This window comes from Triturus cristatus, chromosome 8 (genome assembly GCF_964204655.1).
Source record: "Triturus cristatus chromosome 8, aTriCri1.1, whole genome shotgun sequence".
Lineage (NCBI taxonomy): Eukaryota > Metazoa > Chordata > Amphibia > Caudata > Salamandridae > Triturus > Triturus cristatus.
Window position 1 is genome coordinate 629946370 of NC_140591.1, and position 72089 is coordinate 630018458.

A 72089-nucleotide genomic window follows, 5' to 3' on the forward strand; every position below is an offset into this window, starting at 1 on the left:
ACGACTCTTTCATCTTTAGACATAGTGGGATACACAGACGTCTGAGTGCTGGAGAGTTTGGAGAGGGATACCTGCTAGGTAAATGCATGGCACACTTCCACCCATACAGTACATCTTGTGAGGGGGGGACAGTGACTCATCTATTGTTTCTTTCCCTGCAGGTGACAGTGCATATGCAGTGCGGGACTTCATCCTGACCCCGTATCTGGATTCAGCCAATGCAAGGGAGAGGAGATACAACAGGGCACACAGATCTACGTGCTGCGTCATAGAGCGTACGTTTAGAATCCTAAAGAGCCGGTTCCGGTGCCTGCCTAAAAGCGGAGGAGCACTGCGATACAGCCCTTAGACATGCTGTAAAATCATGGCAAGCTGTGCAATGCTCCATAACATGGCTATGAGGAAAGGCACCACAATTGACATGACCGATACAGATACATCAGATGACGATGGCCCAGCTCCCCCTGGCAGACCAGTATCAGGAGTAGGGGCAGCTGCCGGACGTCAGAGACAGACTGAGATCACACAGAACTACTTCTAGGTGAGTAAGGATGACATGAGGCAAAATAATCATTTAAATCAGTACTGTGTTTATTCATAGTTCAAACACATTGACTGTTGCTGTACCCAGCACATGTTATGTCCACAGTGCAGGTAGTGCTAAAAAAAGTGTCCAATAGGTATGAATGGGTTTGCTCACCCATTGACGCTACAGTTTAATTGTACAGTTCACCGTCCACTGCTGCTGGCCATACTACAGGCTGAGTGCCCTCCATTGGGTACCTAGGTGCTGCACCCTGTCTACCACTGCGCCTTCTAGCATCTGGCAATGTTGGTGTGTTGCTGCTCCTGCTTGAGGTCTCCTCACTCTCCCCAGAGACCATGAGTGCTGTGCCACCTGAGTTTGCCGTCTGCATCTGCTCTCCTATGCTGGTGACCTGCGCCAGGCCTCTTGAAATGTCGTGGCAGCAGTGTGACATTTCCACCTGCATGGTAATGCTGCGACGGGTCAAGTTGCTGGTGGTGGTGCACAGTGGGTTCACCGCCTTGGTGTAGTTATGCAGACGTGCGTTGGCACGTTGGGCAGCCCAGTCCCTGGCGTCTTGGCCATGCTTCAATGTGACACAGAGGTCACGTATGGCACCTGCCATGGCCATGATGCCCTCCCCCATGTACCGCTAATTTTTGTTCAGTCTGCTGAGCTGCCTATTGATCGAGCGCAATGATTTCTGTTGCAGGCGCTGTACCTGCAGCATGCTGTTCTCAAGACCTACAAAGGCTGTATGTTCTCCATCTGTGGCAGTGCTGCTCCTGTCCCTTGACCTGTGTCTTTCCATTCCTGGCACACTCATTTGTGGGGTTTCCTGCCCACGCATGTGTGACACACCCTGCCTTGCCTCTCTTTGCTCACTCTCCTCCCCTGTGGCCTCTATGTCATCCTCCAATGGTGGCAGTGGGGGCACATGTGTGCGCTTCCTGCGCATGATTGGTGTGTGCTCTGTCTCTTCATTTGAGTCCCCATCATCAGCCTGGTCCTCTGGATTTCCGTACTCATCTCCCTCTGCACTGTCATCAAGTGTCCTGGATTGTGCTGTGGATGTAAAGGGGAATACATGAGTTTGTGTCATTGTCTGCATTTTGCACTCAATTCAGTTTGTGAAATTTGTCTTGCCTAACTTCTGACACTCTTTTTTTTATTCCCTTTTCACTGATTCACATGTTGCATTTAATTTCCTATGTCTCATGAACACACTATCATACATCTGACTACGTCTCCAAGGATGCATTGCTGGGTGTGCTGTAAGAGGTGGACCGGAGTGATATGTGTTGTTTTTACTTTGCGCATTCCTGAATGTGTGCATGGGATGGGGATGTGTGCGGATATATTTAGCATGCATCTTACCTTGGCTGCTGTTTGCAGGGTTGGAGCTGTCTATGTCAGCCACACCACTGATGCTCTCAGGCAGGAGGGTTGACTCCACCAGCTCCTCATGGGGTGTTGGGTCTGCTTCTGTGGATGATCCTCCCCGGTCATGTTGGACTCCTTGAGTCTGGCTGCCACCCTCTCCTTCGACCTTTGCCGCATGTCATACCACCTTTTCCGCAGTTCTTCCACTGTGCGATGGGTCACACCCACAGCATTGACTTTTTCCTGAATGTCCAGCCAGATCTTTCTTTTCCTGGACTCAGGGACCCGCAGTGCCTTTTTCCCAAAGAGGAGCTCATGGCTGCACACCATCTCCTCAATGAGCACCTCCTGCTCCTTGTCAGAGAATTTGTGTTTCCTCTTCCTTTTTTCTCCCTCCTTGCCCTCATGTTGCTTCTGGGACTCCATTGGGGTTGTTACTCTGCTGGCTGACTCCTCACACTCTCCAAACAGCCTCTGACTGTGGCTCAGGCAATCAGGTGCAGCAAATCACTCCCACTTCCTGGTTGTGATGTCATCAGGCTGCACCTGTATTACAGATTCCCATTTTTGCGATTTCTTAATTTGCGAATTTCGCAATTAAGGAATTGCAAATCATGTTTCTGAGAATATTTAGCGATTTTTAGATAATCGCTATTCCTTAGCGATTTTTTACATACATCCCGATTTGCGAATCTCAAACTGGGAATCGCAAAATATCCCAATTTGAGATTCGCAAAAGGGGATTATCATACATATGCCCCCTGGTCAGAATATGCCTATTTGGGGTAGTTGGCGCTTAGGCCCCTGTAACGTTTTGTCCACATAAGGTATCCTTGCCAAATCTGCACCCTTTTCTTCCAAAATCATAGGAATGTTAAAGGTACCCAGGGATTGTGGATTCCCCTGCAGGGAACCCAGAAATTAGCAACCTGGTTTTGCAAGGTGGGTCAACTGGGTTTTTGGACCTGGGCTCGGCGGCCATCTAGGGAAACCTACCAAACCCACACATTTCTGAAAACTAGACACCCTTGGGTGTCTAGGGAGGTATGGCTTGCGTGGATCCCCAACGTTTTCCTACCCAGAATTCCCTGCAAACCTCAAATTTTGCTGAAAAACCACATTTTCCACATACTTTTGCGTAGGATCACCGTGCGGCACAAATGTCCTACCACACAGCATTCCCCGAGTAAAATGATACCTCACTTGTGTGGGTGTTCAATGTAGAATTGGCTAAAACAACTTTTTTTTAAATGTAGCGCTTAGAATTTGCAGTGCTATTACCCTTAATCCCTATGTTTTTGGCCCACCCACACAAGTGAGGTATCATTTTACTCGGGAGACTGAGGGGAACGCTTTGTGGCAGAAACTTTGTGCCGGCACAGTAAACCCACACAGAAATGTGAGGAAAATGTGTTTCTTTTGACAAAGTTTGAGGTTTGCAGGGGATTCTGGGCAGTTAAACGTTGGTGGGTCCACACAAGCCATACCTACCTGGTGTCTAGTAGGTGTCTGCCGCATCTGTCCCCCCGGGGGGAAGAAGGACTGAACTTTTGTGGGGTGGGTGTGGGCTTTGGCATACCCATCTTGGGCAGCTCCCACCCCTAATTTCAGTGAAAAAAATCCCTGGTATTTAGTGGCCTTTCTGCACCCCGGGGGGCAGATTGGGGGCTACTGCCCCCATCTTCCCTCCAGGAGGGCAAAAGGACTGGAATTGTGTGGGGGGAAGGGGTGGGGGAATTGGCATGCCCATCCTGGACAGCCCCCATCCCTAAATTCAATGGGGAAAAAACCCTGGCATCTTATGGGCTTTCTGCCCCCCAGGGTGTCAGATTGTGGGCAAAAGCCCCCATCTGCCCCCAGGGGGACAAAAAGACTGTTATTTTGTGGGGGTGTGGCCCCCACCCCAAATTTAAAATGCCACAGAAATCCCTGGTATCTAGTGGGCTTTCTGCCCCCTGGGGGCCGATTGGGGGCTACTGCCCCATCTGCCCCCAAGAGGGGGCAGAAAGACTGAATGTGCCCAATATTATATGGGGGAACAAAGGCCCTTGCCCAAAGGGCTGCTCCCCCCTCCCTGGTGGCTAGTGGGTGGATCCTTGCTTTGAGATCGCCCTCCTCGGGCGATCCCCAAGCAAGGATTCACTCGGGAGGAGTACCATTTGAAAGGTGAGCTTATTCCCTTTCCAACAATACCTCTCCTAACTTTGTACATGCTCAGGTGGCTGAGATATCCCTCTGAGCACATAGAAAGTAAAACTGAATTTAGCCGGTCGGCTCATTTCAGTTTCAGTTTCTATGAAATGACATCAGCGCGACGTGCACACGGTTCGTCATTTCATAGAAACCAAAAATACAGCCTCGGGAGCTGGGGAAGCTCTTCCCCAGCTCCTGAGGCTGATGGGGGGGGAATCCCTCTGGCACCCGCTCCAGAGGGATTCCCTGTGTCATGGCGTCAGACGCGCGGGAGCCGACCGACTCACACGAACACTTATGCGTCGGATGGCTCCTGTGCGTCCGACGCATGGAAGGGGTTAAGTTGCCTTCTCTTTTACACACAATGACTTTTGACATACATATGCATGCGTTACAATGCAGGATACTATTCTCTTAATCGGCATTGCTTACCTTTACACTTCATCAGAAACTATCATGACACCTTGAATGTTCAGTACTAGAGATAAAGTTCACTGCACAAATGTCATCATTGCTAAAGTCTGGTAGGCAACAAAGCTATCAAACTAGAATAAACAATTGCGGCATGACAGCAGTTGTGACATGGCAACATGGCTGCTGTTTAATCTATATACAGAACCACTGCCTTGTTTAGGAGAGAGGAGCTCTCAGCTGACACTGCAAGGTCACTGCATACCAGAATTCCAGCTCAGCTGATTCCTGTTTACCAAATTGAGGAACGTCCAGCTCTACACCAAGACAGACAGCCTGATCACACTTACCCGCAGTTAATGGGGAGGTAGTCCACCCAGCAGGAATTTGGCAGATTACCCACCCTAGGCAAGACTAGGTTAGGGAGCACTAGGTAGGAGTACATTAAACATAGTACATATATGCCTGCATATATTCACTGCTGTAGCACGATGGTGAAATCATGCATCCTTTTCACTGTTCATAATGCTAGTTACGCTATTCTGTTTCATCATATGGATTATCACAGCTGTTGGACTTGGCCCTTTTTGCGGGGTTACCCCCAAACTTTTGTCCTTCTACCACCAATTTTTTGTGACCTGTTTTTGTTTGTTTTGGGAATCTGGGTACTTTGCCACTGCTAACCACTGCTAAAGTGCATATGCTTGCTGTCTAAGTTGTATTGTTGATTGGTTAATCCATGATTGGCATATATGATTTACTGTTAAGTCCCTAGTAAAGTGCACTGTGTGTGCCCAGGGCCAGTTAATCACATGCTACTAGTGGGCCTGCAGCACTGACCGTTCCACCCACATGAGTTGCCCTGTAGCCAAGTCTCAGATCTGCCACTGCTGTGTCTGTGAGTGGTTTTAAACTGCCATGTTGGCCTGGCAAGTGTCCCTACTCGGCAGGCCCAAACCTTCCCTTTTACTACAGGTAGGACACCCCTAAGGTAGGCCCAAGGTATCCCCATAGGCAGAGTGCAGTAGATGTATAAGGTAGGGCATGTACTGGTTTGTTTCACGTGTCCTGATGTCCCAGAACCCCCGGCGCGGGGGTTCTGGGACACCCCCGTGCTGCACGGCCACCAGCTGCTGCGTGTGCCTCCCCGCCTTCTGCCTCGCTGCCCCGGCTCCGCCGCGTGACCACGCCCCCTGACATCGAGCGGCGTGGTCTGTGCCAGCTTCCTGTCTGTTGTTGCCATAGTGATCTGCTAATTTGTATTGTATTGCATTGTGCTGTTTGCTGTTTGCTGTTGTTTTTCTTTCCCCACTTGTGCCTGATATCGCCTTCGTTTTTTCTTCACGCACCCGTCTCCCCGTTGTTGCCATAGTGATCTGCTAATTTGTATTGTGCTGTTTGCTGTTGATTTGTTTTCTTTCCCCACTTGTGCCTGACTTCACCTTCGTTTTTTTCACGTCCCCGTCTCATCCCTCCCCGCTCCCCGCTTCCCGCCATCACCGCTAGCCCCGCCCCTTTTCTTTGTGTACCCTCCCCGCTCCCGCCTCCCAGCTGCTCCGCCCCCCCGCGCACTTGGCCATATATGGCGACCGTGCGACGCAGGTGAGTGTGCCCCAGTTCTGGGACACCCCCGCGCCGCACGGCCACCAGCTGCTGCGTGTGCCTCCCCGCCTTCTGCCTCGCTGCCCCGGCTCCGCCGCGTGACCACACCCCCTGACATCGAGCGGCGTGGTCTGTGCCAGCTTCCTGTCTGTTGTTGCCATAGTGATCTGCTAATTTGTATTGTATTGCATTGTGCTGTATGCTGTTTGCTGTTGTTTTTCTTTCCCCACTTGTGCCTGATATCGCCTTTGTTTTTTCTTCACGCACCCGTCTCCCCGTTGTTGCCATAGTGATCTGCTAATTTGTATTGTGCTGTTTGCTGTTGATTTGTTTTCTTTCCCCACTTGTGCCTGACTTCACCTTCGTTTTTTTCACGTCCCCGTCTCATCCCTCCCCGCTCCCCGCTTCCCTCCATCACCGCTAGCCCCGCCCCTTTTCTTTGTGTACCCTCCCCGCTCCCGCCTCCCAGCTGCTCCGCCCCCCCCGCGCACTTGGCCATATATGGCGACCGTGCGACGCAGGTGAGTGTGACCCAGTTCTGGGACACCCCCGCGCCGCACGGCCACCAGCTGCTGCGTGTGCCTCCCCGCCTTCTGCCTCGCTGCCCCGGCTCCGCCGCGTGACCACGCCCCCTGACATCGAGCGGCGTGGTCTGTGCCAGCTTCCTGTCTGTTGTTGCCATAGTGATCTGCTAATTTGTATTGTATTGCATTGTGCTGTTTGCTGTTTGCTGTTGTTTTTCTTTCCCCACTTGTGCCTGATATCGCCTTCGTTTTTTCTTCACGCACCCGTCTCCCCGTTGTTGCCATAGTGATCTGCTAATTTGTATTGTGCTGTTTGCTGTTGATTTGTTTTCTTTCCCCACTTGTGCCTGACTTCACCTTCGTTTTTTTCACGTCCCCGTCTCATCCCTCCCCGCTCCCCGCTTCCCGCCATCACCGCTAGCCCCGCCCCTTTTCTTTGTGTACCCTCCCCGCTCCCGCCTCCCAGCTTCTCCGCCCCCCCGCGCACTTGGCCATATATGGCGACCGTGCGACGCAGGTGAGTGTGCCCCAGTTCTGGGACACCCCCGCGCCGCACGGCCACCAGCTGCTGCGTGTGCCTCCCCGCCTTCTGCCTCGCTGCCCCGGCTCCGCCGCGTGACCACGCCCCCTGACATCGAGCGGCGTGGTCTGTGCCAGCTTCCTGTCTGTTGTTGCCATAGTGATCTGCTAATTTGTATTGTATTGCATTGTGCTGTATGCTGTTTGCTGTTGTTTTTCTTTCCCCACTTGTGCCTGATATCGCCTTCGTTTTTTCTTCACGCACCCGTCTCCCCGTTGTTGCCATAGTGATCTGCTAATTTGTATTGTGCTGTTTGCTGTTGATTTGTTTTCTTTCCCCACTTGTGCCTGACTTCACCTTCGTTTTTTTCACGTCCCCGTCTCATCCCTCCCCGCTCCCCGCTTCCCTCCATCACCGCTAGCCCCGCCCCTTTTCTTTGTGTACCCTCCCCGCTCCCGCCTCCCAGCTGCTCCGCCCCCCCCGCGCACTTGGCCATATATGGCGACCGTGCGACGCAGGTGAGTGTGACCCAGTTCTGGGACACCCCCGCGCCGCACGGCCACCAGCTGCTGCGTGTGCCTCCCCGCCTTCTGCCTCGCTGCCCCGGCTCCGCCGCGTGACCACGCCCCCTGACATCGAGCGGCATGGTCTGTGCCAGCTTCCTGTCTGTTGTTGCCATAGTGATCTGCTAATTTGTATTGTATTGCATTGTGCTGTTTGCTGTTTGCTGTTGTTTTTCTTTCCCCACTTGTGCCTGATATCGCCTTCGTTTTTTCTTCACGCACCCGTCTCCCCGTTGTTGCCATAGTGATCTGCTAATTTGTATTGTGCTGTTTGCTGTTGATTTGTTTTCTTTCCCCACTTGTGCCTGACTTCACCTTCGTTTTTTTCACGTCCCCGTCTCATCCCTCCCCGCTCCCCGCCATCACCGCTAGCCCCGCCCCTTTTCTTTGTGTACCCTCCCCGCTCCCGCCTCCCAGCTGCTCCGCCCCCCCCGCGCACTTCGCCATATATGGCGACCGTGCGAACGCGCAGCGGGCGCGCCGATTGTGCGCCGAAGGCGCGCCAAAGGTAAGCCCGTCTACGCCCGTCCGTGCCTGGACCGCGCCCAGTGCCAGGACCCCTGGCACTCGAAGACCCCGACCGACCCGCCTGACGTACACCGCCGCCAACCTCAGCGCACTCAACGCCGGTCGACTCCCAGGATGCTACCAAGCCACACCACGACGCACCCACGGACCCTTCAGCTGCCACGCCTGCAAGTTCACCTGCATCCGGACCTGCCCCGCACCAGCACCCGCCAAGTCGACCACCAGCAGCACCCACCTCAAGTGCATCCTGCTCAACACCCGCTCCGTCCACAGACACGCCATCGAACTCTGGAACCTCCTCGACACCACAGCCCCTGACGTTGCCTTCCTCACGGAGACCTGGATGAACGCCTCTTCAGCACCCGACATCGCCATCGCCATCCCAGAGGGCTACAAGATCACCCGGAGGGACCGCACCGCCAACCAGATGGGAGGAGGCATCGCCATCATCCACAGAAACACCATCCGTATCACGACCAGCACCGCCAACACCCTTACCACCGCCGAACACCTGCATTTCCAGATCCACACCGACCCGAAGACCACCCTCAGAGGCACCCTGATCTACCGACCTCCGGGACCACGCACCCAATTCAGCGAGGACATCGCCGACTTCGTCAGCCCGCATGCCCTCCCCTCCGCTGACTACATCCTCCTGGGGGACCTCAACTTCCACCTGGAGAACAACAACGACCGCAACACCAGCACCCTGCTCGACAACCTCGCCAATCTTGGACTCAAGCAGCTGGTGTCCACCCCCACCCACCTCGCCGGACACACACTCGACGCAGTCTTCTCATCCAGCACAGACATCGCCTTCAGCCACGCCACAGAGCTTCAATGGACGGACCACAGCTGTGTCCACTTCACCTTCAAAAGAACGATGACCCACCACCACCAGCAACAGGTTGCCCGCAGAAGCTGGAACAAGATCACAGCCGACCAGCTCACCACCTCCTTGAGCCAGCACCCTCCTGCCAGCTCAGCGAACCCCAGCCAGGCCGCAGACAACCTCACGAAGTGGATCAGCAACTGCGCGGACGAGCTCGCCCCACTGAGGACCCCGCCCAGCAGACCCGGCAGCAAGAAAGCCCCATGGTTCACTGACGAACTCAAGAGCTCCAAGAAGAACTGCCGAGCCCTCGAGAAAGTCTGGAGAAGGGAACCAACACCGGACAACAGGTCCACCTTCAAGCTTGCCACCCGGAAGCACCACCAGCTGATCCGCGCCGCCAAGAAAACTGCATTCAAGGACCGGCTGGACAACAACCCACACAACTGCAAGGAACTCTTCAACATCGTGAAAGAGCTTTCCAACCCCAGCGCAGGAAACAACAACATCACCCCATCGCAAGACCTCTGCAACTCCCTCGCCTCATACTTCCACAACAAGATCGCGGACATACACAACAGCTTCAACAACCAACCAACGCACACCACGACTGAACCACCACCCCCCACCACCACCCTCCGCGCCTGGACTCCGATCAGCACCGAAGACACCGTCCGCACGATGAACTCCATCCACTCAGGATCTCCGACCGACCCCTGCCCCCACCACGTCTTCAACAAAGCCGACGCTGTCATCGCACCCCACCTGCGAGACATCATCAACACATCCTTCGACACCGCCACCTTCCCTGAGAGCTGGAAGCACGCCGAACTCAGCGCTCTACTCAAGAAACCCACAGCGGACCCCACCGAACTCAAGAATTACCGCCCCATTTCGCTCCTCCCGTTTCCAGCCAAAGTCATCGAGAAGACCGTCAACAAGCAGCTGGCCGCCTTCCTTGAGATGAATGGATCCCTCGACCCCTCACAGTCTGGCTTCCGAGCCAACCACAGCACCGAGACCGCCCTCATCGCCGCCACCGATGACATCCGAGCCCTGATGGACAACAGAGAAACAGCGGCCCTCATCCTCCTAGACCTCTCCGCGGCATTCGACACTGTCTGCCACCGCACCCTAGTACAGCGCCTCAGCAACGTCGGAATCCAGGAGAAGGCTCTGGAATGGATCATCTCCTTCCTCGACGGAAGAACACAGAGAGTCCGCCTACCACCGTACAAGTCAGAGGCCACCGAAGTCATCTGCGGCGTCCCTCAAGGATCCTCGCTGAGCCCCACCCTCTTCAACGTCTACATGAGCCCCCTCGCGGCCATCGCACGCCAACACAACCTCAACATAATCTCCTACGCCGACGACACCCAGCTGATCCTCTCCCTGACCAACGACCCCGCCGCCGCCAGAGCCAATCTGCACGAAGGGATGAAAGAGGTAGCCGAGTGGATGACGACCAGCCGCCTGAAACTGAACTCAGACAAGACGGAGGTCCTCATCCTAGGCTCTTCACCCTCCGCCTGGGACGACTCCTGGTGGCCCCCCGCCCTGGGCACCGCACCCAAACCGACAGACCACGCACGCAACCTGGGCTTCATCCTGGACTCCTCTCTCTCCATGACCAGGCAAGTCAACACCGTATCCTCGGCGTGCTTCAACATCCTACGCATGCTACGGAAGATCTTCTGGTGGATCCCCACCGAGACCAGGAAGACGGTCACCCAGGTCCTCGTCACCAGTCGACTGGACTACGGCAACGCCCTCTACGCCGGCACCACCGCCAAGCTCCAGAAGAGACTCCAGCGGATCCAGAACGCCTCAGCCAGACTCATCCTCGACATCCCGCGAACCAGCCACATCTCCGGACATCTCAGAGACCTGCATTGGCTCCCCGTCAACAAAAGAATCACCTTCCGCCTCCTCACCCATGCACACAAAGCCCTACACGACCAAGGCCCGAGCTACCTCAACAACCGAATCAATTTCTACGCTCCCAAACGCCACCTCCGCTCAGCCAACCACGCCCTCGCCGCCGTCCCCCGCATCCGAAGAGCGACAACAGGAGGAAGGTCCTTCTCCTACCTGGCCGCCAAGACCTGGAACTCCCTCCCGACCGACCTGCGCCTGACCCAAGACCACCTCTCCTTCAGGAAGAAGCTGAAGACCTGGCTGTTCGAGCAGTAACGGCACCCCCCTCCCCCCAGCGCCTTGAGACCCTATGGGTAGGTAGTGCGCTCTATAAATGTCCTTGATTGATTGATTGATTGAAATACTGCACACTTTGATTTTCACTATTGCAAGGGCTATCTCCCCCATATGTTATCATTGAAGCTGCCTTGTGACCTCTTACAAGTGTAACTTCCAATTGGGAAGAGATAGAGATTTGGAGTTTGGGACTCCTGAACCCACAATTTAAAAATACATATTTAGTTTTTAAATTGAGTGTTTGAAAATGCCACTTTCAGAAAGTGGGCATTCTCTTTGTCTCCATTCTGTGCCTTTGCCTGCCTGTGGAATCTGTGTCTGGTTTAGACTGACAGTTGGGCTGTTCACTCTAGACAGTCACACAAAGGGAGCTTAGGTATGCCCTGCATATCCTGATGGCCCATCACCAGGCTGACAGGACTTCCTGAGCAAGAGTGGTGGTAAGAGTTGTCTCTGACACCTGAATAGGTCTGTGCCTGTCCTCACACAAAGCTGTCCCCACCCCCCTGAAGTGTTTCTAGAGCCAGGCCATGGAAAGGCAGGGTCCTGTGCACTACAAAGACTTTCCTTTGAAGTTTGCCCACTTTAAAGTCAGAAACTGGTGTAAGTACTGGAGCTGTGACACTATAACTCCAGAACACTTCTGGACTAAGAAGAGATCCTGCCAAGAAGAGATGGGTGCTGTAGGAGGGGAATTGCCTCTCTGCTTGTGGCTCTGCTGTGCTGGCCTACTGCTTGCTGCATGTCTCTTGGGCAGTGAAAGGACTGGAATTTGCTTTCTGTATCCTGCTCCCAAGGTTCTTTAAGGGCTTGCATGTGCTTGCCTCATGTTAAGAAGTCTCAGGGCCATCAAAGGCTTCATCTGCAGCCTCTGAACTCCTCTGCTGGGAGTTCTGGCTTGCCAGGTGTTGGTAATTTCAGTACTGGGCCCTTGGAGGAAGCATTTCCTCCAAAGGACTGAGAGAATGCACTCATTGACCTTCAGCGCCTGTTTTTTTATGATGCAGCGATACCATGTGGCTTAAAAATACAACGCATCACTGAGGTGCGACAGAAAAATCGACACAACACCTGCCTCACGGCCCAAAAATCGACACAGTGCCTGTTTTGCACGTGCCGCATCGACCCAGCGAGTTCACATTTTTGACGTACTGCACAGGTGCACCAAGTTCTTCATCAGCGTAGCCCAGCAGCAAGAAACCGAGGCAGCTTGTCCGGAGATCAAAGCACAACCTCCCCTCCCACTAGGGAAAGGACGCATCACCTCCTGTGCGCCGCAGCAAGGAATCAACACATCAGCTCCCCTGGCGGTAAGGAATCTTGGCATCACCTCCCTTGGCAGTAAGGAATTGACGCATAACCTCTCCTGGGAGAAAGAAATCGATATATCGCTTTGTTTTTCCGGTGCCTCATCTCCCTTGCACCAGTTTTCGTCTTTGATTTTGACGCATCCCAGGTACTTTGTGATAAAAGTGACCCATCCACAGATTTCTATGGTCAGAACTATTATAAAAGTGATACGTTTGTTGTGTATGTTGGATTTTTGTCGTCCTGGTCTTTTTTTAATCAGATAATTATTGGTTATTTTTCTAAATTAGTGTAGTGTCCTTTTGTAGTATTTTCACAGTGTCACACTGTGTGTTTATACAAATGATTTACACATTGCCTCTGAGCTAAGACTGACTGCTCGTGCCAAGCTGCCAAGTGGGTCAGCAGGGGTTATCTTAGGTGTGTAACTCCCTCACCCTGACTAGAATAAGGGTTCCTACGTGGACACGGTGCAAGCCACTGCCAAATGGAGACCCCCATTTCTAGCAATAGAAAAGAATAATGAATGAAAGAGTAGGTGAAATGTTGGGTGGATGAGAGGATGGATTGGTGTGTGGTGAAAGGATGGCTGGGTGACAGGATGAATGATGAGTAGGTAGAAGGAGGGGTGTGAAAAAGGACGGATGGATAAGTTGGTGAAAGGTGTCATGGTCCAGCCGTCGCTCCAGGTCTCAAACCACCATCCCCAGCGCTGTATGTGTGATGGTGTGAATGAGAACTATGTGGGGTTAGTGGTGTAGCAATTTTCCACTTCCTGCAGTCCTGTGGGTTAGCAGCACAGGTTGAACTTCCGGGTTGCAGCATACATAACACTCGTACTTCACCTAGACGCTGATTTGTATTGTCACCTGATATCCTGTGTTTGGCTCTCCTGTTCTGCTACAGGTGGAGTTACTGAAGCTGCATTTGCCTGGAGTTCCTCCGTCAGCTGTTCAACGTGTACAGTGAGTAAAACACCTAATTTCACTGCCGCGTGTATTTTTAGAAACTTGCCTGGTGTGCCTTCTCTTCACCTGGGAGTGCTTTGTTAGGTAATTAGCCCCTTGCGCTGGAGCGTTTTGTTAGGTAATGAGCACTTCGTGCAGGGGCGCTTTGTTGGGTAATTAGCACCACGTGCTAGAGTGCTTGTTAGGTAATTAGAACTACAGAACTACTTGGTGTACTCTGCTGTTACCTTGATGGCATCAATGGAGCACTTGTGAGTGCTTGGCAAATGTGCTGGAGTGCTTTCCTTCTGTACTTTCTACATGCGCCAAAACGCTTTTCATTTGTCCAGAGTCATGTGTTGAAGCACAGTGGCTAGAGCTCTTTTCGTTAATTTGTCTGTGTGAATTGAAGCACTTTAATCAGTCATTAGTAAAGCACTAGAGGGCTTTCCTTATCTGCTTTTTTCATGCCGGGGCACATTTATTTATATTTGGCTTAAAGTGCTGGATCACTTCTCTTATGAACATGGTAAAGACAGGCTGGAGCATTTTCATTTCACATATCCAGTTCAAGCTTGGAACACTTAATTTGGTTCATGAGTAACCGCAGGTGGAGAGCTCCGCTTCGCCTGCGGAGTGTGCGGATATTTGCCTAAAATATCTGCACACTCTGCAGTGGAGCGGAGTTGACCAGCCCCCACCTCCCCCCCCAGTAAGAATGAATTAAAAAGACTTTAAAGGTAAAATGATAAAGACTTACCTTGACTAAGGTGTACCCGGGCTGACGTCCTCCTCTTCCTCGCCATCTCACGGTGATCTATACATGCGCACGCGCCCGCGCATGCTCATTTCTGTGAGAAATGCATGGGCGCGCGCGCATGTACAGATCTCCCTGAGATGGCGAGGAAGAGGAGGATGGCAGCCTGGGGATGCCACAGTCAAGGTAAGTCTTCATTCTTTTACCTTTAATGTTTTTTAAATGAATTCTTACTAGTGGGGGTGGAGGCGGGTGGCGGAGCGGAGCGGACTTGGTTCCCATCTCCTTGGACCTTCGCGTAGTCCCGCTCCTCCTGCTCCACCCAGGGTTATTTATGAGTATATGTGCATGGAGCATATAACTTTGCTTTATATACTCAGTGACTCCATAACTGAGTATTTCTTAGAGGAGATCCTGATTATGATCTGCTTATATAATTCCAAGGTGAATATATTTATAGCATCTATTCCTATTATGTGGAAGGGTGAGCATGCGTTGTATACAGAAGATAGATGTGTGCTTAGATTACAACTTTGGCTTGTCATCTTTAGGATATATTCCCTTCACTCCTGTCTGCACTTTCCATCACTCCTGGCTGCGTTTTTCATCTCAACATACAGATCACTCTTCCTAAGGTAGATAACGAGACGAAGGGTGGTAGGGACAAACATACATGTCACATCTTCTCAATCCTGACCCTTTTTTTCCTTTTTAAGTGGAATCACAGAGCATTCAGATTTCATCTTTCCAGAACCTCTTCTCCTGGGCCTCAGCCTTTTTCCTTGTTTTCAGATACAGACATAAGCAGGTAGAAGGAGATGGATGGGGAGTTTGTTCATATCTCCTCTGCAGGATCACTTTCTGGCCTTAAGTAAAGGCTTGTGGAACATTGAAGAAATACAAAGCCCACATTGCATATCTGCCCATATAACGCTGCAGGATATTGTCAATATTTCAGCGTGTATCCAGGTAGAGAATCAGAATATAAGACAGGACGTGACAGCCTTACAAACTCCGTTGTTAGCTAGACCTCCTTGTGCTTGGGGTTCTGATCCTGCTGTCAAACCTAGGAACAAATACATGTTAAAGCACCTTTATTCCACCCGATTAACACTGATTCTTCACTTACAAAAACAGCACCCCCAGTTGCTGGTGCCACTAGCCAGATACAGATGATTACACCTCATCCCATTCTTTTAGTGGCTCCTGAACATTTCTTTGGGGATAGTAACAAGTTCAGTGTTTTCCTCAACCAATATCGGCTACACCTTCTGGCACATTTTGTGGCTTTTCCTGATGACTCATCCAAGATAGCATTTGTACTTTCTTATCTGCAACCCAATGGTCTATCCCATTAGTGGAAAATGACAACACTACCTTGTACAATTTCATTGCATTTAAGGATACCCTGTGATGAATGTTTGCCCATCACACATTCCTGCAAGCTGCAGACATTGAACTACTTAGTCTCAAACAAGGCAACACTGGCCTGCTATATTATGCAACCACATTCCATCAATAGGTGATTGATTCAGGTTAGCCGGATTCTAAGAAGATTTTTGTGTTTTTACCGCAGCCTTCTTGACGAATTGAAAGACTTGATGGCACAGATAGCAGATCCTCAAATGAAATAGTGACCTTCATAGACAGTGTTAAAACTAAATTATAGACTGCTGGATTGCTGATCGGAAAAGGGAAGGGATGGTGATCATTGATGCTTGACAGTCAGAGAGAGACCTAAGACAAACACCTGCAAAACATCTGACACTTACGAACGTACGCAGATAGGGGGAATTTGAGGTACTTTATCTAAGGATGAGAAAGAAAAAATGAGAAAACAAAACCTATGTTTATTAAGCCTGGGTGGTGCACTGTGCTTCACCAGCGGAGTTTGCAGAGTTTTACCAACTCTGTGCTCCTTTGGGATCGCGGGGTTGAGGCAAAACTCTGACTCCGTGGTGGAGCAGAGTACGCCCCTTAGCCCCTGTGCCACAGCCCAAAAAAAAAAACACTTACCTCCTCCTCGCCATGGTGTCTCTCCTCCTCTCCGCCATCCTCATCCTTAGTGCAAACCCGTACATTTTACGGCTTGTGTGGACTGTTCATGCGCAGTCCACACAAGATGTAAAACATAGGGATTTACGACTGGCAACAAGGAGGAGGACAGCGGCAAGGAGGAGACATTATGGCGAGGAGGGGGGTGGCCTGCAGATGCCACAGAGCAGGTAAGTGTTTTTTTGTCTTTTTTTTAAATTGTCATGTGATTGGGGCGGAGCAGAGTTCCACTGAGTTTTTTAAAACTCTGTGGAACTCCAAGGAGTGCCACTCCACGTACTCTGCGCACAATTAATGTTTATACGGTGGCCAGAATGAGCACTATGTTACAGAGTGTCTGGTTAAACCCACCAAATCTAGTCGAAACAGACCATATGCTCTTCTGGTATTACATATGGATACATCGGGAAATGAGCTGGCTCGTTAGACGCTGAGGTCAGCCTGCTGGGTTTATCATCTAAACAGACCTTGAGAATTGCACCTTGTATTTTTCACCAGCATGTTAGAATGGCCGTTACATTAATTTCCATGAACGGTCAGTCATGGCATAATAATGCACTCCTAGATTTCAGGGCTACAGGGAATTTCTTAGACACCCAGTACCTCATAGCACTGGGTATAACTGCTGTGGCTAATGTAAAACCCAAAACATTAAAGGCAGTAGATGGCACAGACCCCACCTACGGTCCCATCCACTATCAAACAGAAAGCGTAGAAATGTCATGTAACAATGGCCATCACAAATGCATAACGTCAATGTCATAGATGCCCTACATTTCAAGCTTATACTGGGTATTCCTTGGTTGGCTAGCCACAATCCATACATTGACTGGGTATCCAGAGTCATCACTTTGTATTTGGGACACTGCATGTCTTCTTGCTCTGTGAATCAGAACAAGCCCATACTTTTCCAGTGGCAGCCACTGGTGCCATCAACTGGGGGGTGCCTGAAGAATATGGCAATCTATCAGCAGTGCTCCATAAACAAGGGGCAAATACCCTACCTCCCCATCACAGTTTTGACTGCCATATCGGCCTATTTTCAAAGTTGCCTTGCAGCTGCATCTACTCTCTTCAGCAATAACAAAAGAACCATTTGCATTCCTACCTTGATGAAAACCTTGAGAATGGTTTCATACACCATTACAAATCTCTGGTTTCTTCCCCCCTCTTTTTCGTTGTAAAATAGGAAGGCAACCTGAGAATGTGTATAGATTATTGTGCTGTGAATGACATAACGGCCAAGAAATGCTACCTGTTACCCTTGTGTTAGAAATGATGGTCTCTAGTTGGCAGAGGTATGCATCCTGTCCAAGTAGAGACCCATCCTTCTAGTCAGGATAAGGGAGTTACACACCTAGATAACCCCCTGCTTACCGCCTTGGTAGCTTGGCATGAGTAGACAGGCTTATCTCAGGGGCAATGTCTAAAGTATTTGCATGAAACACACACAGTACCAGTGAAAACACTACAAATGAACATCAAAACAGTTTAGAAAAAGAAAGTATCTTTATCTAAACCAAACAAGACCAAAATGACAAAACTCCAACATACACAACTCAAAATATGAAGTTTAAAATGTTTTAAGCATTTCTGTCCATAGAAATCTATAGATGGGGGATTTTTATACAAAGTACTTCAAATAAGTAAAAATCCACAAAGCAAAACATCCACAGAGGAGGGAAGCATAGAATAACACAGCGATGCGTAGGTTCCTGAGTCCTTGGGAAGGTGATGTGACAGTTCTGCTGCACGCAGGAGAAATGAGGCATCGAATCCGGACTGTAGGGGGAGGTGATGCATCGATTTTCCAGGTGATTCTGGTCTGCGGGGGTTATGTCAGAAAAACGTGCTACAGTGTTGTGTAGTTCCCACTAAACCGTAGGATCTGTGCATTTGGTGGAAAACATAAACTTTGGGTGAGGTGCCGAGACTGATTCCAAGCACTTTTGCAGGACATGTTGTCCTAGAGACCAGCTAGCTCACAATGCCACCATAAGCCCCCCTAACCCTACTAGGGAGCGAATGGTTTGTGGCAACCACTGAAAATGACAACCCTGACCACTCAGGGATTGTGGTAACAGATCAGGACCGTTCGCTCAGTCACTCGGGCTCTTCGGTTCTCAGAGAAATATACAGAGAATACAGACTGGGACATATTCAATATATTTATTGAACCAACATTCTTCTTGTATAAAATACACATGCTGCTATAATCGGAAGACAGAAGACAAACACAAAAAGCATAAAAAGTCTATACAGTTGTACCATGGTGCTGAAACAGTTTATATATGCAGACATATTATATAAAGCAGTAATCAGGGATACTCCTACTATGAAAAACCTACTATGTGTGTACCAAAGGTGTATGTAGGTGTGAAGCTAATAATCCCCTCAAGGGATGATCCAACCCCATTACCTGATGGGAGCGAATGTAGGAGCCCATCTTAGTCACAAACTGGACACCCCTTACGGAGATGTCAGACTGCTGCATGGTGAGGTCTCAGCATGCAGGGACCCTCAGTGTCAGCTGAAGTGCCACCTCTGCTAATCTTTGTATATACGTCCTTGTGATGTGAGTATAGATTACAGAACAGCAATGAGAACGGGCCCTGAAAGGAAATATAGTATAACTCCATCAAAAGGCAATTGTACAGGGAAAACCCATTAGAAGAACCCTCACCCACCAACTAGGTTGGTGGGTGAGGGTTTTTGTAAAAACCTAATATATTTTCCCTGTACAATTGCCTGTTGATGCAGTTATATTATATTTCCTTTTAGGGCACGTCCCCATTGTTGTTCTGAATCTAACCCAGGGGAAAAGGACGCACTCTATTTTCTTTGCTCTTCTTTTGTTGATACTACTGTATTTATAGATTAGCAATGTGATGGATATGTAGATAGCCCTGTTGCCTCGTGGAAGAAGATTTGCCTTGTACATGGTATTCGAGCCATTGTGATAATGTTATGCAAACCTAGATGTGTAAGCAAAAGTAGTTTCAGAGAAACTAATCCAACATATCACACACGTGAATATGTGCAAAAGATCACAGCAGAAATGTTATTGTGCAAAATTAGAACAATGTAATAAAATGTGCAGCTTTGTTACATGGGCCTAACCCGGGCACATAACAGGATGGCTGACCCAGACAATCGTTTTATTTACAAGACTGCCAAATTCCAATCTGTTGCTTGCATTAAACTGGAGATAATGTACCTACCACTGTGCTTCGATTAGAACAGTTAGCTATTATTACAATGTATGATCTGATTATCGAGTGACTGTGAGTGATGATTGGTGTAGTGGCTGACAGTGAAGGAGGAAGTGTTGAAATGTAAAACAGGAACTTTCTTGAGATGATTATTCATGTGCAATGTTTGAGACCTGAGTGATGGGCGATCATTTTTTTCCCAGGAGGTGATTGGCCCTTTCACACTTTGCCAGATTTAATTGGAGGGTCCTCTCATTTTTTCTGGCTCTTTAGAGACCAGAACAATCACTTTAGTTAACAAACAAATACCTATGAAAAATACTGAAATCCTGTTTCTCTACTTGTTTCTCAACAGCAGTGCACTACAGGTCTATCTTGCTCAGGTCATGATGACTTGTCTGGGATGGAGTTACTTGGAGTCGGGAGAAGGATGGAAGAACTCAGGGTGAGAGCTGCAGGACTACCTCATCAAACAGATAGAAGCAAGAATCTATCAAGTTCAGTTCAAACCACGAGTATGAGGCCTAGTACTCACCAATGTGGAATGAACAGAGAGGTGCTTTTCTGAAATGCTGCTCTGTGTGTGTGTTGGACTTGTGGCAAGAGGGAAACTCTGAGTCGCCCTATTGTTATTTGTGCTCTGCCTCTGAGTCTTCTTGATACACTCCTCATGAAGCTTACCTTTCTTCTGTCCTCCTTGACTCTAAAATGCAGTTTCTCTTTTACAATCCACAGTACTTCTTCTAGTCTCCTGCACAAATGAAAGGCGAAAACTGAGCTCAACACTCCTGCTTACCTACAGGATTAGTCCAGACGGGCACCTATGATTGGGCATTCCAGAGGAGAATGCAGATGCACCTCCTAATTCTGTAATACAGTATAATTTTTCTTTTAACAGTCATATTTAGAGAATTGAGTGGGGGATTCACTCCCCAACCTAGAAGACAGAACATTTAGATATCTGATAACTTGGGTCTCGGGGCAGAAGGACTGTTTGCAATGCATTTATTTTGTTGTGTCATCATGTAGTACTCTGGTGTCAATTCTTTGTAAAGCTTTGATAAAATATCACACACAAACTTAGTCTTTTATTTCCATTTAGTTGCCTAAAATGGATAATCAATCAGATTAATACTACAATTGGAGTTCACCTGGGTGGAACTGGAAGTGGGACCTCAATTGTGAAGCTGTGATGCCTACCCTGTTATTGCTTCATTTATACTAATGTAGGACAACTAGTATGGAGTGAAGTGAACTAGTTAACTTAGTAAGTAACTAAGTGCTAATATTGTTAATCTAGGTTGTTGTAGACAATATAGGTCACGGCAGCATTCCCCCTAATGGTCAAGATAGGTAGAAAAGTATAATTCTATAACCAAGCGTTACACTCTCCCTTACAAGCACATAAACAGGCTGCATAAAAGCTTAAGGCAATAGTGCAAAGTAAAAGTTAAACAAACTACTTCATGCATAAATTTAGATTAAATAAAATAGTTTCCCCATTTATTTTTTTACACAGAAACCCACTCTCTCCACCCACACAACATGCCCACCCCTCTCCCCAAACAAAACTGACTCAAGCTCTAATATCTCAAAATTCAAAATGTCCAAAGTAAGTCAAACCAGGTCCCATCTCCCTTCTCACCCTCCCCACCCAGCCCCATCAAACAAGTCCCTTCCACCCAAAAAATGTTTTTTAAAAAGGTCTAGAAGAGGACATTGTGAATGTTGGTCCAGAGCTGGTCAGGCTTTGCTCCATTGTGGTGAGCCAGCTCTCGATGGAGTCCAGTCGCTGAAGGATGCAGCAAAGCAATGGGCCGGTATTGTCAGTGTGGGAGGGGGTGGTAGCAATTGATGAAAACTGGTGGCAGTGCCGGCGATGGGATGGCCGGCAGTGTGGTGGCTGAGGGGGACCAGCTTCACTGGGCCTGGTTGAGAGGCATTTGTTTCCTCCTCTTTCAGGACCACTAGCCACCGGTACTCTTGCGGGATATTCTCCAGCCTCTGCTGCCACAGATAGGTCGCTATCTACTGCCTGGTGGGTGGTCCAGCTGGACCAGCAAGAGGAGCTATATTGAGAAAAACGAAAAAAGACAGATTGTAAATAATACTCTGTGCAAACAATATTTGTAATGGGTGGCACAGTAGCAGTACATTGCTGGTTCCCTAGGTCCACTGGAATTTGGTGTGATTATGATTAGGAGAGTCACAAGGCCAATCTTATGTTTTACCCACACATGCCTTGCATAAAGCACTGACTGTGTGGCAGAAAAGTATTAAAAGGCAGAATAACGTTGGATTTAAAAAAAAGTGATTTTATAATTTTTTTCTTATAAAGGCTTCTTTGAGTTGAAAAATAAATCACCTCCCATTAATGACTACGGCATTATGCACTGTGGAGTGCAAGTTGTGTGCTGTGCTGAAATAATGAAGCCATGCTCATTGCTACTGTCTGCAGGTGGGGCAGCTGTAATTGACTATTATCTCTTTTTAATTTGAATGGCCCTGCTCTTTTCCAAATGCATTTCTCTTTCTACCCTGACTCCAAAGAGACAGATGAATAATAAATAAGATACTACTTCACACACCTCACGTATGAAATGCGGATATTAATAGTATCCTGTCTGCCATATGTAGACATTGGGGAAAATGATGACTGAACTACAGGGAAAGGAACAAGTTATATAGATTGTAATTGACACATTCATCAGTGTGTATCCCATACCTCAAACTTGAAAAAATCATGCACTTACACCCACTTTACTCTTTGGCCTTGCCTACCACCACTATTATTTCCAACAAATCCATTCGCTGGGCAGTAAGCAAGGGAAGGCAACTTGACTTACTCTACTGCAGGGGATAGGGTGGAGGGATTAGACAGGTAGGGTAGAGGTTTTTTTTCCCTTTTTTTATAATTCTTTTTATTCAGCAAAACAACAAAAAGCTCAGCATTGCAGTTTGTAGTTAGACAGATATCAGGTACATCACAGGTACTTAATACATTTGGTCTTTCAGTCCAAAAACATTCCAGCAGTGTCATATCACCCCCTCTGTGTCCAGCAGATCACGCGTCCTCCCTTCCCTCCGGCGTAACTCCACTGTGGGAGACAGGCTAATCTCACCCCTGTGCATGTTCCAGGCCGCCCATTTATGGTCCCATTTTTTAGAACATCCTCTGTTTTTGAAAACGTCTTTCTCTGCTATCATGGTCCTGTCCATGTCAGCCTCCCATCTTCTCATTAAGGGCGGTTCCCCTACTCCCCATTTTTGTGCTATATTCCTTTTTTTCGAGAGCCTACCCCAGTGAGGTCCAGGATTGTTCAGTCTGAGTTAGGTCAGCGGCCTCTCATGTATTTAATAAACAGAGCTTTGGGGATGCGTTAAGTTTTTTCACCCCCACATTTTCCATTGTAGTTGTGATTTTGCCCCAGTATGTTTGGATGATTGGACATTCCCACATCGTATGAAAGTTTCCCCCTGGTAGCAGTGTCTGGGGCAAAGCACGTTTTCCCTCCTCCCCATTTTAACCAGGACTATCGCTGCTAGGTAGACTCTGTGTAATGGTTTAAGTTGTATCAGCCTTAGCCTCATAGCAATAGCGATTTCCTGGGGGTAGGCCTGTGCGTCACACTAGTCTTCTTCTTCTAATTCTCCCACATCTACCTCCCATTGGTGCCTAAGGCGTGTTAGCTGATCCGGTTGATTATTAATCAACTTCTTATATGTTAGAGCGATGGCCTTCCTGGGAATAGGGTCTAATAGCAATCTATCTTCTAGAGGGGATGCTTCAGGTAAAGGGCCCCCCACAGGTATAGCTGCTCTAAGGGCGTTGCTGATCTGTAGATATCAGAAGGTTTCAGACATCGCTAATTGATACTCTTTTTGTAGCTCTGCAAATGTTTGTTCCACAGGTCTCACACTACTTAAATGCCGATTAGATCCCATTTATCAAAACTGGGCTGGGTGCTCAATATTCCAAGCCACTCAGACTCCCAGAGCGAGGTCACCTGTGTGATTTTTCTTGTTCCATCCCATCTTTTTAGTAACTAAATGCCAAATGTCATTAGTGTGTGCTGTGGGACTTGTCAGGTGCAGGCATTTGGGATTCATGTAAAGGGCTCTGCGTTATCCACCCTGACCCATGAGCCACCTATCTAGGGTAGAGTTTTTTTTTATACAGAATAGAGTGGCCACTACAGTGATCATCAATTCATCATCTTTGGCTTAATCAAGTCGAAAAGGAAAAATCTAAACAGGTGTAAAATGAATCTGTTATTGGAAACCGTAACATATATTCTGTAATCAATTCACTATACATGGTTATAAAATGAAATGTGCCGCATGCCAAGAATGGATTTTCCAATTTGGTAGGCTGGGATGGAAGAACTTTGGAAAAAATAAAGGAGTGAAGTACTAAGAGGCGAATAAGTGGGTGAAGGGAAATAACACACCTTGTGTGTTTGGTTTGCAATTCATTGAAAACATTGTAACGGTTGCATCAATTGAAGCAGACACACATTGCACAGCTAACACTGCAATCAGGAATTGACCTATAATGTACTTCAGTCATAGGTGGCAAAAAAATGCCCTAGGCTGGGGGGTGATGAATGATGGTGGGATACATCTGGCTCGCTTAACAAATAAAGCGAGTCAAGGGAGCAGAACTAAAAATAAAAAATACCCGCAACTTTGAACCATAGCTTTTATAACCATAAATAAAGAAAGTAAGCAAAGTAGGTGAGCAGCATGATCCTCGTGAGAAGAACAGCCTTGCTTATTCATCCAAATAATCTAAATATTCATTCATCCTTTTATTCTAATTCACCCCTAGCCACCATGATTAAGCTTCAAGTTCACTCATGCAGCCAGTCACACAACATATCCAATCCATTATCCATCCATTCAGTTATCTATCCTTTCTTCTAACCATCCTTTTGCCCATCCATCCCTTTACCTACCTATGCACCCTTCTTTCAACCACCCACCCTTTCACTCATATACCCTTTCCTTTCTTTTAACCCTCCATTGTTTCCCTCAAGACATCAACTCTCATTATGTGAGCTTTTGATGAGTTCAGTTGCAGATAAAAGAGGTGATAATAACTCAACCACTGCTGCAGGGGTAAAGCTGGGTGGGGGGTTTCATGGTCACATGTTGACAATGCCTTGGTACTAGCTAGTGAGTATAGTTATGTGACTTACCAGTGCCATCACTGCTGCTGCTTCTCCCCCTCCAACTAACTTGTCTCCTCCTGCAGCGTCACTGGAGCCAGTATCACTGGTGTTCTGTGTGGCTGGAATAAAACGTGATACATATTTTAGATGCCAGATATACCACCCCAAATACAACTGCAGTACGCCCCTAGAGTTCAGTTAGCACTGCAATATTTTCTAACAAAAATATCACTCTGGGCATGTGATTGGCTCACAAAGTTTGACAAGTCAGGGGTGGAACAATGGTCAATGAAAGACATTTGGTGTTGGCTGGCAAATGCAAAGGGAGTGAGACCTCATACTTTTTTTCCAGCCACGCTGCACTGTCATGGTAAACTGCTGGTATACTGTGTAAATGAATGAGACAGCAGCACACTACATTGGAGGGGGTGGTCCATGATCACCATGGGCACTCTCTCGTGAACTCAACTGTTAGAGCATGAGCAGGAAAAAGAAAGCCTTCTCTCTACAAACATACATTGTGAATATTATTTATAATAATAGCTTTCTTGGGCCTTCAATCTTCGCGCTAGACAGTAGAGTACCAAAATGTGTTATAATTAGTCTTACAGTACCATAAGAAATATAAGAGATAGGGAGCAATTATTAACAAAGCCGAAGATAAGTTAACTAGAGACTTGAGTAAAGACCGGAAAAGTCAGCTACCAAAAAAGAAAACCATTTAATATAAGGAAAAAAGATAGTGAAGGGATGAGAGTAATGAAACAAAAATGTAATCCATTGTGCGTTGCATGTGTCGGTTTGTATCCCATCCTCATTGCCACGTGGAATGAAGACAGCAGGTAAGGTTGTCAGAGAAACTTTTTTACCCACCAGCAACACCAGCCTCCAGGCAGCAACTCCCATTCTGGAACCCAGCACCAACATTCCAATACCCCAAGATTCTACCCTAAGTTCACAACAATCCTAAAACACAACATTAGGAAAATACTAATAATAAATAATAGGACTTACTGGGATCACAGTGCCCACAGCAGCGGAGCTGGTGGTCAGCGCCTCCTGACCAGCTTCTCCCGGACCCTTGACAACATCCCTCTTGGTGCTGAGGGAACAAAATGCAGAAGATAAAAAAAATAGATCAGTGATTCAGTTAATCTCAACAAAACTTTTAGGACAAGCAAACGCAGTCACTTTATACTTCTCTAAAACAAATTGCCTATAGGACTAGTTTCGAGTCTATCGACTATCGTTGAGTTGCCCTACGAATCCTGAAATCCCTATTCCAAATTCCTTAACAAAAACTACATTTGGAACTAATGCATTGCAGTGAATGATTCTATTCTCATTTCTCAAACCCCTTCATGGACAAACTCGGTCTCCCTTTTTTATGATGCATAGATACATACTACACATCTCTGTGAAATAACCTGGCACTGTACGAGCTATATAAAGAAACTAAGTCACAAGGAGAACGTGCTACTCACTGATATCAATGATACACTATAGTGACAGAAGAACAGTCTGCAATGGCTTCTCAATCAGCCAAAGTGAGGGCCCTTGATGAGTAAGATTAGGTAGCACTGACCAACTGCCTAGCAGAAACTAGAAACTGGATTAAACAATAATATTCTGAGATAAACTAATCATAACATACCTCTGAGTGTGAGCGGAATGTTATTTGGATTTATTTTGCATTGAAGAACACAAATAAAACAAATAAATTATTGATACCAACAAGCTCCAGAATCTCGACACCTAACAGGTCCTGTTCCGAGTCCACGATATCCGCCCGGCGGTGTGTCAGCTGCTGGCCAGGTTGCCGGATCCTGTTAGTATGCTGCACACACCGTAGCACCCTCCCCCAACCCCACTGATGCTCCCGCAGGGGGTATCCGCTACCGGGCCTGCCACCTGCTTCCATCATGGAGGGAAAGTCTTACTGCACACACAAAAAAAGTAATGCCACCTCCCCCTCACAAACGATCGCCCGGGGCTGCATACCTGGGCTGTGGCACCCCCAGCAACATAGCCACCTTGCCTCTGCCATGGCACTGGGTGGGTTCGCAAAAATGGAAGGGAAAGGAAACAAGAAAGAAGAAAAAAATAAGGAAGTAATGAGAAATAAACAAAAGGTCATGAAAAACATGATTTGTTTTTCCCAGAAAACGTAAAATACACAAACACAAAAACATACACTAATATAAAAAATAAAAATGAGGGGTAGAATAGTTTTAAAGAGGGAGGAAGACATAGATGAAAGAGAGCTTAAGTTATAGGCCCAGAACCATAACCATGCGGACAGCGTGGTGCCATTCACACATGATTTGGAATACGAGAATGTACATGAGAATCACGTGGTGCCATTCACACTCAATTTATATCGTGAGAACACCCTCTGCATTCCCATTGCAACGCGAATGGGTGCACTGGCAAACTCCGCCCGACAGCAGAACTCCGCGTAGTGCAGCAGATTGCTTTTGCGACTTTGTTGAGTTTCACATAGCACAACTCCATGAACTCTGCCCAGGCCTAAAAAGTTCATAGAAAGAATATTGTCTTCAGTCTAAACCTCACCAATTCAGGAAATTGACACTGGCACACCAGATGCAATTGATAGTCTGCCAACACGTGACCAGCTTTAGGATTCCAGAATAAAGTCAGTTCTGTGACAGGCAAATCAAAAGTTATCAGAAAAGGGAAACCGAAGAAGGATGGGGAAAAAGCTGTTGTATATTATTTAATAAAGCTTTATCAAGAACATATGTTTGCATGATCCTTGAAATAGTGCTTGTGAGTCTGGGACCTAGGAACTCACACCTAACAGAACTTTGTATCCAATTTTTTAAGTTTTCAATAATCAGTCACAGACATTCCTGGAAAGACTTAAGGAAAGAAAATAAGATTCATTGTGAACATATGTCCCTATGAATATAAACTGAGACCTCATGGTAATGCAAGCCAAGCATCAGTAGATCCAGCTTGATGGTTTCACAAATTGGCAATGTGGATCAATATTCATTCAATTACTTTGAATACTGTTATATATGTTAAATGCGAAGTGGGTCGCACACCGCTCGTCATACTAGCAAATAGCCCCATAGGATTCTGGAGAATGTAGTGACAGCGGCGGGTACACCTATGCCACGAGTAAAAAGTTAAAATGCCATCCCTGGACACGTGTTTCGAGGTAATTGCCTCTCGTCAGCAGGGAGCAGGTACGTATGCGGGGTGCTGTAGACTGCCAAAAAATTATCAGGTATAGTACCTCTCACGGCGCGCGGGTGCGGGATCCGGGCTCGTCAACCCATGGCTCAGGGAGCTTTAAATACAAAATGCGAAGTGGGTCGCACACCGCTCGTCATACTAGCAAATAGCCCCATAGGATTCTGGAGAATGTAGTGACAGCGGCGGGTACACCTATGCCACGAGTAAAAAGTTAAAATGCCATCCCTGGACACGTGTTTCGAGGTAATTGCCTCTCGTCAGCAGGGAGCAGGTACGTATGCGGGGTGCTGTAGACTGCCAAAAAATTATCAGGTATAGTACCTCTCACGGCGCGCGGGTGCGGGATCCGGGCTCGTCAACCCATGGCTCAGGGAGCTTTAAATACAAAATGCGAAGTGGGTCGCACACCGCTCGTCATACTAGCAAATAGCCCCATAGGATTCTGGAGAATGTAGTGACAGCGGCGGGTACACCTATGCCACGAGTAAAAAGTTAAAATGCCATCCCTGGACACGTGTTTCGAGGTAATTGCCTCTCGTCAGCAGGGAGCAGGTACGTATGCGGGGTGCTGTAGACTGCCAAAAAATTATCAGGTATAGTACCTCTCACGGCGCGCGGGTGCGGGATCCGGGCTCGTCAACCCATGGCTCAGGGAGCTTTAAATACAAAATGCGAAGTGGGTCGCACACCGCTCGTCATACTAGCAAATAGCCCCATAGGATTCTGGAGAATGTAGTGACAGCGGCGGGTACACCTATGCCACGAGTAAAAAGTTAAAATGCCATCCCTGGACACGTGTTTCGAGGTAATTGCCTCTCGTCAGCAGGGAGCAGGTACGTATGCGGGGTGCTGTAGACTGCCAAAAAATTATCAGGTATAGTACCTCTCACGGCGCGCGGGTGCGGGATCCGGGCTCGTCAACCCATGGCTCAGGGAGCTTTAAATACAAAATGCGAAGTGGGTCGCACACCGCTCGTCATACTAGCAAATAGCCCCATAGGATTCTGGAGAATGTAGTGACAGCGGCGGGTACACCTATGCCACGAGTAAAAAGTTAAAATGCCATCCCTGGACACGTGTTTCGAGGTAATTGCCTCTCGTCAGCAGGGAGCAGGTACGTATGCGGGGTGCTGTAGACTGCCAAAAAATTATCAGGTATAGTACCTCTCACGGCGCGCGGGTGCGGGATCCGGGCTCGTCAACCCATGGCTCAGGGAGCTTTAAATACAAAATGCGAAGTGGGTCGCACACCGCTCGTCATACTAGCAAATAGCCCCATAGGATTCTGGAGAATGTAGTGACAGCGGCGGGTACACCTATGCCACGAGTAAAAAGTTAAAATGCCATCCCTGGACACGTGTTTCGAGGTAATTGCCTCTCGTCAGCAGGGAGCAGGTACGTATGCGGGGTGCTGTAGACTGCCAAAAAATTATCAGGTATAGTACCTCTCACGGCGCGCGGGTGCGGGATCCGGGCTCGTCAACCCATGGCTCAGGGAGCTTTAAATACAAAATGCGAAGTGGGTCGCACACCGCTCGTCATACTAGCAAATAGCCCCATAGGATTCTGGAGAATGTAGTGACAGCGGCGGGTACACCTATGCCACGAGTAAAAAGTTAAAATGCCATCCCTGGACACGTGTTTCGAGGTAATTGCCTCTCGTCAGCAGGGAGCAGGTACATATGCGGGGTGCTGTAGACTGCCAAAAAATTATCAGGTATAGTACCTCTCACGGCGCGCGGGTGCGGGATCCGGGCTCGTCAACCCATGGCTCAGGGAGCTTTAAATACAAAATGCGAAGTGGGTCGCACACCGCTCGTCATACTAGCAAATAGCCCCATAGGATTCTGGAGAATGTAGTGACAGCGGCGGGTACACCTATGCCACGAGTAAAAAGTTAAAATGCCATCCCTGGACACGTGTTTCGAGGTAATTGCCTCTCGTCAGCAGGGAGCAGGTACGTATGCGGGGTGCTGTAGACTGCCAAAAAATTATCAGGTATAGTACCTCTCACGGCGCGCGGGTGCGGGATCCGGGCTCGTCAACCCATGGCTCAGGGAGCTTTAAATACAAAATGCGAAGTGGGTCGCACACCGCTCGTCATACTAGCAAATAGCCCCATAGGATTCTGGAGAATGTAGTGACAGCGGCGGGTACACCTATGCCACGAGTAAAAAGTTAAAATGCCATCCCTGGACACGTGTTTCGAGGTAATTGCCTCTCGTCAGCAGGGAGCAGGTACGTATGCGGGGTGCTGTAGACTGCCAAAAAATTATCAGGTATAGTACCTCTCACGGCGCGCGGGTGCGGGATCCGGGCTCGTCAACCCATGGCTCAGGGAGCTTTAAATACAAAATGCGAAGTGGGTCACACACCGCTCGTCATACTAGCAAATAGCCCCATAGGATTCTGGAGAATGTAGTGACAGCGGCGGGTACACCTATGCCACGAGTAAAAAGTTAAAATGCCATCCCTGGACACGTGTTTCGAGGTAATTGCCTCTCGTCAGCAGGGAGCAGGTACGTATGCGGGGTGCTGTAGACTGCCAAAAAATTATCAGGTATAGTACCTCTCACGGCGCGCGGGTGCGGGATCCGGGCTCGTCAACCCATGGCTCAGGGAGCTTTAAATACAAAATGCGAAGTGGGTCGCACACCGCTCGTCATACTAGCAAATAGCCCCATAGGATTCTGGAGAATGTAGTGACAGCGGCGGGTACACCTATGCCACGAGTAAAAAGTTAAAATGCCATCCCTGGACACGTGTTTCGAGGTAATTGCCTCTCGTCAGCAGGGAGCAGGTACGTATGCGGGGTGCTGTAGACTGCCAAAAAATTATCAGGTATAGTACCTCTCACGGCGCGCGGGTGCGGGATCCGGGCTCGTCAACCCATGGCTCAGGGAGCTTTAAATACAAAATGCGAAGTGGGTCGCACACCGCTCGTCATACTAGCAAATAGCCCCATAGGATTCTGGAGAATGTAGTGACAGCGGCGGGTACACCTATGCCACGAGTAAAAAGTTAAAATGCCATCCCTGGACACGTGTTTCGAGGTAATTGCCTCTCGTCAGCAGGGAGCAGGTACGTACGCGGGGTGCTGTAGACTGCCAAAAAATTATCAGGTATAGTACCTCTCACGGCGCGCGGGTGCGGGATCCGGGCTCGTCAACCCATGGCTCAGGGAGCTTTAAATACAAAATGCGAAGTGGGTCGCACACCGCTCGTCATACTAGCAAATAGCCCCATAGGATTCTGGAGAATGTAGTGACAGCGGCGGGTACACCTATGCCACGAGTAAAAAGTTAAAATGCCATCCCTGGACACGTGTTTCGAGGTAATTGCCTCTCGTCAGCAGGGAGCACCTGCGCGCCATGAGAGGTACTCTACCTGTTTTAATTACATTTTGGCAGTCCACGCGGCACCCCTTTACACTGACCTACTCCCTGCTGACGAGAGGCAACTACCTCGAAACACGTGTCCAGGGATGGCTAATGCGACACATACTTTTCTACATACACCGTGGCATAGGCGTACTCGCCGTCGCCACTACATTGACCACAGTTCCTTGGGGCAACTTGCTGGTGTGACGAGCAGAGTGCGACCAACTTTTTATTCATTTATTACGGCTCCCTTGAGCCAACGGGCTGACGAGCCTTGGACCTGCACCTGCGCGCCATGAGAGGTACTCTACCTGTTTTAATTACATTTTGGCAGTCCACGCGGCACCCCTTTACACTGACCTACTCCCTGCTGACGAGAGGCAACTACCTCGAAACACGTGTCCAGGGATGGCTAATGCGACACATACTTTTCTACATACACCGTGGCATAGGCGTACTCGCCGTCGCCACTACATTGACCACAGTTCCTTGGGGCAACTTGCTGGTGTGACGAGCAGAGTGCGACCAACTTTTTATTCATTTATTACGGCTCCCTTGAGCCAACGGGCTGACGAGCCTTGGACCTGCACCTGCGCGCCATGAGAGGTACTCTACCTGTTTTAATTACATTTTGGCAGTCCACGCGGCACCCCTTTACACTGACCTACTCCCTGCTGACGAGAGGCAACTACCTCGAAACACGTGTCCAGGGATGGCTAATGCGACACATACTTTTCTACATACACCGTGGCATAGGCGTACTCGCCGTCGCCACTACATTGACCACAGTTCCTTGGGGCAACTTGCTGGTGTGACGAGCAGAGTGCGACCAACTTTTTATTCATTTATTACGGCTCCCTTGAGCCAACGGGCTGACGAGCCTTGGACCTGCACCTGCGCGCCATGAGAGGTACTCTACCTGTTTTAATTACATTTTGGCAGTCCACGCGGCACCCCTTTACACTGACCTACTCCCTGCTGACGAGAGGCAACTACCTCGAAACACGTGTCCAGGGATGGCTAATGCGACACATACTTTTCTACATACACCGTGGCATAGGCGTACTCGCCGTCGCCACTACATTGACCACAGTTCCTTGGGGCAACTTGCTGGTGTGACGAGCAGAGTGCGACCAACTTTTTATTCATTTATTACGGCTCCCTTGAGCCAACGGGCTGACGAGCCTTGGACCTGCACCTGCGCGCCATGAGAGGTACTCTACCTGTTTTAATTACATTTTGGCAGTCCACGCGGCACCCCTTTACACTGACCTACTCCCTGCTGACGAGAGGCAACTACCTCGAAACACGTGTCCAGGGATGGCTAATGCGACACATACTTTTCTACATACACCGTGGCATAGGCGTACTCGCCGTCGCCACTACATTGACCACAGTTCCTTGGGGCAACTTGCTGGTGTGACGAGCAGAGTGCGACCAACTTTTTATTCATTTATTACGGCTCCCTTGAGCCAACGGGCTGACGAGCCTTGGACCTGCACCTGCGCGCCATGAGAGGTACTCTACCTGTTTTAATTACATTTTGGCAGTCCACGCGGCACCCCTTTACACTGACCTACTCCCTGCTGACGAGAGGCAACTACCTCGAAACACGTGTCCAGGGATGGCTAATGCGACACATACTTTTCTACATACACCGTGGCATAGGCGTACTCGCCGTCGCCACTACATTGACCACAGTTCCTTGGGGCAACTTGCTGGTGTGACGAGCAGAGTGCGACCAACTTTTTATTCATTTATTACGGCTCCCTTGAGCCAACGGGCTGACGAGCCTTGGACCTGCACCTGCGCGCCATGAGAGGTACTCTACCTGTTTTAATTACATTTTGGCAGTCCACGCGGCACCCCTTTACACTGACCTACTCCCTGCTGACGAGAGGCAACTACCTCGAAACACGTGTCCAGGGATGGCTAATGCGACACATACTTTTCTACATACACCGTGGCATAGGCGTACTCGCCGTCGCCACTACATTGAGCACAGTTCCTTGGGGCAACTTGCTGGTGTGACGAGCAGAGTGCGACCAACTTTTTATTCATTTATTACGGCTCCCTTGAGCCAACGGGCTGACGAGCCTTGGACCTGCACCTGCGCGCCATGAGAGGTACTCTACCTGTTTTAATTACATTTTGGCAGTCCACGCGGCACCCCTTTACACTGACCTACTCCCTGCTGACGAGAGGCAACTACCTCGAAACACGTGTCCAGGGATGGCTAATGCGACACATACTTTTCTACATACACCGTGGCATAGGCGTACTCGCCGTCGCCACTACATTGACCACAGTTCCTTGGGGCAACTTGCTGGTGTGACGAGCAGAGTGCGACCAACTTTTTATTCATTTATTACGGCTCCCTTGAGCCAACGGGCTGACGAGCCTTGGACCTGCACCTGCGCGCCATGAGAGGTACTCTACCTGTTTTAATTACATTTTGGCAGTCCACGCGGCACCCCTTTACACTGACCTACTCCCTGCTGACGAGAGGCAACTACCTCGAAACACGTGTCCAGGGATGGCTAATGCGACACATACTTTTCTACATACACCGTGGCATAGGCGTACTCGCCGTCGCCACTACATTGACCACAGTTCCTTGGGGCAACTTGCTGGTGTGACGAGCAGAGTGCGACCAACTTTTTATTCATTTATTACGGCTCCCTTGAGCCAACGGGCTGACGAGCCTTGGACCTGCACCTGCGCGCCATGAGAGGTACTCTACCTGTTTTAATTACATTTTGGCAGTCCACGCGGCACCCCTTTACACTGACCTACTCCCTGCTGACGAGAGGCAACTACCTCGAAACACGTGTCCAGGGATGGCTAATGCGACACATACTTTTCTACATACACCGTGGCATAGGCGTACTCGCCGTCGCCACTACATTGACCACAGTTCCTTGGGGCAACTTGCTGGTGTGACGAGCAGAGTGCGACCAACTTTTTATTCATTTATTACGGCTCCCTTGAGCCAACGGGCTGACGAGCCTTGGACCTGCACCTGCGCGCCATGAGAGGTACTCTACCTGTTTTAATTACATTTTGGCAGTCCACGCGGCACCCCTTTACACTGACCTACTCCCTGCTGACGAGAGGCAACTACCTCGAAACACGTGTCCAGGGATGGCTAATGCGACACATACTTTTCTACATACACCGTGGCATAGGCGTACTCGCCGTCGCCACTACATTGACCACAGTTCCTTGGGGCAACTTGCTGGTGTGACGAGCAGAGTGCGACCAACTTTTTATTCATTTATTACGGCTCCCTTGAGCCAACGGGCTGACGAGCCTTGGACCTGCACCTGCGCGCCATGAGAGGTACTCTACCTGTTTTAATTACATTTTGGCAGTCCACGCGGCACCCCTTTACACTGACCTACTCCCTGCTGACGAGAGGCAACTACCTCGAAACACGTGTCCAGGGATGGCTAATGCGACACATACTTTTCTACATACACCGTGGCATAGGCGTACTCGCCGTCGCCACTACATTGACCACAGTTCCTTGGGGCAACTTGCTGGTGTGACGAGCAGAGTGCGACCAACTTTTTATTCATTTATTACGGCTCCCTTGAGCCAACGGGCTGACGAGCCTTGGACCTGCACCTGCGCGCCATGAGAGGTACTCTACCTGTTTTAATTACATTTTGGCAGTCCACGCGGCACCCCTTTACACTGACCTACTCCCTGCTGACGAGAGGCAACTACCTCGAAACACGTGTCCAGGGATGGCTAATGCGACACATACTTTTCTACATACACCGTGGCATAGGCGTACTCGCCGTCGCCACTACATTGACCACAGTTCCTTGGGGCAACTTGCTGGTGTGACGAGCAGAGTGCGACCAACTTTTTATTCATTTATTACGGCTCCCTTGAGCCAACGGGCTGACGAGCCTTGGACCTGCACCTGCGCGCCATGAGAGGTACTCTACCTGTTTTAATTACATTTTGGCAGTCCACGCGGCACCCCTTTAGACTGACCTACTCCCTGCTGACGAGAGGCAACTACCTCGAAACACGTGTCCAGGGATGGCTAATGCGACACATACTTTTCTACATACACCGTGGCATAGGCGTACTCGCCGTCGCCACTACATTGACCACAGTTCCTTGGGGCAACTTGCTGGTGTGACGAGCAGAGTGCGACCAACTTTTTATTCATTTATTACGGCTCCCTTGAGCCAACGGGCTGACGAGCCTTGGACCTGCACCTGCGCGCCATGAGAGGTACTCTACCTGTTTTAATTACATTTTGGCAGTCCACGCGGCACCCCTTTACACTGACCTACTCCCTGCTGACGAGAGGCAACTACCTCGAAACACGTGTCCAGGGATGGCTAATGCGACACATACTTTTCTACATACACCGTGGCATAGGCGTACTCGCCGTCGCCACTACATTGACCACAGTTCCTTGGGGCAACTTGCTGGTGTGACGAGCAGAGTGCGACCAACTTTTTATTCATTTATTACGGCTCCCTTGAGCCAACGGGCTGACGAGCCTTGGACCTGCACCTGCGCGCCATGAGAGGTACTCTACCTGTTTTAATTACATTTTGGCAGTCCACGCGGCACCCCTTTACACTGACCTACTCCCTGCTGACGAGAGGCAACTACCTCGAAACACGTGTCCAGGGATGGCTAATGCGACACATACTTTTCTACATACACCGTGGCATAGGCGTACTCGCCGTCGCCACTACATTGACCACAGTTCCTTGGGGCAACTTGCTGGTGTGACGAGCAGAGTGCGACCAACTTTTTATTCATTTATTACGGCTCCCTTGAGCCAACGGGCTGACGAGCCTTGGACCTGCACCTGCGCGCCATGAGAGGTACTCTACCTGTTTTAATTACATTTTGGCAGTCCACGCGGCACCCCTTTACACTGACCTACTCCCTGCTGACGAGAGGCAACTACCTCGAAACACGTGTCCAGGGATGGCTAATGCGACACATACTTTTCTACATACACCGTGGCATAGGCGTACTCGCCGTCGCCACTACATTGACCACAGTTCCTTGGGGCAACTTGCTGGTGTGACGAGCAGAGTGCGACCAACTTTTTATTCATTTATTACGGCTCCCTTGAGCCAACGGGCTGACGAGCCTTGGACCTGCACCTGCGCGCCATGAGAGGTACTCTACCTGTTTTAATTACATTTTGGCAGTCCACGCGGCACCCCTTTACACTGACCTACTCCCTGCTGACGAGAGGCAACTACCTCGAAACACGTGTCCAGGGATGGCTAATGCGACACATACTTTTCTACATACACCGTGGCATAGGCGTACTCGCCGTCGCCACTACATTGAGCACAGTTCCTTGGGGCAACTTGCTGGTGTGACGAGCAGAGTGCGACCAACTTTTTATTCATTTATTACGGCTCCCTTGAGCCAACGGGCTGACGAGCCTTGGACCTGCACCTGCGCGCCATGAGAGGTACTCTACCTGTTTTAATTACATTTTGGCAGTCCACGCGGCACCCCTTTACACTGACCTACTCCCTGCTGACGAGAGGCAACTACCTCGAAACACGTGTCCAGGGATGGCTAATGCGACACATACTTTTCTACATACACCGTGGCATAGGCGTACTCGCCGTCGCCACTACATTGACCACAGTTCCTTGGGGCAACTTGCTGGTGTGACGAGCAGAGTGCGACCAACTTTTTATTCATTTATTACGGCTCCCTTGAGCCAACGGGCTGACGAGCCTTGGACCTGCACCTGCGCGCCATGAGAGGTACTCTACCTGTTTTAATTACATTTTGGCAGTCCACGCGGCACCCCTTTACACTGACCTACTCCCTGCTGACGAGAGGCAACTACCTCGAAACACGTGTCCAGGGATGGCTAATGCGACACATACTTTTCTACATACACCGTGGCATAGGCGTACTCGCCGTCGCCACTACATTGACCACAGTTCCTTGGGGCAACTTGCTGGTGTGACGAGCAGAGTGCGACCAACTTTTTATTCATTTATTACGGCTCCCTTGAGCCAACGGGCTGACGAGCCTTGGACCTGCACCTGCGCGCCATGAGAGGTACTCTACCTGTTTTAATTACATTTTGGCAGTCCACGCGGCACCCCTTTACACTGACCTACTCCCTGCTGACGAGAGGCAACTACCTCGAAACACGTGTCCAGGGATGGCTAATGCGACACATACTTTTCTACATACACCGTGGCATAGGCGTACTCGCCGTCGCCACTACATTGACCACAGTTCCTTGGGGCAACTTGCTGGTGTGACGAGCAGAGTGCGACCAACTTTTTATTCATTTATTACGGCTCCCTTGAGCCAACGGGCTGACGAGCCTTGGACCTGCACCTGCGCGCCATGAGAGGTACTCTACCTGTTTTAATTACATTTTGGCAGTCCACGCGGCACCCCTTTACACTGACCTACTCCCTGCTGACGCGAGGCAACTACCTCGAAACACGTGTCCAGGGATGGCTAATGCGACACATACTTTTCTACATACACCGTGGCATAGGCGTACTCGCCGTCGCCACTACATTGACCACAGTTCCTTGGGGCAACTTGCTGGTGTGACGAGCAGAGTGCGACCAACTTTTTATTCATTTATTACGGCTCCCTTGAGCCAACGGGCTGACGAGCCTTGGACCTGCACCTGCGCGCCATGAGAGGTACTCTACCTGTTTTAATTACATTTTGGCAGTCCACGCGGCACCCCTTTACACTGACCTACTCCCTGCTGACGAGAGGCAACTACCTCGAAACACGTGTCCAGGGATGGCTAATGCGACACATACTTTTCTACATACACCGTGGCATAGGCGTACTCGCCGTCGCCACTACATTGACCACAGTTCCTTGGGGCAACTTGCTGGTGTGACGAGCAGAGTGCGACCAACTTTTTATTCACTGTTATATATGTTGTTTAAATATGTTGTTGTGGCATGGCCATTGTTTTGCTAGTCTATAAGAGCAGTAACTGTAATAATTCTGTAGCGATATCCCCATGAAGTGTCATCAAATTACATCATATTTATTTATTTTGTACCGCTGTTTCCAGAGAATAGAGTGTGTTTTGTACCACACTCATCTGGCCATGTATTATAAAAGTATTTCACGTAATTCTTTGCCCAAATCAAGTGATCAAGTAAACACTAAAATTATGTTTTGATTCTGGCAAATATTGATCATTTACTTATCATGGAATTCAATAGTTTATCTGTATTTTTCAGATTTTCAGCTAGTTTCTGCAGAAGCTAAAATGCATTCAAAGGTTATCTGATTTAGGAAACAGTTAGATATTTAATGTGCTGCAGTTTGTCAGAGTTAAGAGTGCTCTGATCTAGATGCTACATTAATTTAGTTGACAGCTGCACTGACTGACAAAAAAACTGAAAAGAGGCCAATTTAGCAAAAACCTTAATATTGCTGCCTGGAGTGTGGCAGTTTTGCTTAATCAAAGCAAAAATACTATGTTTTAGAATCTCAGAATTTAAAAGTTATGTGCCTTCGGGAGACATTTGTTTGCTGCATATTTACTTTGCAGCAAGTAACCCCGCTAAAAAAACAATTGTGAAGGTATGCACAACGTGTCGTGGAAATCTAGTAAGGGATGACACAAAATATATGTTTAAAGTAATGAATATCTTTCTTCACATCTATATGTTACTAGGAATAGTTTAATTCAGTCTTGATACCAAGTGTCAAAATCCAACTAAATATATTTTCAGGAAGATAATAGCTAATCTGGTTGATCAGATCACAATAACATGTTAAAATGAGGGCATCTACAATGTTACGTATTCATTATCCTTTAATGCAAAGATTTCCAAATCATCTGCTCCTGTATTCAGAAATCAGGAGCAAAAAGCAGTATTAAATGGTCCGGAAACACAGAAATTTAAATGGGAAAGGTTTTTGTTAAACAGTTTTCTGGGGATGTGCATTGTAATTGTGAATGGAGGTATAGTTGGGTTCATTCCTGATAAACAAAGCAGATTTTCAATGTTAGACCTGTCAACCGTAGGGTGGTCCTCCCCGACATTTTTGCCTTACTCCTCCATTTTTTGTGTCTCTTTTGTGTTGGCCTTAGGACTCTGAGCACATTACCACTTCTATCCAGTGATAAAATGGAAGTGCCACTCCTGAAAACATGCTTACATTGGCTTATATCCAATTGGCATGTTTAATTTATGTATAAGTCCCTAGTTAAATGGTACCACATGTACCCTGGGCCTGTACATTAAATGCTGCTCGTAGTCCATTAGTGCTTACTGTGCCACCCACTTAAGAAGCCATTCAAAAATGTCTCAGGACTGCCATTGCATCCTGTGTGTGTCATTGTAAACTGTCCTTTTGACCTGGCAAGGTGAACCTTTTGCCTGGCCAAGCCTTCCTTCTTAATACAAATAAGTCACCCATCGGGTAGGCCCCAAACAGTCCAGTGGGCAGGGTGCAATGTATTTAAAAAGTAGGACATGTACTTTTAAGTTTTCCATGTACTGTTATTGAAAAACATTAAATTTGCATTTCCATATTGCAAGGCCTACCTTACCATAGTTTTACACTGGAGTTACCTTATTATATTCAATAGTCTTTAATTTCCAAATAGCAACAGGTAATCAGTTCATGTTGGTGTCTTTGGATTTGTAATAAAGAATCCTCTCTTAAAGTAAAGTCAGAAATGTAATTAACATTTAGAAAATACCACTTGTACAAATTTAGCATTTTCATGCCTTAGCCATTTAGTGCCTATAGCCTGTCTCTCGGTCACATGATGGGAGTAGCAGACAGTTGGGCTTTTAGTGTTCCCCTAGACAGCCACACATAATAGAGGACTTAGGTGTGCCTGGATGGGCCATCACTGTTAGGGTGGGAGTGCAGAGATGGGCACAGCCTTACTTAACCTTGACTATGCTGAGTCCTGCCTCCAAACAAAGGGCGGCATAACCCCTTTAGTTAGTCTGGAGCCAGGGGAGATGAGGCAGGAAACCAGTGCCTGTCAAAGGGAAACCTCTAGATGCTTCTACCACTTCAAAGGAGGCACCAGATACTGAACTTCAGACACCAATTCTTCAGTACACTTCCAGACCTGTGGACTCGGCAAGAAAGAAGGATGGCTGTGCTGCTGAAAGGACTGCCACTCTGCTGGAATGCTGCTCTGAAGGACTGCTGTCCTGCTGTGCTGACCTGCTGCCCTCTTGCCTAAGTGAGAAGAACTGTACTTGTACCTGTACTGCTGATCCCAGGAACACAGAGTGACTCCAAGGGCTGTTTGGCTCACCTCCTGACAATGGCCTTAGAGAAAGAAGGCTCCAACCTAGTACCCAGTACCTAGGCTCTGCCATCTCTAAATCCTACCCTGCAAGTGGTGCTACCCGGATTCTGGACCCCTGGAACCTGGAGGTGCTCTGCAAGCCCATCTGTGGATCCAGCATAACCGACGCATCTCCTCTGCTGTGTGGTGCAACGCTAAGCTGAATCAATACATAGCCTCTGCTGGGACGATTATCCCCGTGCAAGGACCCCGCATCGACTTTGCAGCCTGCATCAGAACTGCTACTGTGTGATACCTCTCTGACACAGGCCCTTGCATTGCAAATCTCTCATCGACGGCAGCCTTGATGATGAGGTTCTCAAATGACAGCCTGGTAGCTCCTCAGAACCAATGCAACACCCCGACTGCCCAAACCATCCTTGACACCGGGCTTCACATTGCAAGCCCTCATCGACAGAATCCTCGACGTTGATGCAGGAGCTTGTATCGCGCTTTTCAGCTCCCTGGAACTGATGAATCACCTTGGCTTTGTAATGCAACCTCAACACAGGACTCTCAACAAGCAGGATTTAAGGTACTCTTATTCAGCGGGCATATCTGGGTTCCTGTAGCTGGTCCATGCTCCATCTCGGCTGGCCTGAAATTGTGACTTTGTCCTGGTCTAGTTTGATTGATATCCACAGTTGGCGCTTGGTGCTTTTTGGCGCAATTGTTTTCAATTTTTATTAAACCTGCATATCGCAGGTTTGGTCTTGTTTTATTTATTCAAAATGACTCTATTTTTCTAATCTTATCTGGTGTATGATCCTTTTGTGGTGTGTTTTTTTTAAACTGTATTTCTGTTTGAATTGGTGTGCAAATACTTTATACATTGCCTCTGAGTTAAGCCTGACTGCTCTGTGCAAAGTCACCCGAGAGTTGAGCACTGGTTAAGTTAGGGTTTGCTTGTGACTTTATCCTGACAGGGATTGTGGTTGCTGCTTGAGTAGGTTTTTACCCCCCCAACCGGTAACCCAAGGTTTTCCATGCCCCCAACCACCTCTCAACAATCGGAGTAAATTATTTGCTTTCCATATTGTTGAAGCTGGAAGTATAATGCTCTAGCTTAACCTAAAGAACAATTAAGTGTTGGAGTGCTATCTCACTGGATATTTTATTCCTTTCTAATTTTGGGACCCAAAATGAGGGCGAGGTGCTTCTAAATAGAAGTAAAATGAAAAAGTAGACACCTGGAAATATTGGAAAATAAAATAAAACTCTTGAAAGAGCAGTCTTTCATCTCCATTATCAGCCAACAGATGGCCTGATTTTGCTAAGTCAGTTTTTTCTTCATCACTTAACAACTTTCATATTATGTGAATCGCAGCTAAGCCAAATCAATCAAACTTAGCCAGGTCTAAAATTGGGAAACAGAAAAAGGTCTTATCAAACAGTAAAAAAAATATATTTATATATCTACAAAATCTAAAATGTGATTGCCAACCATGTTTTATTGATTCATTCTAAAATCAAGATTTACCACTTCAAAGTCAAAAAATAAAAAATTGATGACAAGTTGTGGTAGCCTCTGCTGAATGCTACTAGGGAGTGCAGGAACATAAACAAATGGAGAATAGAAACTAGGGCAATTGGCTTGAAGATTTCCAGGTCAACAGTCAGTCTTCGCTGAGCCTTACGTAATTTCCACCACCCTCCCAGATAACAACTTGAGCCAGTTACTCCTTTTCTCAAGGTCCTGATAGGTTTTGGATGTCAGAGTTCAATATATTTTATTAGTATTTGAATGAAATCTCTATCATCTCCATAGGTGTAACCCAAATTATGAAACAAGTGAATCTCATATCATGATATTACGAAGAGCGATCTGATTACTAAAGACGTCACATATGTGGATGAACCTTAGTATACACCATCAATGTACCACAAAAATACTTTGATCTCCCAGTTATCCTTGGAAGAAAGTGCAAATTAATTAAAATGAGTTTCAGTTTGTTCCCATTTCAGGGCTTCCGTCTTAATCAACTATTTAGTAAGGAAATTACGAGCTGTCCCTCTGCTTTTCTGGTGGAGATACTCTCCTTCACATATGGCGCATCTGACAGGATCTGGCAGGACCAAGAAGGCATTTATTAAGAACACCCTTTTTATGCTTGAAAGATATGAATATACTGATGAGGTAATATCTTTCCTGAGCAGTGTTGACCCTCAACCAACTGGGTTTGCTTTAAAATCCTTTGCATCTTGTAGAATAATACTTTTTTAATCATTCATCAATACATTTCTTTAAAGAGGAGCTACTCCCTAAACACCCACTAACACCCACCAATCCGGTCTGCACCTCTGTCTGCTTTGCACTACACCGCTTCAAAACACAGTATACCTCCTTTTGTCTCATCGGCAAGATGCTCCTTATGGTTGGTATCATAATGCAGTCTAGAATTATACAGTTTGACATGCTTCATATTTTTGGCCTCCAAGCCAATTGTTTACTGTATGCTAGCTGTTTTCCCAGACAATTGTGTCTGCTTCTCTTCCCAGTATATTCAGCCAGTATACCTCTACTGTATTGAATGCTTTGTATCTCATGAGCATCATATGACATACATTACTTCGACCAAACCACTACTTTGGGAGGTAAGGGTAATACGTAAAAACAATAGTGAACATGTTTATGCAGATGTAGAGGTAAAAATAGTCATAATACTTACCCTGACAACGTAGTGGTAGTCCTTTCCTATACATTCACTAGATATATGCTGGGTCAGTTTCTCCAGACCCTCAAAAATCCATTTTTAAAATCCAGAGATGTTTTGCTCCATGTGTTGGTGTTCCATCTCTCACACATTCTCTCTCTCGCTCTCTGATTCACAGTCTCTAGGCATTATTTTGCCACCCTCTTTCCCATTTTCTTTCTCTTTGTATTAGTCCACAGTGGTGACAAGAACCCTGCTATCAGCTGCAGAGTAGGGCAGTATGCATTATCCATCACATATGTCAAGGCAGTCAGTTTATCGATGATGGGACACTGATATGCTAAGTTGTCCCCTCTAATATTCACACCTGTGACATGATAGTCACAATCAAATCTCAACCACAAGGGTTGAGTTAAGTGACTTATTTATGGTTTGATGTGTACCTGCTTATTCATCTCCTAGCATCCATCTGACATTATCGCTTAGGGATGAAAGTGTATTCTACAACGTTGACACTCATGATTTTTTGGGGGATACTTATTGAGCCATCTCTTGATCATGTGACAGCGACATTGAATTTCCTTGCTCATTCAGTCAATTGAATCAATCAATATTCTCTACTTGATCATAGGGATTGTTGCCTCCCATCTCGTTCTCCACTTTGCTCTTCCTCTCTTTTGTCTCCCTACTTCATCATCTGTCTTTTGTTCTTTCTTTGGCTCACTCTCTCCCCCTCTCTTCAGCCCCTTTGCATTCTCTGTTCCTTTCCTTCTCTCTTTATAAGTACACTTCGATCTCTTTTTACTACCCTATCTAACCAGAGACATTTTAAGGCATGGGCAAAGTGGGCAATTGGCCAAGGCCCCTTCCTTCCAAGGGGCCCTCTAGGAAAGTGACTATTCTCTCTTTTTCACCTTTTTCCATATGTTAACATCTTTCCCTCTTCTCTGCTTGTCTCCATCTCTGAGTCTGTCTTTTGTTACCCAGTGTCATCTTAAGGTTTTTGTGTGATTCTGAACGTTTAGCATATGATTAAGCATTGTTTGGCATCCGGCAGGCTTTGTCATTGGCAGCGCTGGCAGAGGCAATGGGGCGTGCAAGCTGCAGTGCCCCCTGACGAGGGCCACGGCACTAACTTTTTATTGATTTATTTACAAATGTAGCACTGGCTCATTTCTGATGTGCCCACAGTCTGAAATGCCTCTTGCACGCCGCTGGCTAGGCCTAGGTCATGTGTAACAACTTACGTGTTCATACTTTGAAGACCTGTAATTATGCTACGAAAAGCAAAACGAAACTCCCTCATGCATACGCTACTTGCCAAGTGCGCCACTCATGACAGGGGCCTATTGGCTGCCGAACTCTTGACATTTAAAGCACAGGTATTTTTACTACCTGCATCAACGGTATTCAATGTATCGACATCAGAAAGGTGACTTGTCATTTTAGCCATCTGAAAATTCAAATAATCCACCCGCATGTTACACATAGATCTCTGCAAAAAGCGTTCAACCCGCGTGTCCATTTTGGGCAGTCTTCATGTTCTGAGACCTCAGGTAAAACTGCCCTATGCATTCAAGGTAAATTTTCATACTGAACAATATGTAAATGCTGCACTGTAGACAGATGGCCTTATTACTCAATGAACAGTACTGAAAAACCCTGGATCTACGCACAGTAAGCTACATGTGATGGGCTGGCAGTATTTAGGGCATTTTCACTGTGCCCTGCTGCGCAAACCAGGTGGGTGCAGTACATCCTATAAAAACAACTATTAAGTAAATAAAATAAAATCATAGGTACGGTTTCAGTGCTTTGGCGATGTCAATTAATGGGCAACATCCAAAGTGAGGCTGGTCGAGAGCTACCGAAGAAAATATTTGGGTCACATCACTCATCAATTTAATATTTGAGTACTCGGATAACATCAGTTGCATCTTTATTCTGATATTGAAATATCCATAAAAGAAAAACACGTTAAAAACATATAGACAAGTATAATTCAAAATAAAAACCCTACATCTGATAACATGATAAAAGTTAAGGTAAAAACAGTTTATAATCGCTATAATATCAGCAGGTCTATTTTAATCAGGGAACATTGTGCGTCGTGCCCGAACAGCCATTCTAAGAAATAAACCTACATGTACACATGATTCCAGACCGGCATTTGCTTAAAAAAAATTAAAAGCCACCTTAAATTCCTAATATTGTGCTTTGTGATAAGTGGAAGTAGGAAATACTTTGAATATTTTAATACAATTGACAGAAAAGTGCTGTATAGTTTGACTGGAGCTCCTGCCACAAGGCCAAGGGCGCACGTCTAAATATGGTTGGTAAACCAATGGGAAACATAATAGATATTTTAACATGCCAGCCCTAAATCAAAACAGCAAACTATGTTCCCAATGCCCTTTAGCTAAATAGAGGCATTTAGTAGGAGAATCAATTACAACCATACTCAAATAATTTGCCACAGTTGACCTCCTCACATTCTCGTGGTACGCTCAAAGATGAGAAGGGATTGCTGCACAGATATTTTGTCTATGGCTGCAATACTTTTAGGATCTGTATAAATACAATACAATACAATACAATAAGACCGGTCTTATGAAGGGAAGATTTCACTCCAGGTAACTATTGGATTTGGTGTCCCCTTTCGCACTCAAAACAGTCCTTTATAATATCCCTGGTTAGAGTGGACTCTGGGATCTTCCACATTGCTCGTCACAGTAATCTGGTACATGTAATAAACCCAGTTCTTCATGACGGATCACAGACGAAGATTATATTGGGTCTAACAGCACCCTTCTACAGAGCCTATTTTGTTTGGCTTGGATAGGTTTGAAGTTAGAGGAACCCCATATTCCAGCTCCATATGTTGCAAAAAGACTACATTGGATTGCGTAAATGTCTATCCATCCATCCATCCATCCATCCATCCATCCATCCATCCATCCATCCATCCATCCATCCATCCATCCATCCATCCATCCATCCATCCATCCATCCATCCATCCATCCATCCATCCATCCATCTATCTATCTATCTATCTATCTATCTATCTATCTATCTATCTATCTATCTATCTATCTATCTATCTATCTACCTACCTACCTACCTACCTACCTACCTACCTACCTACCTACCTACCTACCTACCTACCTACCTACCTACCTACCTACCTACCTACCTACCTACCTACCTACCTACCTATCTATCTATCTATCTATCTATCTATCTATCTATCTATCTATCTATCTATCTATCTATCTATCTATCTATCTATCTATCTATCTATCTATCTATCTATCTATCTATCTATCTATCTATCTATCTATCTATCTATCTATCTATCTATCTACTCCTCTCCCTTATACTCATTGTACTGGAATAGTATGGAACTCCAAGAGCAATTACGAGTGCATTTATTCCTTAGCCGTGGGGATCACCAGCACATCTATGAGTTTTGGTTATACAATAGCCTAGCTCAGAATGTGCGCCACCATGTCTGAAGGTGCTTTATACATTGTGCAGTAAACAGTGAGGACAGACTGTGATACAGAAATTCAGATCAAAGTATATATCAATTGTCACAAACAGGGCGGGGCGCGCTGAGGGTGAGTACTGAAAGGGTCTGCTCTTAACACTCATTTTTCTGTGTTGTTATTGTGTTTTAACTCTTTAAATTTACTAGCTGCCAATTGCGATCTCCGTTTATGAGAAATACTTTGCTGCTATACTTTCCTAAATTACACCTTACACTTTATATTAGAAATGAAATGAATTGTTAAGCTGAAATCGCTGAAATTGCTTACTGCATTTTTTACTTTCCTGTGCCCTCGGTCCACAGCGGTTTTCTGTTTGAGCAGAAGGGCTTCCCAGACACTCCTTCCCACCTCAGGTGTTTTGGTAAGCGGAGCATAGCGCGTTGATCCCTTTCCGTCCAGCCATATATTCTTCATGCTGAGCCGGGCACGCTGAGGGTGAGTGCTGAAAGGGTCTGCTCTTAACGCTCGTTTTTCTGTGTTGTTATTGTGTTTTTACTCTTTTAAATTTACTAGCTGCCAATTGCGATCTCCGTTTATGAGAAATACTTTGCTGCTATACTTTCCTAAATTGCACCTTACACTTTATATTAGAAATTAAATGAATTGTTAAGCTGTAATCACTGAAATTGCTTACTGCATTTCTTATTTTTCTGATGCCCTCGGTCCGCCGCGGTTTTCCATTTGAGCGGAAGGGCTTCCCAGACACTCCTCTCCACCTCAGGTGTTTTTGGTGGGAGGAGCATAGCGCGTTGATCCCTTTCCGGCCAGCCATATATTCTACATGCTGAGCCGGATGCACAGTGGACGCGCGCAGCAGTCGTGCCACTGGCGTGACGAAGACACACCTAAGGCAAACCCGTCTGCACCCGTCCGCGTCCCGATCGCGGCCAGGGCCAGAAATGCTGCTGGTTGTGGACAAAACTATTGTTACTCTGGTGAGGAATTAAGGACTTTTAATATGTCAGCTAGCGACTGCCATCATCATGTCCACCCTGATACAATAACAGGCTTAGCCTCCTGCATAAATTGCCATTTGGAACTTAGTTTTGAAGCCAATTCTAGCTCACTTCCTGTCAAAATCTGCAAAACAAATCCAAACTCGGATCTTAGACCTTTCTGTTGCGGATTGGTGAATGTTAGGTCACTAGGAAAACATGCCATGTACATTCAGGACTTAATTTTGAATCTTAACCTTGATGGCCTTTTCGTCATGGAAACATGGCTAAAAGAATGGTCTAACCCTGATATTGTTTAATCTTTACCCCCAGGCTATACCATGTTTAGGAAAGACAGACCTGTAAAGATGCAGGGAGGGCTTGCAATTATTCATAACGACTCCATAAAATGTTCAACATTTGATATCCCAGAGATTAAGGGAGCGGAAAGTCTGGATTTCTGCTTCCAACTATCCAGCTCCGTGGTTTTTGCAGGAGCCTTGGTATACCGGCCCCCAGGGGCAAGTTCTGACTTTGTAGATACCCTAGCTGATATTCTAAGTGCCTTGATTGTCAGATATTCCAACTTTCCCATGCTAGGGGATTTTAACCTCTACCTAGAAACAGATAACTCCCCAACCTCTAAAAACTTTTTAGAAACTATAGAAACGCTAGAAATAAAGCAACTGATAACCGACCGTACACATGAGGCTGGACATACCCTGGATGGGTTCTGTACGAATTTGACTAAACTTACAGTGGATGCCCCTAGTACACTAACGTGGTCCGACCACAAGTACATCCCTTTTGAGATTGCAGATAGCACTTCACATGCAGCTAAATAAATTCCGGAACTACTCTGTAAAACTATTAATAGGAAATGGAATAAAATGCTATCAAATCCTAATCTACATATGTTGGCAGAATTAAGCAAACCCATTCTAACAGGAGATCCGGTTATTGATACAGGTATTCTCAATGACTGGCTGAAAATGTTAGCCAACCAAATGACCCCGGTGGCCACATGTAGTAGAGCCTCCCTGGGGAAAACCTCTGCCCCTTGGTTCACCCCTCAGCTCAAAGAGATGCAAGGCAAATGCAGGAATCTCAAGCGTAAATGGAGGGTGCACTATAACAACAATTATCTCACTATTTTCAGAACAGCACTGAAAAATTACCACAGGATAATCAAACACAAAAAGTAAATTCATTATACTAATCTCATTAAACAGGCAGCATTTGATCAAAAAATGATTTTTAAAATTGTTCAATCATTTACCCATCCTAAGATATTTATTAAGGAAATTCTCCCATCACACCAACTATGTGATCAAATAGCCAACAATTTTGATGACAAGGTCAGTGACCTCAGAAGGGATTTTCCAGTAGATACCCCATCTTCTGAAGAGTCAAATCATAATCATGAAAACATACTGTTGCTGAATCATTTTAGTGAGTATTTGTGCACCACTTTAATTACAATAACACAGTGAAAACACCACAAAAAGACTTCACACCAGTCTAGAAAAATAAAGAATATTTTTATGAGTAAAACAAGACCAACACAACAAAACTTCAATAAGTAGAAGTTGAAATTCAATTTTTAAATTATAAACTGCAATATTGAGCTTAAAAGCAAAGTGCGCTTAGGAATTACTTGAGGTCACGTTAAACTGGGGTGAATCCAAAGTTCAGACTGCGATGAAGGGCAGGCCAGCTGCAGGACTCATGCCGGTCCCGCTGAAAAAGTAACTTCGATAGAGCAAGCGTCGGCATCGAAGACTCGATGCATAGGTTCCGATCCACGTTGTCAGGTTGATTTGTCATCATGGAACTTCTCAGTCGGGTCCCGCATCATCACCAAACCCCTTATGATGCAGGCACTGCATCGTCATCAAGACGCACTGAGATGTCTTAGAAATAGCGCTGCATCAGGGTCGAAGGTCATTGTGTTGGTTTTGATCGGCACAAAGTCGTCACTGCACTGAATTTTCGGAAAAGCAGCAGCAGACCCCACTTTCCCAGGACTATATTGGCACCCCTTGGCAGGGCAGGACTCACAGTTGGCAAAGTCCAGCAGCTGAATCACAGTTGAAGGAAGTCTTTGCTGGACCTGAGATTTCAAAACAGGAGGCAAGCCAGCGAACCCTTCAAGTCACTTAAGGTCTTGGAGGATGTAGGGATGCAGGTCCCGTCCTTCTCACTCCCAAGCAAGAGGCAGCAGGCCAACACAACAAAGCAGCTCATCAGAGTGGCAGTCCCTCCTGGTGGCACAGCAGTCCTTCTTCCTGGTAGAATGTCCACAGCTCCAGAAGTGTACTGAATTGGTGGTGTCATGGGTCCAGTACTTATACACAGTTGTTCCTTTGAAATGGGTAAGACTTCAAAGAGGCCTTTGACGTACACAAGGTCCCTGCCTTTCCTTCCCTGGCCACAGACTCACTACAGGGGGTATACAACTCTTTGTGTGGGGACAGGCAGAATCCTATTCAGATGCAAGTATCAGCTCCACCCTCCCAATCTGGTTCACGAAGGCCCATTAGCCTGATGAAGGGCCATCAGGATACGGGTGTCACACCCCAGGTCCCTTTGTGGATGACTGTCTAGAGGGAATGCACAAATCCCAGCTGTCACCCACCCAAGGCCCTGGGCACATACAGTGCACTTTACTAGGAACGTATAAGTAAATTAAAAATGGCAATTGTGAATAAGCCAATGTTACCATGTTTAGAGTACAGAGCGCATGCACTTTAGCATTGGTTAGCATTTGTAAAGTGCCCAGAATCCTAAAGCAAGCAAAAAGGAAGTCCCCAGAACAGGAGAGCCAGAAGGCAAAAAAAGGGGTAACCATGTCTAGGATGCCAAGTCTAACATGCACCTTCACAATATTCTAATAGTCGATATTCAGGAATAATATAGCAGTCTAATATTTTATCCCTCAATAATATATCATACATCCACTGCTCTTCATCTCTTGTTTTTCCGACATGAGAATTATGTGATACCATAAACTTCATTATAAATAAGATTCAACTCATATGAAAAACATTGAGTGAATGTAGCGTCCCTGCAACTTTTATTGACTTTGTTTTCTCTTACCTGTCTCCTAGCATATCACCCAAAGGGAAAATCACACAGGATCTACCTATTTTCCCACTTTCTTAACTATAACATTAATTCACTTATAATATCTTGATCCTTTCAGGGATTGTTCAATCTCTATGTTAGATTGGGAATAATAGCAGATCAAATTTACAGCAAAATGGTTCCCAAATTAGCAAATTTAAAAAAAGCTGACAAGGTTGTTCAAAGTAACTAATGGCCCATCTCTTTATTCTTGATATCTGCCAATATACAAAGAGTCATATTATCAAGAATGTTTTGCAAACTTTGAGAAAATTCAAGAATAATTTTAAATTGTTTTGAAATTCTTGAAACTTTCAAAGTATCACGAAATTCGGAAGTAAGTGTGTGTATTTCCAGCATAGATTGACATTGAGACACATCTATATTTATTTAGGGTGCCAAGAATTGCATTCCACACCAAGAAGAAAGTATTCACCTGATGCATGATTTACTTAGTGGATTTCTGCATGAGTAAAGTTTGCTTATTAGCATGCTGCTGAAAATAGGCAATCACTATACCTATGCCGCAGTACTGCTCAGATTTTTTTATAAATTCCAAAATGAGTGGAAATCTACTCCAAATGTCAGCATAATCCTAAGGGAGTAGATTGTTCATGTCAGAGCCACAGGTGTTCTGAACTGGGCCATAGTGCCTTTGTCTCTCATGGACTTCACTATAATTTTATTATAGAGAGACGCATAGCAGCATTACATCAGAAGAGTCTGGCAGAGGAAATTAAGGTGAGTGACATATACTAAAGGTGGAGAACCTATCTCAGCAGAAGTGTACCTTTCAAAAAGTGGGTCACAAAGCTGGACCTGTTAAGAAAGGGTAATGTGTAGCATATAAAATCTCTTCTTCGAGTAAGGGATGTCACTGCTTGGAACAAGGTTTCAGCAGGGGTAGTGCAGCAGAGTAGTATTATTTTTATGTGCAGGTGCATATTTACCACTTTTTTTAATTCACAAACATTCACAGTGGTATTCCTGAAAAGCTGGGTTTACTCCGATCCTGGGAAGGAATTTATGCTTGTCCTGGGATGCAGTAAAAACCTCACCCTTACTAGGACTGAAAGGTGTATGACAGAAGCTTGTGAATACTGTCCCATCTCCATGTTCTAAAGCTGACTGTTCCTTGGAATGCCATTTTGCACCCCTTGGTGGAAAGGACTTTTCACCTGTGATGGAGAGCCCTGCACCCGTAAATGGGCTTACGCTAGCCAATAATGCCTTTTTAAATATCTGACAGGCATAAAAACGTTAGATTTGGTTGTAAATTTAAGATTATGAACAAAGTTACCTTTGTGAATAGGGCAATACATGCTTAAATGAAAGAAAATGGTTGTTCGGATATATACCCCTTGATTGAATCCATCTGGTCAAAAGTTGACACCTCTTTCACTACTTATTATTATTGGTAAAATTTGTCTGAAAACATTTCATTGATATTTTAGATAATCTTTTCCCAGCAACATTCAGGAACTAGATAATTTACTACACCAACACTGGTCCTGGAATGTTTGTGCTAGAGTGCTTGCTGCAGATGAAATAAATAGTGAAACCGAAAGCACCCTGAGTAATGAGACCAGAGAATGAGATTATTTCAAGCATCCAAACCCCTACCTTCTAGATGTCCTCATTGTGATGCCCTAGGTGCAATGCTCACTGTGCCATTGGATTCAAGGTAGACCTTACTTATGAGGTCTAAAAAGGCCAAATTTGGCTTTGGGTTCCTTATGTTCCAATGTGGAGCAGGACCAAGGCTGATCTGTACACGGCCAGTCTCTGTTCAGAGTGGCATTGTGGGAAAGGGATGGACCGGAATGTGCCTGAGTAAACCATGTGGCTGAGATTAATTCACTCATCCTATGTATCACTTTTTTGTATTCCACAGATCCTTGGTACGGTATCGGACATCGCTAAATGAAAAAATGCTTTGGGAGCCATCTGACTTGGATTTTAACATTGTGTATGCTATCGTTAATTGTAATGATTTTTAGTAACCAAAAAATAAACATAATATTATTTATTGGTACAGTATTCTTCACTATACCCTAAAGTGTATTATGTTGCATCTTCTACTGTGGAGGCTTAATATAGTAAGACTAGATAAATAACCATTCTTATTTTGGGACTATAATATTTGGGAAAAGCGTTTGAAACAGATCTTTGACCTGGGACTCTTCGCCTTCAATGTATACCAAAATATGTTGATAGATTCATGGACAAAAATACCCACATATTTGACTGGCAAAATACCCCTGAAAAGGAGCACCTCTATATTTGTTTAGACTTCAGGCACAATTTACTATCTCCAGCTGCAGGATGGAGAGGGCTGTGCCCAAGAGTGCTCAAATTCTCAGGCCAGCCACCTGTCCATCTTAGAATAGTAGGGCTGTTCCCACTCTTCTAATATGTTTTGTCTTCCATGAGCTTGAGAGTAAAGTGATTGTTATGTTTGACGTCATCAGACTCCCACCCTATTACCTACATCAATCATGGGAGTGGCAAACACATACACCTGCATTTTTATACACTGAGTTACATTGCTACCTGCAGTTTAAGGATTGCCAAGCCTGTCTGCTCTTTGAAATGGTGGGTAATAAAGTACAAGGATTTTAAATGCTGACAGCAGACCTTCCTCGCTGCTGTCAGTGACTGTTTTTTCCACGCAGCATCTTTTCACCGAGCAGGACATGTTCAGTGGAATGTGGTGTGCATCTTTTACCCCTCTCACCACATCTCTTTGCAAATAATGGAGGCATCGAGCTATGTGCCTCCAACAGTCCTGGTTAAGGCACACTTTTTGACCTTTTATATTTGTGGGTGTAAACTGCAATTTGAATACCCGAGAAACATTTTGCACATACCATTCATTTGTTTTATTGACGAGCTCGCATGTAAAATACATTATTCCCCCTAGTGTTCTAGTGTTGATGGGGACAAATGTGTTACCTCCACCCACCCATATGTGGTACTAATAGAGTGATGTATGAATTCACTTTGAGCAGTGGGATAGCAAGGGAGTCCTAATATAAGGAAGGCCAGATTTGGCATTGAAATAATGGAGGTGCAGATGGCTCCCGCTGCCACGTCACCAGCTACATTATGGACACCTACACCTAAACGTTTGAGATAAAGGAGTTTTTTCTCAAAAATGCTTATGACCATTTTGTGTCAGCGGGTTGCACAATGCTTCATTACGCCTGTCCTCCCATTAGCAAAGTCATCGGTGCTTATGCTGAAGAAAGGGTTTGTTCTTAAAGATGCGCACAGCCCTGCATCTATGCATAGGGCGCAAATTGCAGCTGTAATGCAGCGCCTTTACATTTTCAATTTAAAGTTTGTTTTTTACTAGCAAAGAAATAATCCCTGTTAGGTATTATCTGTGAGCAAATTGGAAATGAGATGGAATACACAGAGAGAATAGTTGTAGTATGTTTTCAAAGACAGAGATGGAAACTGTTACAGCTGACAGGAAAAGGGGTACATTTACAAATGCCTGAGCTTCTACGACCATATGCCTGGAGCTGTTAAGTTACCATATAATATGTTGCGAATTGATGGTCATTAAAAAGAAGAAAAAAAAAAGGCTCCGAGTGTCTAAACACGAATCAGTCAATATTTATGCCAAGTTGCTAATGTTAAAACCATAACGGACACCACCTGACCCATTTTAAATATTTGGTAATTAGTATACATAATAATACAGCAAAGTTGACAAGCAAAAATAGAAATTACGATACATTTTTTAATGATGAAGTTTTAAAAACATCCCTTTAGGAACTCATAAAACATTCTTCATTTGGGGGAATTTTTTGCCAGAAAGGTAAACGTGGGTATCCAATGCTGTAAATCAACATTCTGCAGTAATTGCATCTGAGTTGTAGACCAGCAGCTAAAATAAAATGTATTTGTATGCAACAATTGGCAGTCAGAGTATTTTTGCAAGCTTACACAAAGACAAGAAGTCAAACTGAAAAGTGTTTTTAGAAAAATATATATTCATAATGAAATTTTTGGTGGCCCACCGCTGACTTTGGATACATTGACACAAGTGTTTTTCCAGGAGAAATAGTCAAGATTGTTGTATCTCAGTTGAGTCCGGCTATCTAAGGTCACCCTTATTCTGACAAATTCACTTTCTTGTGTTGAAGTGTTCAGAGCTTTAAAGAACAGACTTTTGTGTGAATGTACTCAAATAGCATCTGACTGCAAGTATATGCGGGCATGTGGTTGATGGATGAGCTGCAGTAGAAAATCTTACATTGAAAATCTGGCAGAGAACATTGTGAGTAAAGTCACAATGCTGAATGACAGCGACTAATTGAAAATAGAGTGATGGCTAGACAAGAAACGTGCGGACATTTTGAAAAAAATAATGACAATAAAAACTAATTGATAGTAAAATGACTGGCTAGACCAGAACCGTATGTGGACAATTTGGACAAAATAATAAAAATAAAAATGTCAACATTTGAAAAGGTTCATTGCATTTACCTGAGAAAAAAGTATGATCAGGCTAGCGAGGTTTGGATGTACATTCGCAGACAAGAAAAGGCCAAGTTCATGTTTCTGCTTGTAGAAAGTTCCCTGTAATATAAAGAGTATGCTTCATTTATATGTTTATTTAATTTGAACTCTCTTTAATGCCAAACAAATTCCCTGTGAAGGGAATATATATATATATATATTCACTGAAAAAAACATAGGTTTCAGGGGTGTTATAGTTAGCTGGACATTTCCCTCGTACAAAACCCTAGAAATTCCCGTGTTATAGTTAGTTCAGCTAACTATAACTTGCGCACCCGCAATGCACTGCTGATGACGTCACATATTAAATCACTCATGACATGGTCAGTAACATCACTGATGACATCACTGATGACATCATCCATTGAGTATGTGTTTCTGAACAGTTTTAATATGTTTAATATATATAGGGAAAGGCCTGTTGAAGAATAAGTGGGTGTACAAGTGTGTGAATGGATGATTTTCTAGGTGCGTAACTGACTCTATAAGTGAGTCATTAAATGTATCTTACTGCAGACTAGTGACTAAACTGTGTGAATGTCTGTATGTGTCTGTGTGTTGGTGTATAAGTGGCTGCATGGTTTTGTGAATAGCTATATGAGTGTCTATATGGGTTATTGATTGGTTGTCTGAGTATCTGTATGGGTGCCTTAGTGTTTGTGTGGGTAGGGTGTGTGTGACTCTGTGACTAGATGTGTGAGTGGGTGATTCACTGGGTGCATGGTTTTAAAAGTGCATCTGTGATGGACTGTATGGTTGGGTGAGTGTATGTATGGGTGTGTTAGTGATTGAATGTATATCTCAGTTATATATGTGTCACTAACTACATATGTGAAACGCAGTGTATATATGTGTAAGAGTATATAACTATCTATATGTGAGAGTGTGTGATTTTGGGAGTGGCTGTATGCGCCATAGTGCAAGGATATCTGTGTCATGTGCTGTTTATTTTTTCTGCAGGAAGACACATAATTTGTTAGTATTTTTATGAGTAAGTGAACTTGAGTGTGTTTAACTGTATAGGTGAGTAATTGAACTGTGATTAATTATTTGCATGACTGACTAGATGTGTCAGTACCTCAATGGATGATTGGCGGTGTGTGAGTGTCTATATAGGTGTATAAATGCACGGAGTGACTGTAAGTATGAGTGATTGTAGAGGTGAGTGAGTGGACGTGTATGTAGACCTAAAAGTCAATGAGTGGGTGAGTAGTTATTGGTATTGGAGTATTTATGGTTGTCAAAATGGCCGTCTGAAATTTTGAGTCGGTGTATCTAAGGTTATATTAGGGTGTGAGAAGATGCACTAATTTATCACATGGATGACGTCATCAGTGATATCATCAGTGATGTCATTTGAGATGTAATCAGTGATGTCATCAGTGATGTCACTGACCATGTCATGAGTGATGTAATATGTGACGTCATCAGCAGTGCATTGCGGGGGCGCGAGTTATAGTTAGCTGAACTAACTATAACAGGGGAATTTCTAGGGTTTTGTACGAGGGAAATGTCCAGCTAACTATAACACCCCTGAAACCTATGGTTTTTTCAGTGAATTTCAAAGGTTTTTTAAATGCCAATTCCTAACTATAACGTGCCTGAAACCTATGGTTTTTCAGTGAATTTCAAAGGTTTTTTAAATACTAATTCCTATCTATAACTTATCTCTGAAGATATCATGTTTAATGATTTTGATTGGATTTCAATATTTTTCAAATTCAGTGTGTCATTTCATTAATGAATTTTTTTTTAAAATACTTTTTTATCACCATTTTTAAATGTATTTTTTCATTTAATCCTTTTAAAAATTTAAAAATATTATTTGAACTTAATGGGTTTTTCAAACATATTTTTTTATATTTTTCAAAATATATTTCAACTATATGTGCAAAACTTTATTTTATATATTTTTTTTCCATGTTTTTGGATCTGCGCACCCTAAGCGCACCGTTCTCGATCCCTACACGATAGCATCCGCGCATGGTATACGTCGGGTACGTGGTTAGCACGCGATTTCAATGCGACCGGTACGCGACTCCCAGCTGATACGCGACACGTTCGATGTATGTAACGCAACGTTTACGCGCTTCCGTGATGCGTCATCTGCGTCTATGACGCGGTGTGTGCGCGGATCCCGCGAAGTATTTAACATTTAAAAAAACATATTTATGTATTTCATGTGAATATTAATTGAAGACAAACTCTAAACTAGTCTTAAAAGTAATATATTTTGACATCTAATCCTATATTTCTTTTTAATTCAATTTCGCGGATGCGTGCTGGGTGCGTGCTGCGTACGCGCAGGGTGCGCGGATCCCATGTGACCTGCAAAAAAAGAGATTTGATTGGTTCATTACACTTCCTGTTCTAACTACTGAAAGACCCCACCCATTTCAATCATTCTTCTTTGAGCTTCTTTGGAGAACCACCTCTTTGGAGAGAAGAAGATTTTTTAGACTAAGTTTACACTTAGCTCTAACTTTTTTCAACCAAAAATGGCTTCAGGGCAGCAGGCATCACTTGCATCACCTCATACTTCTGAGGATGAATTTTTGCCAGAGTTACCACGCAAAGAACGTTTCTCTTCAGTGGTGTGGAAATTTTTTACTTTTCCCGAGGGGCAGAATAAAACCAATGCCACCTTGGTCACATGCAAGATTTGCAAAAGAGTCCTATTGAGAGGGGATCCTAACAAGAAATACTCTTGCGGCACGGCAAGTATGATGAAGCACATGAGGACCCTTCATCCAAACAATCTTGCAAAAGAAGAGTGCCGACTGATGAGAAACACTCCTGCTCCTGCGCCATCCACCTCATCGCAGCCAAGCACATCAAGAGTGCATCCATCAGACCAAACCTTGGACATCCGTCCTCAATTTCAGTTTTTAAAAGTGCTCTGCACTAAGTGCAATAAGACTTTGTGCTATGGCAAGCAGTCGATCAATCTGATCTGCCGCCGCCAAGAAAGTCATATTTGCTATTTTTTTTTTTTTTTTTAATTGTTTCCTGAAGTTCATTCTTTGGTTTCTCTTGTTTTGTTTTTTGTTTTTTGTTTTTCAGAAAAACCAAAAAAATCACAAAATTGTTAGAAAAACCACAAAAAAATATAAAAGAAGAAAGAAGAAGAAAAAAAGTTCTTGTAAGAACTAACTTTCCTGGTTTAAAAAAAGAGCTAAATTTCTTTGTTAGTGTGTGAAAGTTTAGGTGAATGTATGTGTAGTACGTAATTGACTGAATGAATGCATTAGTAGCGTATGGTGAATGTATAAGTGCAGAACTATAAGGAAGTGCTGCAGCATCACACAGTAACCTCTTTAACTGCAGTGTGCTGTAGTACTTCCGAAGCACTGGGATGCAACATATGTACATAAATATGTTGCAAGTCTATGCTTCTCTCTGCACGGCTGCTTAAACTGCAGCCACGTAGTGACACAGGCACCCTTGCACCATAGTGCAAGGATATCTGTGTCATGTGTTGTTTGTTTTTCTACAGCAAGACACACCTTCCTGCACAAAAACAATGAATTAGAATAGACTCATAGGTATTTAAATCTATCAGCTCTGGAGGAATAGCAACCAACTCTAGATTATTATGAACAGCTCTAGCAGGCATTTTATTCTCATCTAATTTGTTATAACAATATTTGCAAATACGCTGCTCACATCCCAAATCAAAACAATCCTCTACCAACAAATAAGTTGCAAATTCCATCCACTTATCATTATCTTCTATTTCACTTTTAAAATACAGATTGACACCCCTAGTCTGATTTTTATAGTGACTTCGCCGACAACAAATACAAGAAACATTTGGTCTTTCACCTGAAATTACCGTAAACTTTGTGATTTCATCCTCAAATGTTTCTGTAATTACGGGTTCTACATTGTCTTCAACATTTTGTTCTACTAATGTGTCAGTTTCTTCACTTCATTGAGGCCCAATGTAACAAAACTCAATATCCTCACAGACCTGCTTCACATCTGATACTGACCCACGCAAAAGAGCACTGTTCAACTCACTTAACTTTAGTGCTGGACTTTTTGCATAATACAACCTTCTCACTAACTTCCGCATTTGAGTATGATGTACTGCCAGCATTCTGAAATGGTGAAAAACACTTTGACAAACTTTCCTAGAAAGACAAGCCAGAGAATGACCTTGCAAACCAGTATGTTTTCTCACTCTACAAGGGTCTAGTCCTTGCAAACAGCTTAATCTTTTGTTTTACACTTTTTTTAGCATAGGCTCTTAAAAAACTACATAATTTTTCAATAGATTCCTGTCGTACACTGCAAACACTACTGCAATCCCAAGTGTACACAGGGTTTTTAGCATGTCTCCCTAAAACTTCATCAGCTATCACTGCTTCTGCACTTCTTTCAACCATTTTCTCTTTCTCCATTGGACAACCGTCACTAACCTCATAACCTCTACCACTGGTGTCAACTGCATACAATAATTTTTCGCTCAGTGAATAACTCTCTTCATTAAAAAAAGGCTCTGAACTAGAACTGTGTTTCCATTCTCCCAAAAAAAATCACATTTTTTTTTTTATTAATAACTCTTTTCCTCCTACTTTTGGCCTTCATTACATATATTGGTTTATCTAGGGATCGAATTCTGTTTAACACTAAAATAAACAGTTTCCTTTTTACTTCAAATGCCTTTTCCACAATGCTTTCAATATGCTTCTTTTTATAAAATAAAGCTCTCTTTTTATATTTCTTCACATCTTTAAGCAAATTATGCACTACTCTCTTGTAAAATTATTTTTTGCGTAATTCCTTACACTGATTTTGCCTTCTTTTACCATACTTTGTCTCCTTTGACTGAACATTTGCTTTTTTACTTTTCCTCTTATTTTGAATTTTTTTCTTACTTGAAAAATTCTCAGAAGTTCCAGCATTATCTACATTCTGTTTGCTCCTACAAACATTTTTAATAAATTGCTTCGTGATCTTACCAGAAGATTTTTTCCTTTTTGCCACATTATCTTGTTCATTCAATACTTGTGGTTGATGTTTCTTCAAATAATCCTACTGTCTCTGTTCTTTTATTTTTCTTTTTTTTTCTGGCATAATTTTTTCTATTTTAACGTTGAAAAACAGTATCTGTAAAAAAGAATCACAAATAAATGTATATTAATAACTTTCAAATGTACACTATTCCATTACTGTCCAAACACATTTTATATAAAAACTGACTAAGAAACTATAGCCCTGAACCACAAGTGTAACAATGGTTAAAACACTACATGCATAGTGCATACTACTTTGAAGCAGTTCCTGCCCTAAAGCCTACCTCACTAAAAGACTACATGCTAACTGACTGAATGATTACAGTACTATAAGGAGACACACTGGGTGAGTAACAGGGTGTTTGCTAGAAGTGTATGAATACTAACTGGGGAATTGAAGGTGTGAAAGACAACTGTGTAGCTGATTAGAGGACTGAATGCATACTGGATAGGCATTTAAAGCAGTCCATGTGCTAAGGCCTGGCTCACTGCATGAGTACTTGGGTACTGACTGAATGATTAGACTACAGCAAGGAGAGTGCCTGGGTGAATTTATAAGTGGTAGGCTTTTGGCGCAGGGAATGGATTAGTACTTGGTACTGAATGGGTCACTAGAAGAGTGCAAAGGGAGTGACAGGATGTTTGCTGAACTGTATGGATACTGACTAGGGAATTGAAAGTGTGAAAGGCAAGTGTCTAGGTGGTTGGAAGACTGCATATAGGGGTTTGAAGCAGTCCATGTGCAGTCCATGTGCTAAGGCCTGGCTCAGTGCATGAATACTTAGGCAGCGGCTGAATCGTTAGAGTACTGGAAATAGAGTGTATGGGTGAATTTATGAGTGCTTGGGTTTTGGCACAGTGAATGGATTAGTACATGGTGCTGAATGGGTCACTAGAGGACTGCAAAGGGAGTGACAGGGTGTTTCCTGGAAGTGTGTGGATACTGACTAGGGAATTGAAAATGTGAAAGACAAGTGTATAGTATATTAGAACACTACATGCATACTGCATAGACATTTGAAGCAGTCTATTTGGTAATGAATGGTCCACAACATAAGTACTTGGAAACTGACTAAATCATCAGACTACTGCTAGGACAGTGCCTGGGTAAAACTTTAAAATTTTCAGTTCTGCCACAGTGAAGAGAATAGTACATGGTACTGCACCTGAGTGTCAAACCCTGACTCATTTTATCAATGCATAAGCAAAGACTAGCTTCTAATGCTACTAAAACTTGACAACATGACCGGTTTTAAAAGAGTTATCTATCAGAAAATACACGATGTTACCCTATCCTTCTCTCACAGTGGTTCCCAAATGCACACAGACTCACTGTGTGATTCTAGACAACAACCACTATCCCTAGGAGTTTACCAAAACTGATTCACCACTATGGAAGTGGTAACGAAACTGCACACAATGTACATATTTCAAGACTGCACTTTTGTGTCAAAGCCTGACTCATTTAATGAACGCATAAGCAAAGACTGGCTTCTAATGCTACTAAAACTTGACAACATGACCAGTTTTAAAAGACTTATCTGTTAGAAAATACACGATGTTACCCAATCCTTCTCTCACAGTGATTCCCAAATGCACACACACTCACAGTGTGATTCTAGACAAGCACCACTATCCCTGGGAGTTTACCAAAACTCATTCACTACAGTGGAAGTGGTAAGGGAACTGCACACAATCTACATATTTCAGGACTGCACTTTTGTGTCAAAGCCTGACTCATTTAATCAAAGCATAAGCAAAGACTGCCTTCTAATGCTACTAAAACTTGACGACATGACAGGTATTAAAACAGTTATCTGCCAACAAATACACGATCTTACCAAATGCTTCTCTCACAGTGGTTCCCAAATGCACACAGACTCACTGTGTGATTCTAGACAACAACCACTATCCCTAGAAGTTTACCAAAACTCATTCACTACTGTGGAAGTGGTAAGGGAACTGCACACAATCTACATATTTCAGGACCGCTCCTTTGTGTCAAAGACTGACTCATTTAATCAAAGCATAAGCAAAAACTGGCTTCTAATGCTACTAAAACTTGACAACATGACAGGGTTTAAAACAGTTATCTGCCACCAAATACACAATGTTACCAAATGCTTCTCTGACAGTGGTTCCCAAATGCACACAGACTCACTGTGTGATTCTAGACAACAACCACTATCCCTAGGAGTTTACCAAAACTGATTCACTACTATGGAAGTGTTAACAAAACTGCACACAATGTACATATTTCAAGACTGCACTTTTGTGTCAAAGCCTGACTCATTTAATCAACGCATAAGCAAAGACTGGCTTCTAATGCTACTAAAACTTGACAACATGACCGGTTTTAAAAGACTTATCTGTCAGAAAATACACGATGTTACCCAATCCTTCTCTCACAGTGATTCCCAAATGCACAAACACTCACAGTGTGATTCTAGACAAGCACCACTATCCCTAGGAGTTTACCAAAACTCATTCACTACAGTGGAAGTGGTAAGGGAACTGCACACAATCTACATATTTCACAACTACACTTTAGTGTCAATGCCTGACTCATTTAATCAAAGCATAAGCCATACCTGTCTTCTAATGCTACTAAAACTTGACAACATGACATGTTTTAAAACAGTTATATGTCAGCAAATACACGATGTTACCAAACACTTCTCTCACAGTGGTTCCCAAATGCACACAGACTCACAGTGTGATTCTAGACAAGCACCACTATCCCTAGGAGTTTACCAAAACTCATTCACTACAATGGAAGTGGTAAGGGGACTGCACACAATCTACATATTTCACGACTACACTTTTGTGTCAAAGCCTGACTCATTTAATCAACGCATAAGCAAAGACTGCCTTCTAATGCTACTAAAACTTGACAACATGACACGTTTTAAAAGAGTTATCTGTCAGAAAATACACAATGTTACCAAATGCTTCTCTCACAGTGGTTTCAAAATGCACACAGACTCACAGTGCGATTCTAGACAAGCACAACTATCCCTAGGAGTTTACCAAAACTCATTCACTACAGTAGAAGTGGTAAGGGAACTGCACACAATCTACATATTTCACGACTGCACTTTTGCGTCAAAGACTGACTCATTTAATCAACAGATAAGCAAAGACTGGCTTCTAATGCTACTACAACTTGACAACATGACAGGTTTTAAAAGAGTTATCTGTCAGCAAATACATGATGTTACCAAATGCTTCTCTCACAGTGGTTCCCAAATGCACACAGACTCACTGTGTGATTCTAGACAAACAACACTATCCCTTGCACTATACCAAAACACATTTCTTCATCTACAAGGAGTACTACATTTTAGTGCAGAAACATAACTCATTTCACAAATTCATAAACAATGACTGGTTTCTAATTCTACCAAAATATAAAAACTGCATAGTTATCTGTCTACAAACTCAAGAAAAAAACAAATGCTTATCACAGAATGGTTTCTACATGCACACACACTGTCAATAAGATTGTAGAGAAAAAAAGTACTAACTACACTTTAGCAGAAGAAATACATTAGTCTGATTAAAATAAAAATAGTCTACATACATCCCCTCACAATTAAATAACTCACCTTTCAAGATGTTTTGTAGATTAAGAAGTATATCAGTCACACACCAGATATCAGTCACACACCAGATTTTCTTATACAGAATCTCTGCACTGTGCACCTGTCAGCAGAACCAAAGAATGGCAAAGTTTCCCTCTCATTTTCCACACATATACATGTAAACATCAAATCACATTCCTTCCCACATAAATTCAAAAGCAACCACACATTTCTATTGGTTAAACATTTCAACCCTTTCCTAATCACATAAACTTCAAACCTTCCCCCAATCTGCCTTCTGCCCGTTACCATAGAAACAGGTCGTGTAACACTGTACTGATCACACAGGTCACAAGTTCAGCACACACAATGTTGCTAATCAAGACAGCAAGTGTGCTTGACTTCTCAACATATCAGCTTATCATATATAATGTTCCTTACAATCAGTTTTTGTTAACCAATAAGAATCCTGCGTTTAAAAAACAGAAATATACACCCTACCTTTCAGTGTAGAAGGTTGTCAAACAACCAATAATTTCTTTTCTTTTTTCAAAACTGCATCTTAGCCACCATTTTAGAAACATCTTACTTTCCAAACTGCCATTTCATTTACAGAGACCATCTGAGTGCATCTAGACCTCCTTACAAGATGCTTAGAGTGTGGATTGTGGGACACAGCTACATTTTCTGGAGCCAAAGGTATGCAGAAAACAAAGGCATTCACAAAGACCTAGGTTTGCCAAATGTAGACATTAAATGGATTGGACAGAGAGGGTTAAAGTGGCACCAATTGATGCCATTGGTGAAATCCTTCATGCAAATCCAACACCCTGACCTCATAATAGTGCACTGTGGTGGCAATGACCTAGGCACTTTGACTGGGGTAGGTCTGGAAATGCTTATGAAGGACACCTTTGCAGAACTGATTTCACTTTTCCCTAACACTGCCTTTGTGTATTCTAACATATGCCAAAGGCAGAAATGGAACTGGTCCAATCATTTTTGTCCACAGATTGAGAAAGCTAGGAAACATGTGAATAAATCTGTTTCTGCTTTTCTCCGAGACTACAGAATGGGGTCCATTTACAATAACAATCTGCGCTTTCATAAGCAAGAGATGTATAGGAGAGATGGAGTACACTTTACTGATGAAGGAAACAGAGTCTTCCTCAACAACTTGAGACTCTGTATAGGTACTTACTTATAAGTACCAAAAACTCTGAATGAATAAAACGGCTCTTTTTAGAGCCACTCAAGAACAAACACTTAACCTTAATCTTTATCTCCCAACAATTTCATTTTTTTTTTCCTTGGATCCGCGAACCCACCGCGAGAGAATCCGTGCATCCAATGCAATAGGATGTGCGCACCGTGCGCGCATTTTGCCCTTTTTTAAAAAAAAATTGGGGCCCAGGGGTCCTTCTGGGACCCCCTAAGCACCTCTAGAGGGTCAGAGCATTTCCACTCTGCCCCCTTTATATGTTTTACACACTTATTCCCCTTGCCTCTTCAGCCTCGCTTCGACCGAGGCAGAAAATGGCCGCCAACAGTTCCTGGTTTTGAATGTAGACAGACACTCGACAGCCAATTAGCATTCAGCGCGCGATCGGGAGGGTGCACGCTCGGTTCGGAGAGGGTGCGCTTACGGTGTGGGTAGGGTCCGCGGATCCTCTCCGGCCATAGATATTTATGTACTTTTAACTCTAATTGTCTCAGGAACTACTGAACAGATTCACACCATTTATGCAAAAGGCCCAAGTCTGAACTGAGGACTACCACTGTGCCAAATTTGGTGTCATTCCGTTCAGTGTTTTCCTGAGAAAATTAGAGGTAAAAGTACATAAATATCTATGGCCGGGGAGGATCCGCGGACTCTACCCGCACCGTAAGCACACCCTCCCCGAACCAAGCGCGCATCCTCCCGATCGCGCGCTGAATGCTAATTGGCTGTCGAGTGTCTGTCTACATTCGAAACCAGGAACTGTTGGCGGCCATTTTCTGCCTCAGTAGAAGCGAGGCTGAAGAAGCAAGGGGAAAAAGTGTGTAAAACATATAAAGGGGGCAGAGTGGAAATACTCTGACCCTCTAGAGGTGCTTAGGGGGTCCTAGAAGGACCCCCTGGGGGCCCCTTTTTTTAAAAAAAACAGCGAAATGCGCACACGGTGCGCGCATCCTATCTCGTTGGGTGCACGGATTCTCTCGCATTGGGTGCGCGGATCCACGGAATTTTTTTTTTAAAAAAGACAAGAAATCATTGGTTGTATGACTACTTTCTACACTGAAAGGTAGGGTGTATATTTCAGTTTTTTAAAGGTATGATTCTTATTGGTTAAGAAAAACAGATTGCAAGGAACATTATATATGATAAGCTGATATGTTGAAAAGTCAAGCACACTTCCTGTCTTGTTTAGCAACATTGTGTGCTGACCTTGTGATCTGTGTGCTCAGTGCAGTGTTTAATGACCTGTTTCTATGGTAACAGGCCGAAGGCAGATTGGGGGAAGGGTTGAAATGTATTTCAGTTGGAAACGGTTGAAATGTTTAACCAATAGAAATGTGTGTTTGCTTTTGAGTTTATGTGTGAAGGATTGTGATTTGATGTTTACATGTATATGTGTGGAAAATGAAAGGAAACTTTTCCATTCTTTGTTTTTGCTGAGAGGTGCACAGTGCAGAGATTCTGTAAAAGAAAATCTGGTGTGTGACTGATATACTTCTTAATCTACAAAACAACTTGAAAGGTGAGTTATTAAATTGAGAGGGGATGTATGTAGACTATTTTGATTTTAATCAGACTAATGTATTTCTGCTGCTAAAGTGTAGGGAGTACTTTTTTTCTCTACAATCTTATTGACAGTGTGTGTGCATGTAGAAACCATTATGTGATAAGCATTTGTGTTTTTCATGTGTTTGCAGACAGATAACTGTGCTGTTTTTATATTTTGGTGGAATTAGAAACCAGTCATTGTTTATGAATTTGTGAAATGAGTTATGTTTCTATACTAAAATGTAGTACTCCTTATAGATGAAGAAATGTGTTTTGTTATAGTGGAAGGGATAGTGTTGTTTGTCTAGAATCACACAGTGAGTATGTGTGCATTTGGGAACCACTGTGAGAGAAGTATTTGGTAACATTGTGTATTTGCTGACAGATAACTGTTTTAAAACCTGTCGTGTTGTCAAGTATTAGTAGCATTAGAAGCCAGTCTTTGCTTATGCATTGATAAAATAAGTCATGCTTTGACACTAATGTGCTGTACCTTAATATGTAGATTGTGTATAGTCTCATTACCCCTTGCACAGTAGTGAATGAGTTTTGGTAAGCTGCTAGGGATAGTGTTGCTTGTCTAGAATCACACTTTGAGTCTGTGTGCATTTGGAAACCAATGTGAGAGAAGTATGTGGTAATATCGTGTATTTGCTGACAGATAACTGTTTTAAAACATGTCATGTTGTCAAGTTTTAGTAGCATTAGAAGACAGTTATGGCTTATGCTTTGATTAAATGAGTCAGGCATTGACACTAAAGTGCAGTCCTGAAATATGTAGATTGTGTGCAGTTCCCTTACCACTTCCACTGTAGTGAATGAGTTTTGGTAAACTCCTAGGGATAGTGGTGCTTGTCTAGAATCACACTGTGAGTTTGTGTGCATTTGGGAACCACTGTGAGAGAAGCATTTGGTAACATCATGTATTTGTTGACAGATAACTCTTTTAACCCCTTGTGTGCCACGCCCTTTCCCCGCCCTGTGCCGGCAGTTACATTAGCGGGCGGGGTTTATGACGAGCTGGACTCGTCATGGGCACAGCGCAACCGCGGCCCATGACGAGTCCAGCTCGTCATGGGCACACAAGGGGTTAAAACCTGTCATGTTGTCAAGTTTTAGTAGCATTAGAAGCCAGTCTTTGCTTATGCATTGATAAAATGAGTCAGGCATTGACACTAAAGTGCAGTACTGAAATATGTAGATTGTTTGCAGTCCCCTTACCCCTTCCACAGTAGTGAATGAGTTTTGGTAAGCTGCTAGGGACAGTGTTGCTTGTCTAGAATCACACTGTGAGTCTTTGTGCATTTGGGAACCACTGTGAGAGAAGCATTTGGTGACGTTGTGTATTTGATGACAGATAATTGTTTTAAAACCTGTCATGTTGTCAAGTTTTAGTAGAATTAGAAGCCAGTTTTTGCTTATGCTTTGATTAAATGAGTCAGGCTTTGACACAAAAGTGCAGTCCTGAAATATGTAGATTGTGTGCAGTTCCCTTATCAGTTCCACAGTAGTGAATGATTTTTGGTAAACTCCTAGGTATAGTGGTTGTTGTCTAGAATCACACTGTGAGTCTGTGTGCATTTGGGAACCACTAAGAGAGAAGCATTTGGTAACATTGTGTATTTTTTAGCAGATAACTCTTTTAAAACCTGTCATGTTGTCAAGTTTTAGTAGCATTAGAAGCCAGTCTTTGCTTATGCGTTGATTAAATGAGTCATGCTTTGACACTAATGTGCTGTACTTAAATATGTAGATTGTGTGCAGTACCATTACCTCTTCTAGACTAGTGAATGAGTTTTGGTAAACTGCTAGGGATAGTGTTGCTTGTCTAAAATCACACTGTGAGTCTGTGTACATTTGGGTAAGGATTGTGAGAGAAGAATTTGGTAACATAGTGTATTTGATGACAGAAAACTTTTTTTAAATCGGTCATGTTGTCAAGTTTTAGTAGCTTTAGAAGCTATTCTTTGCTTATGCATTGATAAAATGAGTCAGGGTTTGACACTAAAGTGCAGTACCATGTACTATTCTCTTCACTGTGCCAGAACTGAAAATGTAAAAGTTTTATCCAGGCACTAACCTAGCAGTAGTCTGATGATTTAGTCAGTTTCCAAGTACTCATGTTGTGAACCATACATTACCACATAGATTGCTTCAAATGTTTATGCTGTATGCATGCAGTCTTCTAACATACTATACACTTGTCTTTCACATTTTCAATTCGCTAGTCAGTATCATACACTTCCAGGAAACACCCTGTAACTCCCTTTGCAGTCCTCTAGTGACCCATTCAGCACCATGTACTAATCCATTCACTGTGCCAAAACCCAAACACTTATAAATTCACCAAGATACTATCTTTGCAGTACTCTAATCATTCAGTCAGATCCTAAGTATTCATGCACTGAGTCAGGCCTTAGCACATGGACTGCTTCAAACCCCTATCCACTATGTATGCAGTCCTCCAACCACCTAGACACTTGCCTTTCACACTTTCAATTCCCTAGTCAGTATCCATACAGTCCAGCAAACATCCTGTCACTCCCTTTGCACTCCTCTAGTGCCCCATTCAGTACCAAGTACTAATCCATTCCCTGTGCGAAAAGCCTACCACTTAGAAATTCACCTAGGCACTCTCCTTGCTGTACTCTAATCATTCAGTCAGTACCCATGTACTCATGCAGTGAGCCAGGCCTTAGCACATGGACTGCTTTAAATGCCTATCCAGTATGGATGCAGTCCTCTAATCACCTACACAGTTCTCTTTCACACCTTCAATTCCCTAGTTAGTATTCATACACGTCTAGCAAACACCGTGTCACTCACCCAGTGTGTCTCCTTATAGTACTGTAATCATTTAGTCAGTTAGCATGTAGTCTTTTAGTGAGGTAGGCTTTAGGGTATGAACTGCTTCAAAGTAGTATGCACTATGCATGTAGTGTTTTAACGATCGTCACACTTGTGGTTCAGGGCTATAGTTTCTTAGTCAGTTTTTATATAAAATGTGTTTGTACAGTAATGGAATAGTATAAATTTGAAAGTTATTAATATACATTTATTTGTGATTCTTTTTTACAGATACAGAACAGGAGTGTTTCTCATCTGTTTGCACTCTTTTCGTGCAAGATTGTTTGGATGAAGGGTCCTTAGGTGTTTCATCATACTTGCCGTGCCGCATGAGTATTTTTTGTTAGGATCCCCTCGCAACAGAACTCTTTTGCAAATCTTGCACGTGACGAAGGTGGCATTGGTTTTTGTTTGCCCCTCGAGAAAAGTAAAATATTTCCATACCACTGAAGGAAAACGTTGTGGGTGTGGTGCATCCTCCAAAAATTCATCCTTAGATTCGGTGAATATTTTAAAGCGACAACATTTACAGTTTTTGTAAGTTAAATTTATAAAATTTTGTTAGCTGTATGCATTTTATATATCTGTGATTTGTATCTTTGAGATTGTTTTTTTTTTGCCCGCTGTTAAGTGATGAGTACGATTGAAATCACTATTTTTTGTGAAATTTAATATATTCTGAGAACAGCAAAAAAGGCAAAAAAATTACTTTGTGGACATTATGCTGTTTTGTAAAAAATGTATTATTACATGTTATAATTTTTTTTTCCTTTTCTTTCACAGATCCAAATTTTAAAATAAGCAATTCTTATGAATTTAGATTGGAATGAAAATATGAAAAAAATGTATACCATTTTTTATTCCTATTACTGTGAAGGTAAGTTTAACTAAGTCTCAATATGCAGAATGAGGAGGTCTGCAAGAAGCTACAAAGTTGAAACATGTTTTTAAAAACACTCTGTTTATACCTATGTAGTTTTGAAATCTGACCATAATCAGATATCATGTGAACTGCAAAAAAAGAGATTTGAGGGGTTCCCATTTTAGCTATTGAAGGACCGCTATTATTTTAAACATTCTTCTTTGAGCATCTTTGCAGACAAACTCTGTGCTTACCTTTTATCATTCGCAAGGAATTTTAAAAACGAAATATGTCACTTTTTGTAATATAGTTATTGTGTAAGATACTCTTTCATATTTACAAAGAGAGGAAAAGGCACTCTGCACTTTTTATACTCCATGTAATACAACCTCATCATGCAGACCACTTTGTGTTGAAAGGGTGTTCTATAAGTGTTGTTGTGCATGATTGCACTAAGGGTGGGCGGAATTTGCGTAATCGCGTTACGCAAATCTCCGCGAAACGGTAAAAAATCTCCGCGAACACGCAGAAATTCCGCGAACACGCGGAATTGCTTGTTCGCGATACTTTTTTCCTGTTCGCGATCGCTGTTTGCGTGCTCGGGGTGAAATATCTCGCGAACACGCATATTGAGAACGCGAACAAGCAAAAAATTTCGCAAAGTCGCGGAACGCAGATTTTTGGGCAATTTCGCGTTCTCCGCGGAACGTGAAATTACCCAAATTCCGCAAATTCCGCGAACGGAACGGAATTTACCGCCCAGGCCTAGATTGCACTTAATACTCATAGAACAAGACACATGTCTAGATTTATCATAAATCATAAATTTCGATATGTGTGTGAATGGTGCACCATTCTAAAATTGGTGTAGGAAAGCACAACAAGGAGAATTGTTTTAATTTCTCCACATTTTTATATCTTCAATGCATGCTGAAATGTTCAGCATACATTGAAGGAGAAAAATGCATTTTCTCATTGTTTTTGTGCAGGAAGGTGTTGAAAAACAAACAGCACATGACACAGATATCCTTGCACTATGGTGCCTGTGTGCCTGTGTCACCACATGGCTGCAGTTTAAGCTGCCGTGCAGAGAGAAGCATAGATTTGCAACATATTTATGTACATATGTTGCATCCCTGTGCTTCGGAAGTACTGCAGCACACTGCAGTTAAAGAGGTTACTGTGTGATGCTGCAGCACTTCCTCATAGTTCTGCACTTATACATTCACCATACGCTACTAATGCATTAATTCAGTCAATTATGTACTACACATACATTCATCTAAACTTTCACACACTAACAAAGAAATTTAGCTCTTTTTTTAAACCAGGAAAGTTAGTTCTTACAAGAACTTTTTTTTTTCTTCTTTTTTGTTTTTTAGTTTTTTTGTTCTTTTTGGAACAATTTTGTTATTTTTTTGTTTTTTTAAAAGGAAAAAAAGACAACAGGAGTAACAAAACAGTCAGCTTCTGCAAAAAAATAAATAAACACAAGTTTAGCACTTGTGGTTTTGCTGCGCTCG